This window comes from Pinus tabuliformis, chromosome 5_2, assembly GCF_031772625.1.
Source record: "Pinus tabuliformis cultivar Carrire ecotype Pingquan chromosome 5_2, CPIR1, whole genome shotgun sequence".
Classification (NCBI taxonomy): Eukaryota; Viridiplantae; Streptophyta; class Pinopsida; order Pinales; family Pinaceae; genus Pinus; species Pinus tabuliformis.
Window position 1 is genome coordinate 311,864,099 of NC_142306.1, and position 72,089 is coordinate 311,936,187.

At 38.3% G+C, this 72,089-nt stretch overlaps 1 protein-coding gene and 1 long non-coding RNA gene across 2 annotated transcripts; one reads left to right on the forward strand and one right to left on the reverse strand.

Moving 5' to 3' along the window:
• Positions 1 to 39,129: 39,129 nt before the first annotated feature.
• Positions 39,130 to 42,569, reverse strand: LOC149158772 (uncharacterized). Its single transcript, XM_089434100.1, has 6 exons — positions 42,273 to 42,569; positions 40,497 to 42,116; positions 40,056 to 40,241; positions 39,711 to 39,956; positions 39,331 to 39,539; positions 39,130 to 39,235 (listed from the first exon to the last, which is right to left on the reverse strand). The coding sequence occupies exons 1-6, from the start codon at positions 42,567 to 42,569 to the stop codon at positions 39,130 to 39,132; spliced, it is 2,664 nt and encodes an 887-aa protein (XP_089290226.1).
• A 642-nt stretch (positions 42,570 to 43,211) lies between these two features.
• Positions 43,212 to 43,834, forward strand: LOC149158773 (uncharacterized). The gene is made up of 3 exons (XR_016261089.1): positions 43,212 to 43,261; positions 43,385 to 43,447; positions 43,555 to 43,834. It is a non-coding gene; the product is annotated as an uncharacterized LOC149158773 (long non-coding RNA).
• Positions 43,835 to 72,089: the final 28,255 nt, after the last annotated feature.

Consider the following 72,089-nt stretch of genomic DNA (forward strand, 5'->3'; position numbering starts at 1 on the left):
AAATAATATTAGGCACAAGTATGTAATTATCTCTAAACATTCCTAATGAACATATTAAATTTAAGAATGTCATCTAATGAAAAAAATATAGGTTTAATGCGTTGAAGGATGGTTAGATGGGCCTTAATTTATGTCTAATTTGGAGGCCCATCAAGTGGTCTAGTTCACATGACCCAATGGTTGGTTTAGATGGCCCCATAGTCTACCTCACATGACCCAGTGGTCTAGTTTACATGGCTAGATGGTTGGTTCACATGGCCCGGTGGTTGGCACACATAGCCCATGGTTTGCACAGCCTGATAGTTTGTATGTCCTGCTTTCATGACCCTCTTTGATGGCCCATTGGCATGGCCTACTTGGATGGTCCACTATGGATGGCTATCCCTTGATAGCCTCATGTATTAGATAGCATCTCATGATACTAGTACTTTGTATCTCATCTGAACAATTGATGAATCTCTAATTAAAAAAGAAGAATTCAATTTCAGGTTTTCGCCTAGTCTCTGGCCAAATCTTGGTGTCTCCTTTTGTGAATGTTTTCTTCTATTATTCCTTTATGTTCCTCTCAATCACTGATGTTATTGTTATTTCTGGATAATTGTTGAATATGGTATGATAAAATGGGGTGAATGCATCATATAAATGTGGAAAATTTTGTATGTCATCAACAACAAAGAACAATAAAACCCTTAGAAAAATAACATTTATGACCCTTTGGAAGCTGTTGTAATTCCTGTAAAACTCCTTAGCATGATCATCCAATGTGGGCCACCATAGTCCCATGTATAGAATCTTCCGCGTGGTAGCTCATCCTGCATAATTTCCTCTTGTTACACCCTCATGTGTCTCTATCAATATCACCATATGCTCATGTTGTTAGGTGCACCTTTGCGAAATCTCATTAGTTCCTAACATGTAAAAGAATCCCACAATCAATTGGTAGTCCAAAGGCTTGACAGCTAATTGTGTCATTTGCACAACATTGTAAACAACTGGAGTGAATCCATTACTAAGGAATTGACAATTCTCTACAAAATAGTTATTAACCATTATAACAGTAAATAGTTTGGAATCCAGTAGTATTATAAGTTTTGATCTTCTTCTCCTATAGCAATCCTCAATAAACAGACAAAGCTCGCATTCAATCATACAGATTCGAAAACCACTTCAAAATCATATTGTTGAAACAATAATAACCATATATAGATTTGCATCCCCAACATAGGTTTGTTCTCTAGGTATATTAATGTTAAATGGTTTATAAAGAGCCTACACTAATACAACTTGTAGAGAAATAAACAATGCATCCATGTGCACATGAAATTATTTTCCGTAATCAAGAAAGACAAAAATTGGTGCAATAACCATTTTTTCCTTCAAAGTATCTAGGGCATGTTGGCATTCCTTTGTCTATCTAAAAGGTACCTCTTTCTTCTACAGGCACTCCATAGGTGCAGTTATGTGAGAATATCATGTTATGAACTTACATTCATAATCAATATGACCCAAAATAACATGTAAGTTTCGAATGGAGGTAAGTGGAGGAAGATCCACTATAATCACTATCTCTGCAAGGCTCACCGACAATCCTTGCTTACACAAAATGTTACTTAATAAAATGTAGAACGGGGAAGAAAAACACATTTCTTAAGATTGAATGAAATTTGCAACTACTTTCATCTACCTAGCATCAACTACAATGCCTATATGTTCTTTCTTAATAGGCTAAACACCATATAATCATCCAGATAGACCTCAAAAGGTTATGCATAAATTCCTTAAAAGTTGCAACAACAATTCTAGAAAATATGGCAGGTTTGTTCTTTATTCCAAATGGCATTACAGTATACCAAAAACAACCCCATTATGTTGTAAATGTAGTTTTATGATAGACTTCCTTAGTGATGTTGATATAGTGATACCCGAAGAATCCATTAGTGAAATAATATGCCTCTTGACCACCAACATTGTCAAGAACTTCATTCGTAAAAGTTATAGGGAAAGGATCATGTATGTAGGCATCATTAAGTTTTATGATATCCACACAAATATTGATCTCCCCTATTATCTTATTCTGAATTACCATAGGAGTTACCCATTTTGACTCCCCCACTGGCTTAATGATCCCAACTTCTAACATTCTATCCATTTCTTTCTTTCTTTCTATTTATATATCAAATTGAGCCTTTATTACCTCTATTTAGATTTTTTGGCATACATCTTGAGGGGAATCCACATCTCACCCATCGCAACTAGTATGCTCTTTATTTCAACAAAGGTATTAGGAAACAAGTCTCGATAGTCCCTTAGAAAATCTACTAACTTCTCTACAGTTTCTTCATCCCAGTTGTTCCCAATCAGCACCACCTTTGGATTCTCATCACTCCTAATATTTACATTCTTCATTTTAATTAAGTTTAACTAATCAATCATTCCCAACTCAAGTTCAGATACAATTTTCTTTCCTTCAGTCTCCAATATGTGTAAATCCCTTGGGTCCTAATTTCCATACACACCCTTTGCAACATTGTAACATTCCATAAACTCTCCTACCCACTGTAAGTGTTAATGAGTGGGACACAAAGGCGCCATTCCCTGTTCAGGCCAAATTTCTGATAAAAAAATCTTCTTCTTCAACACCTTAAGTGTGCAATCCAACTCCTCATCTTTTGCTATAAAGTTAAATGTGGCCTTAAACTTTCAAGTGAGCTCTTCCCATTGCACAGATCCTCTACACACTTCCAGTTCCACATACCAGTTTCATGGAATGGTGTCGAGGGTGTGCATGATCCTGCGAATGCACTCCTCCTGTGGTATTTTCCTTCTATTCTATGTTGTGACGAAACCTTTCACATGGGTTGTGGGGGACATACAAGCCTACATACCTAACTCCCTTGACCTCAAAGTTAGACCCAAATCAAATACACAATAGATTCTTACATTTTCATTCAAGTGTATATGTCAGCCTTATGTGTGACCCACAAGCATGTAGGAGTGGGTTTCAAAGAAATATCTAAATCTAGTAATTTCAAGTACTCAAGTGCCTTTTATTCTAATTCATAAAAAAAGATCCAACATCATTTAATCCATGATAAATTAGGGGGTTATGCATTTCTATCTCGATACATATTATCACAGGATTGATATGAACACAACTCATAGTAGAGACTTTGTGTTGTTGGTTCTATCAATTTTCTATCCCCTATTCAAAATCTAAATCACACGAACTCATGTTGCACCCACTCAACACATTATTTGTAGTCAGGTTGACATAGTATTTCATATGCACAATCATCTTGTATATCTCATTGAGTACCTTTTCATCCATCTCTTCCTTGAAAACCTGCATGTATTGGTATTGTTCACTTGGATCCAACAACAAAATCACTTGGACATCCCCAGACTCGAATATCATCTTCTTTTTCTTCAAATTAATTGTCAATTCATTACCAAAGTTCTAATAAATTCCTAACAGAGTTGGATAAGGATAAGTATCATTAACAATTTCAAAACTTCAAAATCATCAATGCTAGTAACCCCTTTAACATCTAACTTCACATTTGATAGTATACTAATAGGGAAAGTTCTATATTGATTGGATAATCATATTTGGATAAGAGACCAAGTAAAATTTGGTTTCCCCATCATCTCCCATGTCTTCTTTGATAGAATATTGAAATCAAAGCCTGAATCAAGAATAATATTATCCATATCAAAAGCCCCTATCTGTGCACCAAACATGAATTCTCTACTAGTTTTCTTCTATTGTATGACCTTATTGAAAATCCATCTAGGTATCTATGATGTTCCCTTCCCTCTATCCTTTTAACACTAGTCGATCAACTTGTGCAACCTCTACAGAACTCCCTCAACCCACACCAACTCTAAGCAACTCTAAAACATAGCTATAATAGATTTGCCTCCTCATTTTGAACCATTTGTAGTGGTCTTATCAAAGATGAAGGGCATATCATATATTGTACCATCTTCTAGGACATCCCATTATTGCATGACCATATATTTGCACACCTCTTTTTTATTTTCCTTCTCCTTCAAAGGACCGAATTTTGGGGGTGGGTCTACAACTTTCATTACCCACTACTAGTTGGTATTAGTCTACTTGGAAGCATATTCTCTAGTATTAATAGCTCCACATGTAACAAATTTTACGTGTGATTGATCATTATGTAGCTTTCCTGTCACCTTCTATAGATTTTTCTCTTTCTTCTTCTAGATTTTCACAAGTAGTTGAGCATAACCCTCCATTGTATGGTCCAACCTACACAATATGTGCATGTTAAACATGGATTAGTAAAGCCCCCAGCAAGATGTCCAATCTAGAGATAGTTGTATAAAACGACTAGTCCCTCCCTCGTCCAAACCATCCTCATCCTCATCCAAGTCCTCGTAACCCTTCAGGTCCTCTTCCCATTAGACGTTCACCTTTGTCTAGATGATTATAGTTTTGTAGCATGCTATCATGACCTTCTTGCAGCTAATAACTGCGCATGGTGCAATTCTTCATCAACTCTAATGATGAATATCATGATCAATAAAGTAGAATAAGTCACAAAACAAAATTCTAGAAGAAGTATCATACTTTTACATCATCAGGAAAGTTTCTGGTGTATGACCCCTTACCCTACAAATTTCACACCACAAACCTCTTCCCTATGCCATCAGATTATCAGAACTAGTAACCATGTACCTTATTAAAATAGAGCATTCATTTCTATGGTGTCATTCCTTGTAGCAGATTGTGCACCAAACCTTTGCATTTCCCCTCCCCTTTTCCAAAAATGTAACTGTATAGTAAGCATGACTGAAACTGAGCTATGCCATAATTGTCTCACATTACTGTGATTGCTGGGGGTGATTTGAATTTGAGTTCTCTCTAAAAATATTTTGTTTGGGTCTAAGCATCCTCTTGAGTTAGTGGCACACGAATATGAGGCAACATTCCTTTAGTAAATGATTCCTTATGTTTCTCATCAGGTATCTCGAATGAAAATTTACCCAACAAGACTTTAAAATGTTGGTTTTAATCCCAAATGGATTCATCCATCATGTCTTGAATCTCCTTCAAGTTGGTTATGCACTAGGATGTTGAATTAGGCTTGCAAAACCCCTTTAACTTTATCAATGTCCTACAATCACCTTGGCTATGCTAGTGGTGAATTTCTCTTTTATGTCATGTACCAAGCTAGATCATGATCTCCAAAGGTAGTTCGCAATTTTTCAATCTTAGCATTTTCATCCTAGATATTATTAGCGTACCAAACCATCTCATAAACAAATAAGTGTTGTTTAGAGTCTTGATTGCCAAAACCATGAAAAACGGACAACTTCAAAATCTCCGCCATTTTCCTCTATCTACCAGCTCTTGACAATAGTCTGCTAGATCCAACTAGTATATATTGTGATGCTCTCCTTCCCAACTAACTATTCTAACTCGATCTACTACGTTTACTCCCTCCACTTCCTTGAAACAATTTAGTATGCAACACACTACTAGGAGAACATACCTCTACGTAAATACGTGCACACGAGGTTACATGTTTGGTACATGGCCTACCATAATAAAGATACCCAGGATGCACATTCTCTATTATCCTCAGCGTATGATGAAGATTCTCACTTTCTTCTCTTTCTATGCACATTATTGTTGTAGGGAAAAGTATCCGATTCGGATGACCCTATCCCACTCTAAGGGTGATAGTACCTCAGCAACAACTGTAAAGAAAACTACTTAAGGTTTACTTCTTTACGAAAGCAAGAGAGAATGAAGAAATGCACTAACCGTTGCCTTGCGCTTAATGTCGAATCCAAACTCTTCTCTTTGCTGCTTGCTCCCAGCTCCTTGCTCTTTTGCTGGCCCAGCTACAATGAGATCCTGCAAAATAACAAAGAAGGAAACTACAAGAAGCATGCAATCATAACTGATTCAAGGATTAGCATAAATCAGATATACAATTATCACAATACATCATTGAAACAAATGCATATAGAAGAACCTCAATAGCTTTTATTAATAGAAGAAGTAAAGTTCTGAGAGAGTTACAACCATTGAAGGCCCCAATCCAGCAACACCTCCCAGTAGAAAGAATTTCTCCTCTTCACCTCCTTCAAGCAATCACCCAATAGTTCTATAGTGAAACCAACAACATATCATTACTTTGCACAAAATTCCAGCCTCCTGAGATCATAGGAGAGAGCTCAATATATAGATGAATTGAGAAAGGATGAGTCAGCTTGCAACTGGTGTGTAGCTGCCTTGTGTCCTCTCTCTCTTCAGTTGATCTTCAGTTCTTGAGTCCACTTGGAGAACCTTGCTTCCACTTGGAGAAACAGAGCCTCTGACTCATCACAAGGCGAAATCCCTGATCCAAGTGTCATTTTTGGAAGATTCCAGAGCAATGACTCAGTGTGCCACTTGTCCCATCTCGCTCAGCGTAGGTGGCCTTTGTTCTACCTGCTTTGCAACGCAGGTACACCATGGAGGAGTTGAGTTTCAGCGCAGAAGCCTAGTGGAGCACCTGCATTGATTTCAGGATTGCTTGTTTTCGAGTGTTTTCAGGTGGAGAACTGATCTGAGAGCTGTTGGTTTGCTGATCTTGTTCCTCTAGCGGTAGGAACATCATGTTTAGGAACTTTGGATCCCTTGGATTATTGACAATTCATGCCTAATGTTGCAAGGCACAAAATTGTCTATAACAGATGCCCCCTAAAGTATGAGGTCGTTTATCGGGTGAAATGCTTTATTAGGAGGATCCGAAGTTCATTCAATCTGCCGAGAAGTGTCCTGTAATAAGATACAATACAATACATTATTTTTCATTCTTTTTCATGATCTAGCTGAGGCGGGCATTCCCATGCTCAGCTTTATAAATTCATTTTGGTACATAGCACAGACGATCGTCTGATGATAGACTGATAATTCTCTGCTGAAATTATCATCCTTTGAGAAGGATGATCATCTGCTGCAATGATGTACATATCAAATGTCTTTATATCCTGAATATATATCGCAGCCCGGATGGATGAAACTAGATCCGGGGTCTTCAATCTCTTCCGATCTTCACTCGATGCACAAGTCGATCCATGTGAGAATTTCTTGAAGTCGAACATGGAAAGACATCGCTTGATTACCGGTCAATGATGTAAACCGTTAACAAGCGCGAGAGGAATCACCGATAAGGATGATGACCCTCAAGGTACGGCAGTACAATTCACATGGTGGGAATAAAGGACTTGGCGTCGACCACCATGCAAAATCTTCTGGTCGAAGGTCATTGATGTATACCTGTCGCCGGAAGTGAGAAACTTGCCATTGAGGCATGCAAGCTTCAAAGTACTGAAGGGGTTGTTCCTAGATCAACTCCTTGGATAATGAGCTGATGTCGACAAGGAGCGATCCGTCAAAGGAGGGCCTTAATGAATCCCACATCAGTGACATGGAACGGAGTTAGTGATTGTGATGAGGTGAAAACAAACTGTGATGTATGATTCAGGGTGGCGGTCATGAAATGGATGAAGGACAATGTATGGCAGTGGATGGGACACGGTTGACTCTTTGTAGAACAACATCTCTTGAACATATAACGACACTGATGTGATGGATTGGTAGCATTACCCCAAATTTGGATGGTGTGGCGAGGACCATGGTGATGAGACCGGTGAATGAAACAACCCAACCCGATGTGATACGGAGGACAAAGTGTCATGTTCAAGAGCGACTTGCTACCATTAAAGCTGTGAGGTTCTCCCAATTTTTCCCCAGTCATTGCTGACCAGTACCTCTTTATTTTTATCAAGCTTGAGGAGGATAACATATGCTTGTTCTATAACCTGCCCTTCGGGCAAGCCCATTGCTATGTTTTAACGAGCCTAGCGATAGGGAAACTCGTTCTCGTCTAAAGACAAGTTTGTCACTATTTAATGAATTTAACGAGTCTAACGACAAGGATAACTCGGTCCTTTTCATTTTTAGAGAGTCTGAAAAGGTACATAAAGTCAACTCCAGAATTCCTTTTTCGTCATCTAATCCCTTAAGTCCGAAAAAGTATAAAACAATACAGAAGGGATGAATTTTCGATTGCTTTAACGAGCCGAACAAAAAAAGCGCTCGATCTTTTTGTGCAATAATCCCTCAGGTCCAAAAAGATTAAAATCTAGAGGAGGGATAGCTCTTCCGGTCGTTTAACGAGCTGGAAGGCCAAAACTCGGCAAACTTTTCATATTTTACGAGTCAGGAGAAAAGAGCTCAAAGAAGACTCGTCTTTTGAGGAACGAGTGATAAACGGGGATAGCAGCAGATTCCAGGTACAGGTTGGAATTTTCCAATCACGGCAGTGTCACAAGGATGGCTAAGTGAAATCACTCTTCGCAGCTGTTCCTCAAAATGGGTAAACAAACATATGGAGATGAACGATTGGCCAAATGAACGGATGGAGGTGAGACTGCAAGAACACGACCAAGGGCTTTAATATGGCTGTCAAAGGTTACATTTACCAAGGTTATTTACCGGTTCATTTTTTCTGGGTGAGCTTGAACTCTAGGGGAAGATTGCTCACAACTTATGTTTATTTTTTAACGAGCATGAACTGTGTGCTAAAACTGCTCGGATCTTGCGTTTATTTTTTAATGAGCATGAACATTGCTAAAACTGCTCGATGATGGATGCCCCAAGAATAATAATGCAGACGGGGCGTATGCCCCCTAAACTTTTAAGGGGACATTTCAATTTTTAATGAGGTTGACATCGTAAAGAACTATCCTCTTGACTCTTTATTTCATTTTTTAACGAGGTTGACATGATATAGGAACTATCCTCGACGCTTTAGATCCATTAAAAATAGAAGGCTTCATATTCCACTGCGCCCATTTCAGCCAGATTACTTGGCGGTGGTGGGGCAACAGTGTCCATTAAATAAGGGCCTTTTAGGAAAATCACTCCGATAATTTGGAGAGGATGATGCCTCCATGGATCGTTTTGGAGCGGAGTCGCCAGTTTGTTGTAGGGAAAAGTATCCGATTCGGATGACCCTATCCCACTCTAAGGGTGATAGTACCTCAGCAACAACTGTAAAGAAAACTACTTAAGGTTTACTTCTTTACGAAAGCAAGAGAGAATGAAGAAATGCACTAACCGTTGCCTTGCGCTTAATGTCGAATCCAAACTCTTCTCTTTGCTGCTTGCTCCCAGCTCCTTGCTCTTTTGCTGGCCCAGCTACAATGAGATCCTGCAAAATAACAAAGAAGGAAGCTACAAGAAGCATGCAATCATAACTGATTCAAGGATTAGCATAAATCAGATATACAATTATCACAATACATCATTGAAACAAATGCATATAGAAGAACCTCAATAGCTTTTATTAATAGAAGAAGTAAAGTTCTGAGAGAGTTACAACCATTGAAGGCCCCAATCCAGCAACACCTCCCAGCAGAAAGAATTTCTCCTCTTCACCTCCTTCAAGCAATCACCCAATAGTTCTATAGTGAAACCAACAACATATCATTACTTTGCACAAAATTCCAGCCTCCTGAGCTCATAGAAGAGAGCTCAATATATAGATGAATTGAGAAAGGATGAGTCAGCTTGCAACTGGTGTGTAGCTGCCTTGTGTCCTCTCTCTCTTCAGTTGATCTTCAGTTCTTGAGTCCACTTGGAGAACCTTGCTTCCACTTGGAGAAACAGAGCCTCTGACTCATCACAAGGCGAAATCCCTGATCCAAGTGTCATTTTTGGAAGATTCTAGAGCAATGACTCAGTGTGCCACTTGTCCCATCTCGCTAAGCGCAGGTGGCCTTTGTTCTACCTGCTTTGCAACGCAGGTACACCATGGAGGAGTTGAGTTTCAGCGCAGAAGCCTAGTGGAGCACCTGCTTTGATTTCAGGATTGCTTGTTTTTTAGTGTTTTCAGGTGGAGAACTGATCTGAGAGCTGTTGGTTTGCTGATCTTGTTCCTCTAGGGGTAGGAACATCATGTTTAGGAACTTTGGATCCCTTGGATTATTGACAATTCATGCCTGATGCTGCAAGGCACAAAATTGTCTATAACAATTATGCCAATTCAAATTTGATCTAAACTCCTCTGATCTCCACTACTCCTCCTTTTCCTATGGCTTCTCACTATCTCCTTTGTTGGACTTTGAATGACTATAGGTATCAATGTAGACCTCTCTCCTCTATCACTTCCATCTAGGAACCTTCTACTAATGTGAAAAGCACCAACCTAAAACTCCATCATACTCATCCTTCCACATACTATTCAACTAACTTCCTTGGCATGTGCTTTCTATAATCTTGATCAGGTATCTTCTACATCTCTTTTGTCCTTTAATTTATATTAATTTTTCATCTTGGTCATATTCCCTCATATTAATCCCCGACCATTCCCCAAATTTCCCTTGGAGCATGTGAGATTTAGTTTCTCATGGTGTCAGATTCCATCTTTAGTACACATTTGTCACACAAAATTATTTTCACAAAAGTTGAGAATGCCCGAATAAATTTTCCTCACAGGCTTCCCAAAAATTTTAATGTGACAGTCATATATGAGATAATAGATTCAATATAAAAATCTATAATTTACCCCATTATAATCATGGTCTTAAATCATAAATCAATAGCCCAAGTAATTTGGTTGTCCATCAACTAGAGTATTCAAACTCACTTAAGACTCCAACTACTTGGTTCATCCAACCTTCAATGTCTACTCTAGTCATTGAGTTTTCAAATCCAATCTACAAGTAAATGAGGAAACTCATAAAGTGTAAAGGTTCTCTCTAAACATCTACCTCTCCAACTATTTATTGATGCTAATCCCACAACCCCCAATTTTTCTAGTAGAAAACACTTCTAGATTTGTTCCAAACATCCTACTAATTTCTTCTTTGGTAGAGTTGCACATCCCCTACAATCATGAATCTCAGACCCGATAATGGAACCAATTGTTGGTGCTATTTTGTTTCCAACGTGGATTATTGCACATGGTGCACTCAATAAAATCTCTGCTAGGTACTAACATAGTGACCAATCAAAGGGGAACTATTACCTCAAAATAGTTACTCTAGCCCAAAAGCCCCAAAAAAACATGAAAAAACAACCTAAAAATGAAAATTGTTTATGCGAGAACGATGTTTTTTTAATGGTAAATTATCAACATTTTTTTTAAATGGAAGTAAAAACCATTTTGTTTTGAAAAATGGATGAAAAGAACACCCTTAAAAAAAAGTGTTTATTATGGAATAACAAAAATAAATCGGGTTGCAATTTTGACATTTTTTAGCAATGGAATTAAAGATAAAGTATCCGGACTTTGAAAAACTGTAAAATTCCAACAATTCTCGGACATGATGTTAAAGATAAAATATCATATCTCAAATCATGATAATTCCAACAATTTCCATCCATGTTGTTAAACATAAAATATCTTGACTCTAGAAAACCTTGAAATTGTAATTGTTTTCAACCATAGTATTAAAGATAAAATATCGTGACTTAGAGAAAAATTAAAATCTTGACAATTTTTCGACCATGCAATTAAAACCAAAGATTATGACTACAAGAAAAATTTCAAGTTTCAAAATATTTCAAGCATGACATTGTGGAAACATTTCATGACAAAAAAATTAAAAAATGAACACCCAAGAGTAATTTATTCTTTAAATGCTAAATATGTAGTGATTTTAAAATCTTAGCCTAAGACAACTCGATACATTGCAACCAAAATTTAAAAATCACCCATCAAATTGACACGGGGTGTAGGTGAACTCGACTTGTTGTAATGAAAACTTAAGACCAACCATAAAATTGATATATTGTGGAGGCAGACTCAATTCATTATAATGAAAATTTTGAAATCAACTATCAAATTGCCCACAATGGGATCGGGTTGTTAGACGAGCATTGACACAGACTCTGTAGAAAAAAATTAAAATAAAAGACAAAATAAAATAAAAAATGTATAAAGAAATAAAAATGAAAAATACAAAAGAAAACAAAAATTCAAATATTGAAAAAAATAAAAACAATAAAAAAACACAGAAAGTAATACAAAAAAATTATATATAGAAAAAAGTACAATAAAGAAATACAAAAAATAATACAAAAGAAAAAAAAATCAAATATTATAAAAAATTAAAAACAGAAAAAATAATACAAAATACACCAAAAATTCAAATATAGAAAAACAAAAATAAATAAAAAGTAAAAAAATATAAATGTCTTTTAAAAATAATGACAACAAATAAAGCATAAAAAAAACTTAAAAACATGACAAAAAAATCAACTATAAAATAAAATGACGAAAAAAAACTATAAAAATGTAAAAAATAAAACAAAGTTAACTTATAAATATAAAAAATTACACAACAAATAAAAATATATATATATATATATATCATAAAATAATTAAAAAAAAAAAACAAAAATAGACATTGATTTAACAAAAAAAAAAAAAAAAAATTGATCTGCTAGGTCATCCATGTCAACATCTAAAGGTTCCTGCTCTTCATTATGCAATGGTGCACCATTTTTGGCTCCTGATATCTCTTGTCTCACAGTGCTAGGTTGAACTCTTTCCTCAATGATAGTCTTCCTAGGCAACATATTAGCTCGAGCCCTAGTTCTAGGTCTAGGTATATCAACGATTTCAGGGGCAAACACCAATATTTTACCTCTGTTATAAGTCATTGTAATCTCTGCCCTAAGTGTCTTTTTCACTAATGGCCTACTTGATGAGCCAACCTCCTGGTGCCTAAATGGTGCTAATGGAATGCTTTGACTATTAGGTTGACTAGTGGTAGGCATAAGAGCAGCTGCTTGCATGAATGTCTCCCATGGTATGTTAATCTATGAAAACTAATAAAGAACTATGATTTTGAGCAAACCATGATGAAATAAACTTGCTTGATGATCTCTCCCTTTGCTTTGCACTTTCTTAGACATCTTGACTAGGCTCCTGAATAAGTAATAGGGTAGGTTTAAGGGTTTTATGGCAGTGAAATGCATCAGCAACCTTATGTGATACTGATACAATGTAGAAAACCTCCCTTCACAAGTAAAATACTTCATAACCACCTTCATCAAAGGATCATATCTATCCAACAATTGCCTGAAAGGAAAGATATGAGTGGGCGCATCTTTGTAGTGTAGTTTGAGGAAGACTTTGTAGTTTTAAATATCCAAATCCATCCCTTTAAACCAAATTTCTCCTTGGTTACAATAACCGTGGTTGAAGCTATGACCTCTGTTGATATTATGAAATACATCCCTACTATGGTGGTCTTATCCCTCTTGAAATTGGTGGAAAAATTACTGGTCAACTTACCATGGTAGCCCACCTCTTGTATTTTCTCACAAAACGTTATGAAAATTACTTCTTCAAATGATCTTTTGATGAATGTTCAAGCATTGATCTCCCGCATAAGAGTTGGCACATATATGGAGACATTCCCTCTTTTGTTATGTTTCTTCTTTTCACTGGGCATGGTGTTGGTTATGCTTGCTAAAACCCTACTTTGATAAGAGGGAAGGGTATGGTAGGATTGGTAAAATAGGGGAAAAAAGGTAGCTAGTTTAGGGAAGGGAATGAAGGGGATGGGTATTAGGGAAAATTATAGGGAAATTGAAGGGGGTATGTGTAGATGTTAGGGAACTTAGGAAGTGGAAGTAGAAGGGAAATGATGGAAATGAAGGAGATGAGTGTGGGAAATTGTTGGTGGAGGTGTATTAAGTGTGTATAAGGGTGTTAGTTCAGGAAAAATAGAGATTTTGTCACTGAAATAAAGCAAACACTAAAGAACCAAAACGGAAACGAAGAACCCAAGGAGAGGGATTTCATCATTTTCTGAAGGAAAATCACTACATGAGGATTGATGAGAGGATATACTTACTTTCTAGAGAGTCTATGGAACCTGTATATTGCTGAATGAACCATGTTGTGGCTTCCTTTAACCTCCAAACCAAAAGTGTAGTGAGTTGTCCAGAAGCAAAGCGTATTGGGGTACAAGCACATCGTGCTTGCTGGAAAGGGCTTGGTGATGGAAAAATCAGAGTTTTGAAGGTTGAGGTGAAACTAAATGGTGGAGGAGAGCTCTAGGAAGATGAAATGAAGTGTTTGAATTCTTATATGGTCTCTTTATAGCTTGAAAGTTGATTTTTTCTTTTGGTGATATTATGACATCAGATGTCCTTTTTGGGAAATGATGTGATACAATGATGTGATGTGGTTGTGTACTCCAACTTTACAACTTTATTTGGAAAGGTTACATCTCCATGAGGGGTACATGTACCTTTTAAATCTTTTTGAACATTTTTTCTGAATTACTAACTTCCATGATGGTGGCTATGGTGATGACATGACTCCCTACATGGCTTATAATGACCTAATCTAATGATGACATCAAATGCATATGTAAAACCATGATTTGGAACTTTGAACATTTACAACATGCATGCTTATGATTTGATGACCAAAACAATGACCAAGACACTCTTTTGATGACCTATCACAAGGAATGATGACATGACCATCATAACATATTATGACCTTGAAAATGGAGGGAGTAGTAATGACACCTAGGACATGACTTAAGACTCATTTGATAATAAAAAGACATGTCAATTTTTATTTGAAAAATAACAATTTGATCCTAAGACTCTATCAATCACATGGAAATAGTACATTTGATCAATGTGACTATTAGACACTAACACTAACATCTCTAAACAACGAGTCAAGAAGGAATTGTTTTACATATGCATAAATGAGAAACAAGTATAGGAAAACAAAGCACCTTGAACTTTTAGAGCTTGACCTTGTAGATGTCTCCCAACTGTCTTGTCCTTCCTTTGTCACAAAGAAATCCCTCAATCACAACTAAAGTGCATGGATGGATAATCATTCCCTAGGCATAAAGAAATAGCATTAGGGCATAACTAAGAGTCTCCAAAAGCCAAATGAGACTCTATGGGAGGCAGTGAATTTATAGGGTAAAAGAGGTGGGTTGGGATTTACCATTCTAGGAATTAGATCCACATTAGAAGGAGATAAGGTCTAGGAGATAAGACATAAGACCTCAAGAGTAGGAGTTCAAGATCTGATCCAATAGTAAATAGTTAAAACCACTCAGGAAGATTCTAGAAAGAGAATATTCAAAGATATTTTTTATTTTTATCAAAATTCAAAAGTCATGCACTTATTGTGAAGCAAACATGTGCTCGTCAGTGTAGATGATATGTGTAAAAGTTGCAATAGTGTATGCTACATAAAGGGAAACTGAGGTGGGGCTAAAAATCAGGTTTTCAAGCTGTTTAACCCAAAATTCTTGGGATTTTTGGATAGAATATGTTCTAGGCTTTGCAGGGGAACAATGAAAAGTGTTAAAGGATGATGATTGATCCAGGTTTTAGGCAATTTAATGGGATGTGACAAAAATAACTATAATAGATTTCCCTCTAAAGTATGAAGTCAAAATCATTAGCTGAGGACTGGAGTGATTTACCATGTGACAAGTCCAAATTAAGAATAGACTAGTTGATATCATCAACTATTTATTACAATACATAATCATCATGACATCACTGCTTAGGTAGGCATGCCCATACTCAAAACATAAGAAATTTTACATGTACATGTACAATAATTAGAATTACATCGATTGATGAAGTATGGTGGGCCTATATTTGGACAACTTTCTGAATGATCATAGCCATCATACTTTGTAATCTTGTATGAATCCTGAAATTTCAGCCTTGATGGACAAAACTAGATTTGCGGTCTTCTACCTTGTCACTTGATAGTACAAGTCTAACCATGTGAACAAATGTGTTGAAGTCAAACATGGTAGAAACCATATGATTATCAACTAATGATGTAATTCATTAGAATATGCGATATGAACAACTGATAATGATAATGGATGTGACGGTACTTCATTACAGCCTATCCAGTGCGAAAAAATGAGTCGAAGTTGAAAAACACATAGAATCTTTCGGTTGAACGACAATGATGAGAATTTGTCACCAAAAGAGAGGAAAATTTCCATTTAGTTATGGAATCTTGAAGGCATTTAAGGGAGTTTATAAGTTAACGTATTGTATAATGTGTTGAGGTCGATAGGAAGTGATATGTCACAGGAGGGCCTTGATGTATCTCCCATCAACGACACGAAACAGGTATCAATATTTGAGATAGAATGTGATGATGTAGAGCTAGTTTAGGAGTGAAAAAAAATAAGCAAGGATTAAGGGCTTTTAGTATATGTCAACTAAGGGTGGACTTGCTCTTAAACATATCGACAACACTTTTATGGAGTTGGTAGCATTGACTTAAAGACCCATGATGAAGGATTTCAGTGAGGTGTCATTAATAGAGAGGCAAGCAGATTCCCCAACCCAAAGTAGTCACAAAGATGAAGTGAGAGTGTCATTTTCAAGGGTGACTCATTGCCATAAATAGGTTTAATGCCATGTTTTACCATTTTCCTAACAATTTCTAGCCAATACCTCTTTATTTTTGACAAGCTTGAGGACGATAACATATGCTTCATATATAAGTTCATCCTTCAAATGAATCCTTCTATGTATCCTTAACAAACCCTAAGATGGATTTGTTCAGTCTCGTCATCCTTGACGAGTCCAATGTTATTTAATACTTTTGCTAGTCTAGCAAAGGCGTATCTTGACCTTTTTTCATGTTTAGAGAGTTTGAAAAAGAGTCGAAAAAAAAGTCCAAGATGTTTCATTTCGTAAATTTGACCCATGGGCCAAAAAATGTGTAAAACAATACCCAGGAGAACGTTTTATCCTTGTTCACCTAAAGTATTCCCTTTTTTAAATAGTCTATCTAGTTTAAAAAAGGGTTAAATTTATACTTGGCATACTTCTTTTCATTTAGTTTAACAAGTTTGAAAAGAAAAATGCTTGATAATATTTTCATGTTTTGGGAGTATAGAAAGAGCTTTAAAGAGAACTCCTCCTAGAGGAATGCATTATATAAATGGTAAAAACTAGTTCCGGTCATGATGGAACTGCTAAAAAAATGTAGGGTCAAGAGGCAGACTAATAAGACCACTTATCACGGTGGTTCCTCGGGAAATGGTAAAACACCAAGTGAAAGCGAATGATCGACCAAGCAGATGGTGGAAATGGAATGAGAAAACCAAGGTTTGTTTTGCATAAACAGGTTGATAAAAAGCAAAAATCAAGAGAGTTTAAGTATGGAATAGGTCTCATTTTTATACAAGCTTGAAACAAAGAAAAATTATGCTTGAGAATACTACAAGATGGTTTCATTTATAGGCAAGCTTGAAACATGTCAAAAATATGCTTGGAATTGGTTACATTTTTACGCAAACTTGAAACAAAGAAAAAAATATGCTTGAGAGTGGTTTCATTTTTACACAAGATTGAAACAGAGAAAATACTATTATTGAAAGTAGTTTGATTTTTACACAAGCTTAAAAAAGAGGAAAAACTATGCTTGAGAGTGGTTTCATTTTTACAAAAGCTTGAAATAGAGGAAAAACTATGCTTGAGAGTGGCTTCATTTTTAGACAAGCTTGAAACATGGAAAATTTGTGCTTGATATAAACACATTTCCCCAATCATAATGGTAGACGCATGCCTCCCAAGCTTCGTTTCATCTGATAACTCTTCTCATGGACCCCAAATAGACCATTGGTTACTAATAAAAATATTTTCACCAGGAAGAAAGGAATATGATCATGTGATAGGATGAAACAAAGATGACACCAAAAAAAAACTATGTTCATAGGGTTGTTTCATGTTTACGACACCTTGAAACATAAAAGAAACTATGCTCGTAGTAACCTATTTCATTTTTTAATGAGCTTGACACATGTTGTTGCTACTACAACACCCTCCAAAATTTTATCCTGCATACAAATTTCAGAGCCTACTTTGAATTTTCATGATGTCATCACAAGTTTAAAGCATCATCACATGTTTTTTCTCTAAGTATTCTTGTCCCATTTAGAAGAAAATGAAAGTGTTATATTTTAGCATTGCAAGAATCTCATATTGCATATATGTACTTTTTTTTGTTTCAAGGGGTAACCTTAGTGTTAGTGAGTCATTCTTACCATGTAGACATGTATCACACTCCAAAGTTTCAAGCACTGTTGTGCAAGTGTCGTAATTATCATCGCAAAGTGTACCTTTAATGTCAAGCTATCACAATGTCATCACATTGAGGGAAGTATGTTGTTCATGTGTTCTAAGTGATCAATGTTGTGCCATCAACTATTATAATTTTGTGATCATGTTTAAGTTTTTTCATTTTTCACTTTGGTCTCAGTGACCCACACTTGGCCAAATCCATAAAATTTCTTGCCCGAGAAACTTGGCCTCACTCAGCCTTCCTGAACTATATGCTGCATAATCTTAATCCTCAAGCTTCGACCATACCTCTTGGCACTATGCAATGTGTAGCATCTACCTTTCAGAACTATGCACTACAAAATATCAGTGCTCAATCTTGACCCTTGAGCTCCAGAACTCCGCAGTCTCTACCTTCAGTCAATATCCCCTATGCACTTTGTAGTCTCAAGTAACAGCCATCAACATTGACTTCTTGAACTACATAATCCCTTTGCTTCTATCCCCCTATAACTGTGTAGTGGGAAACCTCAAGCCAAAATCCTTCAACCTGACCCCTTGAGCCCCTAAACTATGCAAATGTCTAACCTTGGCCTACCTGAACTATGCACTATGTAGTATCATGGTTTACTCCTAGTCCCTAACCTCTTGAGTTGTGCAACTGCACAATCCTTGAGCCTGTCTCCTAGCTTATCACCCAGTTCTAGCTCATTTAGTGGTTATCATGAAGCATGTTAGACTAGGGGTTTTATTAGATTGATGCCATCTTATCATGAATGGAGTTTAGTTGCAGGTATAATATCATTTTATGAAAAGATGATGATGAAGGAGATGAAGAAGGATATCATCATAAAATACACCTTTGATGTTGTTAAAAGAAGTTTATCAATTAAATAAGAGAAATGGACACCACATTGTGACAATAGTTGGAGGTCAAGAAGACTCCCTAAATTCAAGCCTTATGGAGGAGAAATAATAATAGAATGTTCCATAGTTTAAGAAGACATAAAGAAAGAAACAACAAATAATCGCTTGACATTGCCATGTCATCATGCAATCCATGCCATCAGTGTCATTTCATGTCATGTTATGAGACATCATTTTCCACATCATTTGTGCATTATGTAAATTCAATAATGAAGAAATTTAATGTAAAGTGGAAGTACAAGAGTCCTCCATAGAATGTGAAAAGTCATAAGGGAGTTAAAGAGTCATAGAGAAGTGAAACAGTCATGAGGGTAGTCTAAGAGTCATAAGGGAGATGAATGGTCACCCCATTTGCTACATATATACCCTCATAGCCCATGTAAGGGAATTTTCACCTTGCCTCCTCCGATAAAACATTAGATAGGAAGATAGTTCTTTTGAAGGCGTAAGTGGCTGCGATAACACTCCACTATTGGAGCTAGTGATGTTCACTATACTAATTTATGTTTGAACTTTTGCATAATTTTGAAGCTTGTTGAGCTAGCACACTTTCATGTTTATGTCACTAATATTGTAAGATTATTCTTTCAATGTTTTCGATGTATCTTTTTTTTTCATTTGCACTAAGGAAAATGAACTATTTCAGTGGGTTTGATACTTATCTTGTTGAAGGTGTGTTGTATCTATTTTAACAATCATTTCTTCTATGTGAACTATTTTTCTAGTTGACCAATGATTAATTCATATGTATATTCCTGTGTGTGTTTACTAGATTAGTACTATTACTATTCTTTTAAAGGCTCACTTTTCTCTCCCTTTCAGTAGAGGAACCTTGATACAATTTTCAACTCAACATTCCACAAGGAATTCACACTTTTCACTTGAAAGTAAATGTGCATTACACTCTTGTGTTGACCATCATAGCCAACGAAAATATCTGAGAACATATGGAAGCCATGCCTTACTTCCATAAGGGCTCTTGAACTAGATGGTGGGGATTCTGATTGGGAATTTTCATCTAAGAGACCCTCGTGGTTGATGTATTTATAGCACCGTAAAAAAATGGCACTAGAAGGAGGGCTATATTATAAGATGTGCCTAATGATTCTATTTTGTACCTATTATCTTAATGGATCTTCCATGAATCATAATCCCAGAATGTTTCTACAACCTATCCCTTGGTAATATTTTCATCTCTGCAAACAACTTGATGAATTGTCTTAATTTAAGTTTGATAATGAAGGTGATACAACCATTACTGAGCATGCATCTCTTTTTCTTAAGTTCTATGGACATTATGAAATTGATTATGAAGATCTGGCTTGTATTATTTTCTGCTTCACACTTGAAGGTCGAGTTAATCAACGCTGTCATACCCTACCACCCACTTCCATTCATTTTGCGAACATCTCATCAAGAAGATTCATTTAGCATTTGATAAGTATGATTATAGGGTTTTCCTTAAAATAATTAATAAAATAATAATGAAAAATAATGAATCAATTAAGACTTTTTCTAATCAATTCCTTCACATTTGTTATGAATTTCCTGAACAATACATGGATTGGGATTTCTTTAAACAAACTTTTGAGCTTTTGGTTCATATCTCCTTACATGGTGAATATTAACCCCTTTATGTTTCTTCTTCCCCAACTCTTTTTAAGTCTTGATACAACTCTATTATGTGTCCTCCTCCTTTTCCAACACTCATTGGGGTGCGTCTGTGCATTAATGCTGAAGTTGGGAAATACAAAATTCAGATTGCCAATTTGTATCTTCAACCTTCATCCACCTCTAATGATTCAAATCCAATGGAGGAAACCTTGGACTAGTTCATGGAGCCTAAGATGAAGACTAATATTTCCATTCTTAAATATGATACTAGAATTATTAACCTCAATCTTGAATCTGGTTCCAATGAAAGTATTACTTCTGTAAGGAACCTCTGTCACCCTTTATCATCTACATGTCATGGCTCTGTGTACCATGATCCACTTGATTAATCTTTGCTGACTAGTTCTTCACACTCTCTTGATTTTCAAGTTTCCAGTTCAAATTATGATCGAGTACAAGGTGTTCATAGTACACAGGTAAAAGAGAAGAAAAGTGAGGATTCTTTTGATCTTTCTTTTCTTTTTCAAGCTCCCCTATGTCAAGATGGTGCCCTTCCATTATTGGTTGATTCTGAATCTACTAACCTCAGTAGTTAATTGAATGAAGTTAATTTTATTAATCAATTTATATTCTTGGGAATCCATCATTATAATATTCATGACTTCGTTGAAATATGTAATGATGAGTGCCCAAGTGCACCAGTTGATCTTTCAATTTCTCAAGAAGATTTTGATTTGAAAGAATTATATCTAGAATTTGATCCAACCAAAGAATATTTTCTTACCGAAACTTCCTCTTCATCTCACTATCCCTTTTTCTCTATTGTTTTCGATGCATATACTTATGATGAGGATACTCCATGATCTTCAAGTTATTCATCGGATGAGGTAAATTCTCAATTGACACAAGGTAGTGAGGTTAGGCACAATGAAAATTGAAGTGATCAAATCATTGAGTATCCACTCTACTCCTTGTGATTTTCAATTTTGCATGAGGACAACTCTTCAAATCAAAATCCTCATGAAATTTCTCTATTTCATACATCTCTAGATTTTTTATTACAAGAATATTTAGACATAGATAATCTAGTTGTTGAAGTTGTAAAATCTCTCAAATCAATGATAGAGATAGATTCCATCCAGTTTGTTGTGGTCATATTAAAATTATTTCTAGTGGCTATCTGCACACCATGCATGATCTAATTGAATCTTCAAAATGTGATTTTACAATCCTTGAAAGCTCTGGGACTTGTCAGGAAGTTGAGGCACTTCAAATTGCAATGATGGTTATGTCAGGATCTTGCAACTCTGGTAAGATCCAAAAACTAAGTTAGATCTAGTTTTTCTTGTAAAATTGTTTTCTTTGCATGGTATGAATTGATGTAAATTCCTTCTTGAAATATGTTTGGTATTTCAAATACAGTCTTTTAACTTTCAATATTTGATTCCTAATCAAATTCAATATTCTATTTGAGTCGATTCTTCTCCATGAAAGGCTCTTATTCTTAAATCGGGGTTGGAGTGTGTAACTCTCACAGAAGCATGGAACTACAAAGCTGATCACTTCAAAGGCTATATTTGGTTGAAGGAATCACTTATATTAGATGATTGGAATATATAGCCCCTGTTTTTTCTTGTGAATGTGTTGTAGCGGCTATAACCACCCTCCAAAATTTTTCGTTAGCCTCGGTTTTGAGCCTCCCTTCCAACTTTCACAACAACTTGCCTTGCTTCATCAAGTTCACAAGCTTCAATGTCTTTCTTTCACAAGGGCAACCTATTGGTCATAGCTTGATCCATTCCTCTAAAAGGTTGTTCACCCAGACTTGTCCAACTACAAGTTGAGCAGCTTCCCCTTCAAAATTGTGCATTTTTGGAGGGAAAACATCCTTCCCTCCAGAAATTGTGCAATCCTCTTTGGTAGTCTGTTGGGCTCTAGGATTGCACAATCCTGCCTGCCAACACTCCCAATAGGATTTGCACAAATTTCCCCAGCAAGACTGCTCAGCGTAGAGTTTGCACAAATTTGTGCAGCAGTCAGTAGCTCTACCCAGAAATTGCATAAATCTCCTAGGAAACCAGCTTAGCTCCCAACCATAAAAGCACACTTTTTCTCGAGCAGTCGAGCAGTCTCTTATATGTGCAGTTAAGTTGACCGTTTCCCTCTGAAACTGAGAAAAATAGACTTGCATGCATGGATTGCTTCTCCCAAGCTAGCATGAAAAGACATCCCTTGTTTCAAGAATCTATGTTTAGAAATTGGAGGTTACATTAAAGGAGAAATTCTGAAACTTCCCACCAAGTGTCGCTTCCCCTAGATTCATGGCATGCACATCACAACCTCGATGTTATCAAAAGCATCAACTGAACACTGTAGAGCTCATTCCTCACATCAACCTTATAGCTTCGACATCCCACATCACTTCTAGTAGTAGTCGGCACATTCAGCTCAACTGTTTTGGGGTAAGCCCACTTCCCATGCCTTGTGCTACATTTCTGTCGCTTTTTGTGTTTTCTCTTGTTGGAGTACTGTTTGCTTGATTTCTTTGAATTATTTCTGTCATTTACATATATACTAGCTTGTCCTAGCTCTGTTTCAATTTTCATTGCTATCTCCCTACTGTCGCATGGATGAAGTTGTTTTGCACTAACATTCACCCAACTGCAAACTGCCTCACCCACATGCATGTTGATCTATTTCCTAAATATTTAATTCATGTTTTGCATGCATTGTCAATCACTTCTGATATCACTTCATGTCGCCATGCATTTATTGTCTTAGTTTCTTTCGGTTGCCCGTCGGCAATTCGGGCCAACCATGGCCCAAACTCTACCTTCACCAAGGCTGCATTGCACAATCTGGGGAAGGAAGGCTCACCCTCCTCTCCATATTTGCACATCCCTACCCAACACTAGCCTCTAGGACTATTTTTCACATTTCTGGAGGACAATGGCTACTTGGCCCAAGAAATTAAACAAATATATCCCTAGGCCAGCGGTCCTTCCTAGTTGGAATTGTGCATTGCACAATCCCAACATCCAGTAGCTAGAGTAGACTTTTCATTGTACAGTTACACTAGTCATCTAGTCTCCCAACACTCCAGACTATGCCTTGTACAGTCCTGGAAGTCAGTCTCCCAACCTCCCTGCCGAAATTGTACAACCCTCATGATCATGCACTAAGGTATGTTGCAAGTCAGTTCTCATGCTCATTTTGGTTTTTGACTGACAAATTTCCTAACATGAGTGTTTCCATGTCTCCTGGTATCCCAAGTGTTCATCTACCTCTTAATAGTATAGGTACAATGGTTTCTAGGAGAGAAGAGATGAAGACACCGTTCATAGCACACTTGGGGATGTAGTCGATTAAGTGTCCATGGAATTGCCTACCCATGAAGACATCAAGTTTTTCGTAGATAGGTACATCAAGATATGACAGTAGCAACATCATAATGAGAAACATCATGAACAACAGCTGAAGAAAACATACCAAATCCAACGAATGGAAGAGGGGGGTTATTGATAACACAAAGGAGGAACAAGGTTGCAAGATCAAGTAGGTCCATTGATGATGAAATCACTTTGGAGACTCTGAATATGAAGTGATAGCATGACATGAAGATCACACAAAGGTAGAAGATGGAACAAAGAAGGAGTTGCATATGTTGAAGCAACAACTCAGGAAGAACATGAAGCTACACAAACAAATGAATAATTTGAAATAGGAACATGAACATCATTGGGCACAACATGCACTCATGGATGAAACTGCACCCGTAGAAGTTAAGGATCCATCCGAGTAGCTAACACAGAGAAGACATGGTGACCGGTGTTGTTCGTCACATGCAAGGGATTCATCAACACGCATGTCATTGAGCACATGCATGCAATCCAACCCATTCAACACACTCACCAAGGCGAATACAAGAAGAAAGTCCAAATGGGGCTAAACATGTACTTTGGAAATTTAATGCACATGACCACCAGCACACACTTGAAGATCAACATGGACACTATGCATCGGTGTGTTACTGGTTCAACTGTACCCAAGAAGACCATGCACATATTAGTAGATGATTTGGATGAAGGGGTCAAACCAATGCACCAGTTGCAACAGAGGCAAGAGTTTGCTTCAGCACGATGTCACCATGAGGTGCATGCACACCATCACGGACAACCGAGCTTGGAATCAACTCACCACCTTCACCATCACAAGCATGAAAAAGAGTTGTTCTCATCACAGCGAATTGAGTTTCAGTGATGTCTTGCAAGGTTTTCTCAAACCATCTCGTCTCACATGAGTACATGTGCATTGTAATGTTGAGCCATGTCAAGTGGAACTCAAGTGTCAATGGATGGATGTAACAGTGATAGAGTAGGTGAAGAGTCATGAGGGTAATTGAACTATCACAAAGGGGAATGTCAAGGGTCACCCCACCGTTTTCTATAACTAGTCCCTCATAACTCATTGTAGAGGCTTTTGGTCAGCCAAGCTTCTACTAAGACTATCTTGAAGAAGGCTTGGACAGTATTGTAATGGGCCTTGGCTTCTCCATTGCATGGAGCTAGTACATCATTTTGGAGGAGTAGGCAGATGTGGCTATAACGTTTCACTAATGGGGCTAGTAAGTTTACATGGATGTATTATATGATTGGAACTTATACCTTATATAATAAGAGCCAACACATTTTCATGCATATTTTGTTATTGTAGTTGGACTTACTTGGTTTCCTTAATGATATATCTTGTTTAACTTATGTATTTGTGTATGAACTGATTCACATGCAATTATATGAATCTTTTTGCAAATGTGTTGTATATTTTGTTAACGTCGTCACTGTTCGTGTCCACTTCTCTCTTGGACACCAGACATACCTTTCCTATGAACATTTCTGTAACAAATGTTGCACTCGTTCGGACTGATCCGTGAGTGTTGTACGTGTTATCTTACCTTGTATGTTGTGCCTACAGCATCCAAGTGGATTGGTCAACCAGAAGATGTGTATGTCCTTTTGTGTTGTGTGTTCCTAGCCAAGTTGCACCTAATCCCTTTCAACCTAGAACTTACCTTCACCCTTTTCTCCCACTTTTGTGTTAGAACCTCTCATACATCTTCCTTGACTCACTGCAGCAGTCACACCATTGCTACTGACAGATTTATCCTACTTGCCTTTGTGTGACATCGTGGTTAAGGCATTACCTTACGACTCACTGTTGGGACTCCTACACCAAACAGTCTGAGGTCTAATTGGGAATTCTTGCTGGGGAGATCCCCTTAACATATTGGTCGGTCCAAAACCATCAACATTTCTGGTCCTAGAAGGAGGTCTTGATGACAAGCTATGTCCTCTCATTTGGTTTTGAACCTTTGCATATCTTTCATGGAGTCTTGCACTCTTCTTCCCCCGTGGGGTGTTTTCTGAATCGTGAAGATGTCTCCAACTTGCAGAATCTTTTCGATCTCTTTTCCACTCACACGTATGATGGTGTAGGTGAAGTGGCCTGGCCTAAGCACTTACAAAACCTTATTTCCATTATTCATGAGGAAGATGAGTTTTTTGATGAATAGGTTGGTTTGCTGCTTGCATACACACTTTGCGAATCTCCATTTCGTTGGGTGCTCAGCCTACTAACTGACACCTTGCACTCATTTGAGCAGTTTTGTGATCTTATTGAAGATGCATTCTATCATTTTGATCCAAACCATCTTGACTAGACATTTTTACAGCAATGGAGGGCTCCACATGAATCCATTATTGGTTTTTTCAGCACTTCCGTAACTTGCAGTTTCAAGCTCCAAGGAGCCAAACAAAATTTCCTTATATTTGTGACCGGTTCAAGTACTTCCTTAAGAAATCTTCCCATCCCAAGAGAAAGTTTGAGATCAAGCCTCACTCAACATTCTTCATTGATGGAGCTCTGCAATCTCATGTGTAAGTGGGCACTGTCTCAACTAACTATCCGCCTTCCTCTTATTCAACAACTCCACCACTGCCTAGTGATGTTGAGGATCATGCTCACATACCTGTTCATCCTTCACACCCTCTCAACATCACTTCACTCAATTTTCATGTATATTTGGTTGTCATTCTTTTGATTCCTCATATGCATTCTTTTCTATGACCTCTGTCTTTGCACCCGAGTGTTCCTCCAGATGATGTTGTCTTGTGTTCATCCATTCTAAACTCTTCACTTGTTGTGAATGAGGAACAACCCACTAACAGAGTTGGTGTTGCACAACCAACATGCACTGTCATCCATGAAGAGTATGAGTGGGAGCTTGAGCATCAACACTAGATGAAGGATGAATCCCTTCCATATGAGCCCCCTCTGTTATTTCCTAACATCGTGGGTGAACCTACCATCCTTGATTTTGCATGTGTGTCTTCATCCATAGATGCACCCATTGTTGATATTTTGTAGGACACACCGTATGTTATCCCATCATCCAGCAACGAAGAGGACCAATCATTCATTGGAAATCCACTTGATCTTTCATCTTCTTTTTCTAGAAACACATAGGGTGAACATCCTTCCTCCTCATCCACCCATTTGTGTGATTCATCAAACTACGAGGATGCCGACCAAAATCTTGAATTTTCTGATATTGGTTGTCATTATCTCTTCACCTCATCATCCGATCACGATGTTGATTCACTCGTTGTTAATCCCTCTAAGTCACTGGTGTATGAAGATCCATCTGTTAACAAAGTCAAAACCGCACAGACTGTCAAGGCACTTCAGCCCAAGTTGATGGCTATGTCAGGCCATCGCTGTCCTGAGGTTGGTTTCGCTTCCAACCAGGAAATTGTTTAAAAAATCAAGGTTTCTCATCACTCATCTGTACGCACTCAAGATAAATCTAACACTCATATTTTACTTCCTCCACTTGAACTACATGATCCCATTGCTCATGGATTGGAGGGGTCTTACATTGCAAGCATTTGTGCACGATGCAAGTTATCTTTGTCTATTTCATTTGCTTGCATGTCATGGTCAAGAGTGTGCTTATGCTTCAAAGTTGCACGTAGTGTCACACAACACCATGATAAGTCCATAGACTGCCCCTCATGCAAAAGCATGAACTTATGTCTCGTGGGCACTTTGAATCACGAAGTGTGGTTGTCTTCATTTTTATACCTTTCTTGCTTGCGGTTAGCACAACTAGGTTGCTCGCAGAACAAGCCTTCACCAACATGGGTCTACTAGTGTGCTGGTGGCTACTTCAGAAGTATCACTTCATGTGATCAGGTCCATGTACCATCACTGTAGGAGTAGGAGTAGTGTTTACTTTCAGTTGTTTGCTTGCATGCTTGTTTGCTTACGTGTTTTGTTTGCTTTCTTGTTTGTTTAGTTGTTTCACTTTCATTTTTTCTTCTACTCTTGCTTTGCTTTGTTGATTGTTAGTTCATTCACTTGTTTCATTCATAGGTTATCTTGCATGAAACCATGTATGAATCTTGAAGTGAGCTGGTTAAAGTACAAGAGGGCTTGTACAACTATCACTAGTTGGTTATTTGTCATCTTGCCTCTTTATGATGAGCTTGTTACTTTATTCCATGATACATCGAAGGAAAATATGTATTGTTTGAAGTGAACCTTGGTGTAAACACAACGCTTGCGTGCTAACTAGTGTCACCTTCTCTAGTCGATTGTTTTTGGGTTAAACCTTATCAACTCAGTCAGGTAGAGTAAGGTAAGGGGGAAAACCTTAACAGGCATGTCAGAGATACAATAAACTACCTCTATGCTGGAAAAACCTCTTCTGCTCTTAATAAGTTAGGATCCCTCTTCCGCCTTTGAAATGAATAATGGCTATGCACAGTGAAAAATGAAAAAATGAAAAGTCAAAAATTCAAAATGAAATATGAATAAGGAAAAAGAAGAGAAAGGATTCCTGCATAGGGAATTGATGCAAGTAACTTCTCCGGGGTACTGACCAAGCGCATTGGTAGTGGAGTCATGCTTGTGTTCCTATGTGACTCCACCGGGGTACTGTTCGGGCCTTCTTGCAGTGGAGCAACACCAGAGATGAAACTAAGACTCTGAAGACTATAATGCTTGTGCACCTATGTACCCCTCAACCCCAATCGAAACAAATTTGTTTCCTTGGCTTGGATTGTGTGTCAATCAACCAAGGGTTTGGAAGATGCTACATCTTACAATCAAGTTAGTGTGAAACAAAGATGAGCTGAAAACTGAACAATACTTCTAGAGGTGTTATACTTTCTTTTCATGAACAAAGTACATTCAGAGAGTTGGAGTTCTATCAGTGTTTCACCAAGTGTTGTAGTGGCTACAACCACCCTCAAAATTTATTCCTTAAACTCGTTTTGGAGCCTCCCTTCTAACCTTCATAGTAGCTTGCCTTGCTTCATCAAGTTCACAAGCTTCAGTGTCTTTCTTGCATAAAGGCAGCTCGTCAGTCATAGCTTGATCCATTCCCCTCAAAGGTTGTTCACCCAGAATTGATCCACCTATAGGGTGAGCAGCTCCCCCTTGAAAATTGTGCATTTTTGAAGGGCAAAGAGCCTTCTATCAAGAAATTTCTCAATTCTCTCTAGCAACCTACTGGGTTCCAAGATTGCATAATCTTTCTTGCCAACACTCTGTGTAGGATTTGCACAAATATCCCCAGCAAGGCTACTCAGCCCAGAATTTTCACAAATCTGGGCAATAGTCAACTGCTCTACCCAGAAATTGCACAAAACTCATGGGAAGCTAGCCCAGTGCCCAGCCAAAAATGTGCATTTTTCCTATAGCAGTGGAGCAGTCTCTTACATGTGTAGCTGAGCTGATTGGTTCCCTTCAGGATTGAGTAAAATAGACTTGCATGCATGGGTTTCTTCTCCCAAGGTAGCATGAAAATACATCCCTTATTTCAAGGATCTATGTTTAGCAGTTGGAGGTTACATGCAAGGAGTAATTCCAAAACCTCCCACCGAGTGTCACTTCCCCTAGATTCATGGCATGTGCATCACAACCTTGATTTTATCAGACACCATCAACTGGACACTACAGAGCCCATGCCTTACATCAACCTTGTAGCTCTGACATCCCACATCACATCTAGGAGCAGTCGGCACACTCAGCTTAGCTCTTTTGGGGTAAGCCCACTTCCCATGCCTTGTGCTGCATTTCTATCACTTTTTGTGTTTTCACTTGTGGGAGTACTATTTTCTTGATTTCTTTGAATGCTTGTTGTCGTTTACACATACACTAGCTTGTCCTAAATCTTTTTTAGTTTTTGTTGCTATCTCATTGTTGTGGCATGCATGAAACTATTTTGCATGAACATTCGCCAACTACAAACTGCCTTACCCACATGCATGTTGATCTGTTTCTTGAATATTTCATTCATGTTTTGCATGCACTATCAATCACTTCTACTATCACTTAGTGTTTCTGTTATCACTTAAGAAAAATTTCAAATTCTGAGGATCAGTTTTTCTTTTTTTTTTTCAAAAGATTGGTGTTAGTCATGGTCCGATTTTTCCATGTTTTTTTAGAGTCTAAGTTTTTGAATAGAGTCTTGTTGGTATGGTCAAAAGAGGTTAAGTCTCTGTACTTATCTATCATTGGTCTCATATCACACATAAACTCCATACGTCAAAACTTGCTTCAAGATTCTTATGTGCTACGAAACTGTCTAAGAGCTTTTGTAGTGCAAAACCTAGTCTAGGTGTTTTCGTAGCGCAAAACCCATATTTTGCACTCGATGCACTACGAAATCGAGGATTCGTGTAGATCTCTAGCAAATCTCATCCAGCTGTCAAATCTATCAAAATCAGTTATCCTTACATCATCAGTGGTCAGTCCATACACTTTTCCTATCACATTCAACCGATTATCCTCATCATTAGGCTTGTTAATGTCTTGGTACGCTTAGGTTGCAAGTTTCAAAAAGAAGCCAAGTATTCACAGTCATAATTATGTTTGGGTTCATTCATGAGGAGAAAGTTGGCAAGTGTTCAAATTAGAATTCATTGAAGATCAAGCAAGGAAGTTTTCAAGTGAGGTAGTGATCGAGAATGAGACAGTGTGAATTTTTTTCAAATTTTCATTTTGCTGGAGTTTCATGGAGGGGCCTGCAGAAAGAAAAGATCATAGGTCAAGTAAATGTCTGAGGAATGAACCTGAGGGTTTATATATCATCCTAAAGAATAATGAAGTCTAACAAACCTTCAAATAGGTTGGCTGTTGGAGGTTTTGCGAAAAACTTCAAGGAGGCCATATGCAAGTCACCAAGGAATTTGCTTTAAATTTCACAGGGCTGAATTCCAAAGTTGGAGTGCTTGAATTTCCAATCTCTCCAGAGGTTATATCTACAGTCACTGAGATTACAAGGGGACAGGAAATATGGTTTAAAAATTTCAATTTTGACATGGCCCCCTGCAAGGAATTTCTGAAACCGGAGTTCATTGATTCAGACTTAAACAAGTCAGTGCCCAGAAGTTTTGTCAAAGATTCATATGATAATTTATTTACCTGTATACAGAGGTACTTCACCTATGAAGGGAGGTATCATAAGGTGTATTCTTACCACTTCAAGCTTCTACTTCATTTCACTAGAAAGATATCTCTTGATTTTCCCTTCTACTTATTTCGTAGCCTAGGCAAAATGTGTGACAAGGTTCAGTTAAAGAAGGAATCCTGTAAGACCTCGTTGTTTCATCACGGCTTAGTCAAATTGATCATTTTGCATGAGATCCAAAAAATAGATAGGGAATGGTTTGTGTTCATGTTTATGTTTGGCTTCAAGAATGAAACTGGCCTCAGTCCTTAGGCTACGAAGAGGTCTCTACCAGCAGTTAGTTATCGTGCAGAAACAAGATCGAGGAGATTCATGAAATTCAAGGCTAGGAAAAAGGTAAAGGAACCCACAAGACCACTAGTAATCCAAGACACACCCCAACATTCATAGAAAGAGAAAACTCAGATCAAAGAGGGTGTACATGAACAATCTACAGGTGAAGCAGTCTAGAGAAGAGTAACCAGGAGCCAGTTAGCTAAAGAAAAAGGAAAGACAGTGGTTACTGAGGCAAGCCCGGTTTCAAAGGGAAGTCTGAATGATTTACTTCAGGCTATTGACATTGAGGAGTCTCCTCTGGTCTGAGCAGAGTTGATAGAAACAGGTAAAAGTAAAACCAGAAAGGCCAAAACCTCTAAAAAGCTCAAATTTAATGATCAAGTTTCTGAATTTGTTTTTAAGCCAAGAAGACCTGTGACAAGGCATTAAACGGAGATACAAGAGATGCTACCAGAATCCAGTGAAACAGGGGAGGTAAAAAAATCTCATGAAGCACCTGTGACTTCATAAGAAACATCATCACAGCTGTATAAAAACGATAGAGGTAAGGCAGTTATCTCTCAAGAGGAATATAGTGTTGAAGAGTTGAAAAAGAAGTTGAAGTTAGCAAATATTGAAATTACTAGACTGAAGAAAGCCTCAAGAAAACATGCAATCAAGGAAGCTCATTTTAATAAAATGGAGGCTCTGTTGGAAAACAAAACAATTTCAATACCCGAGGTGGTCAACTGTCATGCTCAATACTACACCTGGTCAGTCCCTACAATAAAAGAAGCAAAATACATCATAAAAGTTAATACAAGACTGAGAGCCGGGATCAGAATTATGAAGAGGCAAATCGAGGATTTGAAGATACAACTAAGCCAGCGGGAAGGACTTCCTTAGCTAAGGAAAATCACACAGCAATTAAGGCTAAGTCCTAAATTAAGGCTAAGTTCATGATATTTCAAGCAACATTAAAGAGGTTTTGTCTTCACACATGTTTACGGGGAAGGTATACAGTTCATGAAAAACATGGAAGTCCAATACATTTTTGTGTAATTAAAGAAGAACAACATGGATAATTGATTTCGAAGATCCATGTGGAGACCAAAAGCAGAAAAACAGGGGCAGTTTCCTAGTTTCCAGAAGTAGTAAAGGGATGAGGCATCAAGGTCTAGCAAGGAATTTCAAACCTCCACCAAATCTAAACTGAAGAAGGCCATTTGTTAGGGAATGAGTTTGGATTGTAATAAATGCTATTACCAACATGATGTGGAGTTATACTCCTAATTATTTTAGGTCTTTGAAACTTCAAGTTAGCAGTTAGTAGCATTTAATAGTTAGTTTAAAGCGTCAATAGGTGTTATAATAGGAAGAATTCAAGTTCCCCTCATGCTGGAGGAGGAATACTAGTTATGTAAAGAGCTCTATATATAGCAGAAAAGCTGATGTACAAAGGGTTGGAAAATTTCAGAGAAACTTGGATATTGTGCTATGTGTAAAACTCTATTTTAGTAATACAATATTTGGCTTTGCTTCTCAGGAATTAGAAGGAATTCAATGTTCAGAATGTATTGTATTGCCCTCTTCTTATTATTTGCAGTGGTATGAATGTGTGATTACTTAGAAATCACCGATTGTGCTCTAATTTCCTTCATACATTTATAGGCTGTGTTGTCCTATATGTTTCTGATGTGTTCTAAATGCTTTGAATTCTAGATACCCTGAATTCCATGTAGAGATAACATTATTGTCATACTGATACAATTTTGACTCCATAAGCCCAATGGATAATTTCTAATTGTGTTTGCACCATTTACACTTCTTTCATTTGTTTCATAGAGTTAGCCATCTTATCCATTATTGAAATCTTTAACATTGTGAGAGAGCCCTCTCAGGTTGGGGAGGCTAAGCCTCAGCCAAAAGTAGGTTTGAAACAGTTACTCAAGGTCTACCTAATCAACAACCTATCAGGGGTTGATTTTGTGATAACAGTTTCCATGCATTTACTATCTTAGTTGCTTTCGGTTGCCCATCGATGAGTCAGGCCAACCTTGGCCCAAACTCTGCCTTCACCAAGGCTGCGTTGTGTAATCCAGGGATTGAAGTCTCACCTCCCTCTCCAGATTTGTGCATTCCTACCTAGAATTGGCCTTCAAGATTGTTTTGCACATTTCTGGAGGACAATGGCTACTTGGCCCAAAAAATTGTGCAAATATGTCCCTGGGCCAGTAGTCCTTCCCAACTGGAATTGTGCATTGCATAATCCCAGCAACCAGGAGTAAGATTGGACTGTGCATTATGTAGTTCTAGTAGTCAGCCAATCTCCCAACAGTCGAGACTGTGCCTTGTGCAGTCTTGGCAGTTGGTCTCCTGACCTCCCGGATGAAATTGCACAAGCTTCATGATTATCCACCTAGGTATGTTGCAAGTTAGTTCTCATGTTCATTTTGGTTTTTGACTTACAGTTTTCTTGCTACGAGTATTTCCATGTCTCCATGTATCCCAATTGTTCATCTGCCTCTCAGTAGTATAGGTACAATGGTTTCTAGGAGAGAAGAGATGAAGACACCATTCAGAGCACACTTGGGGATGTAGTCGATCAAGTGTCCATGGACTTGCCTACCCATGAAGATATCAAGTTGTTCATAGATAGGGACATCAAGATATGACAGAAAAAACATCATAGTGAGTAGCATCATGAACAATAGCTAAAGACAACATACCAAATGCAACGAATCCAAGAGGAGGGTTGTTGACAACATGGAGGCAGAAGAAGCTTACAATATCAATCAGGTCCATTGATGATGAAAGCAACTTGGCAAACTCCAGCTATGAAGTGATGACACGACGTGAAGATCACATGATGGTAGAAGATGGAACAAAGAAAGAGTTGCATGTGGTGAAGTAGCAAATCAGGAAGAACATGAAGCTGCATAAAGAGACGAATGAGTTGCAATAGGAACAGGAACAACAGTTGGCGCAACATGCACTCATGGATGAAACTGCACCTGTACAAGTTAAGGATCCATCCCAATAGCTGACACAGAGAAGACATGGTGAGAAGTGTTGTTTATCGCATGCAAGGGATTCAGAAACATGCATGTCATTGAGTGCATGCATGCAATCCAACCCATTCAACACACTCACCAAGGCGAAGATAAGAAGCAAGTTCAACTGAGGTTGAAAATGTACCTCGGCAAGTTGATGCGCATGACCAGCAGCACACACTTGAAGATTAACATAGACACTATGCATCGATGTGTTTCTGGTTCAACTATACCCAAGGCGACCATGTGCATGTTAGTAGATGAGTTGGATGAAGGGGATGAACCAATGCACCAGTTGGAATAGAGGAAAGATTTCACTTCGGCAAGATGTCACCATGAGGTGCATACACACCATCACGGACGACCAAGCTTGGCATCAGCTCACCACCTTAACCATCACAAGCATGTGAAAGTGTTGGTCTCATCAAAGCGGACTGAGTGTCAGTAATGTCTTGCAAGGATTTCTCAAGCCGTGTTGTCTCACATGATTACATGTGCATTGTAATGTTGATTCATGTCAAGTGTAAGTCAAGTGTCAATGGTTGGATGTAACACTCATAGAGTAGGTGAAGAGTCATGAGGGTAGTTGTCACGATCTCAACTCAACTATGCCAACACATAAAAAAAAAATTTACTTGTTATCTAACTCCACCTTGAGTCATCGTTGTATAGGTGATAACCGGTCTATATACATGATTAATCTCTTAACATGATAATATATGTTATGTTTTAAATCCCTTCCATATTGTTATAAAACGTGGGTAACACATCTACCACCGCACTGTTACTTAGCAGTATTAACGTTTGACGGAGTTGCATTAACTGAAGTGCCACATGGTGAACGGAGGTGGTTCCAACTCACTGCTCCGTGGCCAGGTGGCTACGGGCCATGTGAACTTCATGTGATCACGCGTATGGTTTGACCTTCGATATGAGAGCCACACTCCCGCTCAGACGAACGGTGGCGATCTCATCTCCAGATCGAATGGCGTTGATTACTCCTAGGGTTTGGTTGACAATATATGTTTGCCGTGTTCTTCGGTTTGGTTCATTTCACCACTGCTTCAGCCGCTCCTCCGACAGTATCCCTCTCTCTGCAACCCGGCTCCTTGCGCAGGTATGAAACCTTTCAGCTATGGTGAGCCCCCAAGATTACTGTTAGCTGTTTGAGGTTTTGGTTTATTTCTTACTATGCTCATTATTTATTTGCACAGTTGTTGACAATGATAATCTCACACAGGAGGTTTGGTCTCGGCGTCTGCTACCATCCGAAGAAGTTCCAGATCCACCAGCCTTCCTCCAGGTAAGTCTTTGCTGTTGGTTGTATTACCCCTTAGGGTTTACTGTGATGTAAGGTTGGCAGCTCCCTCTGGCCGAGACTAGGCTCATGCTTGTATTATTGTGTCTCAGGTCGGTTAACTTTGCCCGCCTCTAGGTTTGGCTTTACAGGCGGCGTTTCATCCTATTCTGTAAATCCATGGAACCCTGAGGGAACTTACTTTCTGGTTACGCCCTCGGGCCCCAATAAGGGTTTGACTGATGGTCGTTTTAGGTGTTAAGTTCAGTTGTAAAGTATATTATGCGATCCTTCTCCTCGAATTGTATATTGTCTCTGTGTTCGGGTTTTACACAGCCGACCTGCTCTACCCAGGTTTTGACACAGTTATTTATTAATGGACCGGTAGCCCTACCCCACGGCTCATTTCAGTAATGAACATATATGTATATTCTGCTTGTTTATGTCATTCTGGTCATTTCGTATTTATTCTCCGCTCTTGCTTTATGGAATGATAATTTATTGTTTCAATCTCATGGATAATAGACAGAATATGTTTTCCTTTCCTTCTCGGCGGACATCAGGGTTACGGCTTGCTCCTGGAATAGTGGGAGCAAGCACAACCCATCTCGCTCACATGTATATATAAGCATGGCGGTGTAATCTATTGGTTATTAATGTATGTGCTTCCAGTTCTTTTACAGTTCCTTCATTTAATATCATATTTGTTGGCCGCGGTTGGTAATATTGTTTATTTCGCTCGATTCATATGTAAAGTCATTTTACAGTGTATATCAAAGTAGGGTTTACCGGTGGGTAACCCTTTCTGCTTCGCTTATGTTAATGTTTACCCTTTTCAGCTATACGGCTTCGTTGCTCTATTAGCAACCTAGTCCTGAAAGCTAAGTTCTTACAAACTTTCCATTTTAGCGAATAGCTCTCTGTATTAATCGCGTTGCTACAATAATAAGTTGATTTAAGTCATAGCTGTAGGTGCTGGTTCTTTGTTTTCTTGAATGCATTCGTGTCATTATGTGAACACGCCACTGTAATGTTTATTTGGTACTTCATACAGACACGGCTGCTACAGATGTAATCTTGTTCGACTTGTCTCTCATAACAGAATCTGAGTTTAATAGTTTATTCACACAGGAACTGGGTTATGAGGTAACCTTGTTATCGGCTAAGTTTGTTATGCATTTCCATCGTATAGCTACTCACCTACTCACTGTGACTGTTGTTAATTGAAAAGGATTCACTATTTATGTTTATATTACATCAATCATTCTCTCCGTAACGAATAACATACACAGCTACTAAAGGTCTTCTATTTATTAGTAATCAGGGTATCACTGCCACAGAATATACGTAAGCTGTATTTTCTTGACGTTTTGAAGGAAGTTTGACATTTACAATTTGTATATCATTATCTCTTACTTAATACAGCGATTCATACAACTGCATTTACATAGTCATATTTCCTTATTTCATGAATGAAACTCAGACATTTGCATTTGCTAAATATATTTCTTACTTTACTAAGAAAGTTAAACCACTGTATAAGTTTGTTTGTATGCCAGCCTTACCTGTTACTCAACTAAACTGTTAAAGATGCATACCTGGTAATCAGCTACTGTTGCTTGATTTTCAGCTCCCACCTGCCGCAATATAGCTCTTAACCTCCCAACCTTGAGATCCACTACACTGGATTCTCCCCCCGAGCCGTCTTGCAGGCCTGCAGCCTCCACAAGACTAATGTACCGCTGTGCTGGTTATCTGATCACAATCAGACTTAACCCCAATTTTCCACTCTGTCCTCTCTGGAATCTCCCTCTGCCTGTTCCTTCAACAGCCCAGAGGTTTTCCTCCCCAGGACCTTTTCCTTGGGTGAGAGGCAGTTTCTTTTTTCAGTTTCATAACTGATTTTATTTTCTTTTAATAGAAAATCCTCCTTTTGGAGGCTGCCAGCATTTCATCATTTCATCAATACACATGTGCAAAATAATCTCTTATATTTATATTAAAACTAATAATATCTTTAATAAAGCAAATTACCACACATATTGTTTTACCGCAGTAACTATCTGAAATTACAAATTACCGAGTCATTACATCTTCCCCCCCTGGGAGTGGACATCGTCCCGATGTCCATTCTCATTAAATAAATGCGGGTAGGCCTTTTTAAAAGGTTCCTCGTCTTCCCACGTAGCCTCCTCAGGGCCATAGTGCTGCCACAGCACTTTAATTTGGGTAATAACCCGTTTCCGCAGTCGCACTTCTCTCCGGTCGAGAATGCTCTGTGGTTCGACCAGGACCTCGCCTTCCGGTTCGACCTGCAAACAACCAGCACAATGATCAATCTCTCATTGAATAAAGCTGCACAATCAAGACAACCAGATTAATTCTTACCCGCACATCTTGCCATTGAATAACATGTTTTGGGTCATATACATATTTCTTTAGGACAGAAACATGGAACACATTGTGAATCCTAATATGACTGGGTAAAGCAAGTTGATAAGCCATAGGCCCCATTCTAGCTAGAATCTGAAACGGTCCAAAGTATCGAGGAGCCAGTTTGGCGCAACCACTCCAGTGCAGTGTGCTTCTTCGGGTTTGAATCCTTACAAACACATGGTCGCCAACGTTGTACTCTGCAAATCTTCTTTTCCTATCTGCGAAGCTTTTCTGTCTGTCTTGTGCAGCCTTTAGATTTGCTCGCACTCTCTTCACCATTTCTTCCATATCTTTCAACATTTCCGGACCCAAACTTAGCTTATCCTCCAGTCCACTCCAACTTGAGGGTGTGTGGCACTTTCGCCCATATAGGACCTCAAAGGGACTTAGCTGAGTTGAAGTATGATACCCATTATTGTAGGCAAATTCAACCAAATGCAAATACTCTTCCCACTGACCAGGCTTTAGCATTACATTCGCTCGCAACATGTCTTCTAACACCTGATTGACTCGCTCAGTTTGGCCATCGGTCTGTGGATGATATGCCGTGCTAAAATTCAAACGAGTACCTAACTCGGCAAACAATGTCCTCCAAAAGGTGGACGTGAATTTCACATCCCGGTCTGATATAATTACCTTTGGCATTCCATGCAAGCGGAACACATGTTGCATAAAGAGATGCGCAATTTGTACCGCCTTGTAAGTAGACTGCACCGGTATGAAGTGCGCTGCTTTACTCAATTTATCAACCACGACCATAATCGAATCATTGCCCTTCTTCGTTCGTGGTAGCCCGGTTATAAAATCCATAGAAATGGTTTCCCATTTCCATTCCGGAATAGGCAGAGGCTGTAACAGTCCCGCTGGGTGTTGATGTTCAGCTTTAATTTGCTGGCATTCCAGACATTTTGCCAAGTATTCCACTATCTGCTTCTTCATCCCTGGCCAGTAATACTCTTTCTTGAGTGCTGTGACCATCTTTTGGTACCCTGGGTGGCCAGTGTAGTGGCTGATGTGAAACTCGTCTAAAATCATCTTCTTGAGGTCATTTGAATCAGGCACATACATTTTTTTATTAAAATACAACAATCCAGCATTATCCAATGTGTACCCTTGCTGTAACTTGTCATTATTAGATTGCTGAACCTGCTGTTTTAAATGATGATATTCAGAATCGTCATTGGCTGCTGTTCTTATCTGTTCAACCAGCGTACTTCGCCACTTACTGGCTGAAAGTTCACATATGCAGTGGACCTTCCGACTTAAGGCATCTGCCACTCGATTTTCTTTGCCCTTCAAATGCTTTATTTCAAAGTCAAAACCACTTAGAAAATCTGCCCAACGACCTTGCCTTGCATTCAAGGTAGGTTGGCTGAAATAATGCGTCAAACTGTGATGATCTGTTAACAACAGAAACTTCTTTCCAAGAAGATAATGTCGCCACATCTTTAGTGCGTGAATCACAACAGTTAACTCTAAATCATAAGCAGAGTATCTTTGCTCATGCTCTTTGAGTTTCCTTGATTCATATGCTATAACTTTTCCTTCCTGCATTAGTACTCCTCCCACGCCCTCCTTGCTTGCATCGGTGCACACCACGTAGTCCTTACTAGGATCAGCAATCCTCAGAATAGGTGCGGTATTGAGAAGATGCTTTAAACGGTCAAAACTCTGTTGACACTCTGCTGTCCATTTGAATATCTTTCCTTTCTTTTGCAATGAGGTGATAGGATAGGCTATCCTAGAAAAGCCTTCCACAAATCTCCGGTAGTAGCCAGCTAACCCCATAAAAGATCTGATATCAGCAACGTCTTTGGGTATAGGCCACTCCATAATAGACTTTATCTTCTCAGGGTCGACCGCAATTCCCTCTTTTGTAATCACGTGGCCCAAGTACTGAATTTCTTCTTTGAAGAAATCGCATTTGCTAAATTTAGCATATAGCTGATGCTCCCGGAGTGTTTGTAACACCAATCTAAGGTGCTCCTCATGTTCCTGTTGGGAACGAGAATATATCAATATGTCGTCAATGAATATCAGTACAAACTTGTCCAAAAATCTGTGAAACACGCTATTCATCATGCACATAAAAGTAGCAGGTGCATTGGTCAGCCCAAAAGGTAGCACTACAAATTCGTAGTGCCCATAGCGTGTCCGAAAAGCAGTCTTGGCGATGTCCTCATCCTTAATCCTGATCTAATGGTAACCAGATCGCAGGTCAATTTTGGAAAACACTTTTTCCCCTTTCACTTGGTCAAAGAGTTCATCTATTCGGGGTAAAGGGTACTTGTTTTTGACCATAAGCTTATTCAGCTGCCGATAGTCTATGCACATGCGCAGAGTCCCGTCCTTCCTTTTTACGAACAATACTGGTGCTCCCCAGGGTGACACACTAGCTCGTATGTACCTTTTCTCCAACAGCTCCTGGAGCTGCATTTTCAACTCTATTAACTCTGGTATGCTCATCCGGTATGGTGCTCGCGATACTGGTGCCGCCCCCGGTATCAACTCTATGGTGAAGTCTATGTCCCGTCTTGGAGGCAAACCTGGTACCTCTTCAGGAAAGACATCCGTAAATTCCTGTACCACAGGAATGTCATCTATTGCAGACATCTTATTCTTCTGATTTGCATAGCCCACTTGTATGGCATAGACCTGACATTTCTTCCGAATGCATTTAGCTAGCTGAGTTGCAGTGATAGGTCGTATCTGAACAGGATGTTTAATTCCCTGCAATTCCTGCTGCTGTCCCAAGTCATCTTTATAGTATATGGTCTTGGTTTTGCAATTTACCAACGACCAGTGCTTTTCCAACCAATCCATACCAATAAGAATGTCGTAGGAGCCTAACGGAAGTACATTCAAGTCTGCCGTTACAGGCTGTCCAGCTATGCTGAAAGAGCAGTTATTGACTTTAGCTAACACCCGCCTTTTGGCTCCCGTAGCTAACTGGACCAGCCATGGGTTTTTGAAATTTTCTGGTAGTAGCTTACAGTGTTCCACTACTTTTGGACTAACATAACTTAAAGTAGCTCCTGGATCAATAAGTACAGCTACAGAGAGGTTGGAAATCTTACCTTCGAATTCCACCATGGAAGGTTGGTATTCCGCCTGCCGGTCCTCTAATGCTGCGTTGATCCTTGGTACGCTGCGCGCCACATCCCCAACAGTTGAAGCTTCATGAACTTGAGATATTTGCTCAGTTCTTTTATGCTGTGGACAATTTCTAGCATAATGTGGTCCCTCACATACCCAGCACTGAACTGGAGGTCTGGTCCCTTCACCCTCTGATTTAGCAGGGGGTTCACTGATCCTGCTCTCGCTTGGCTTAGGCCGGAAGGTACCCTTGTTTGTGCTTCTGTTAAATTGCCCCTTTCCAGCTCCTTTACCACCATCTCTGCGGCTGCCTTTGTTGTTTCCAGCAATTCTGCTACCTTTTCTTTCATTCCATTTTCTGTTTGACACTTCTCCCTTTAGTTTATTCTGCTGATAGCAAATTCTAGCCTTCCGAATTGCCTCATCCATAGTCCGGGGATTGTCAAATTCAATCCGTTCCCTTATGTAGGCCGGTAGACTACTCACAAACCTCTGCACCTTAGCCTTCTCCTCTTTAATGTAAGGCACATATCGAAGCAGAGAGGTGAAACGATTTATAAATTCGTCCATGGACTGCTGTCCTAGGCGTAAATCATGGAATTCTCGCGCCTTCTCATCGTAAAAGCGCTCAGTTAAATACCTTTCCTTAAAATATTTCTGAAATTTCTCCCAGGTTATGCTGTTCTCACTTACTCCCTTTACGATTTTAATTTCTTCCCACCATAAGGTGGCCTTGCCTTGCAACTGAAAGATAGCCAGCCGCGCCTTCAGATTCTGGTCATATTCGTAAAGTTGGAAATATTTATTAATATTGATCAACCAGGCTTCTGCTGCTTCTTCCTGCTCTCCATCGAAGAGTGGAGGTTTGATTTTTCGGAACTCCCCTTGTAACTCCACTTTCTGTCTCTTGAAAGTTTGTTGTTCTTGTACATTATCGGAATGGTCTTCCTGCTCTTCAGAAAGCCCAGGCGCGTAATCCCGTTCCTCAGTGCCCCTTTGCTGTTCTGCACTAGGGCTGGCCAAGGGTGGGTTTTGTTTATCTGACAAGCTCTTTAGTATCCTTTCCTGTTCCATAGTTAATCGTGCATTATCCTCTCGTAGGCGTGCCATCTCCCCTTTCAGCTCCTGAACAGCTTGCAATATTGCCTGGTTGGTACTGCGTGTCTCAGCACCAAGCTGTACCCACAACCCTGCATTTTCCGGAGGGCTGCCGCCAGCTCCCGGCATTTCTTCCATCTTCTATTAACTGTTAACAGGTAACTGTATTTATTTGGTTCTCCTGGTAGTACACAAGAAAAACAATTAATTACTTATTACTATGTAAACTTTCCCAATAGTTTTTGCTGTTCCAGAGGCCACAGTTTTGAAACCTCTACTCTGATACCACATTGTCACGATCTCAACTCAACTATGCCAACACATAAAAAAAAAATTTACTTGTTATCTAACTCCACCTTGAGTCATCGTTGTATAGGTGATAACCGGTCTATATACATGATTAATCTCTTAACATGATAATATATGTTATGTTTTAAATCCCTTCCATATTGTTATAAAACGTGGGTAACACATCTACCACCGCACTGTTACTTAGCAGTATTAACGTTTGACGAAGTTGCATTAACTAAAGTGCCACATGGTGAACGGAGGTGGTTCCAACTCACTGCTCCGTGGCCAGGTGGCTACGGGCCATGTGAACTTCATGTGATCACGCGTATGGTTTGACCTTCGATATGAGAGCCACACTCCCGCTCAGACGAACGGTGGCGATCTCATCTCCAGATCGAATGGCGCTGATTACTCCTAGGGTTTGGTTGACAATATATGTTTGCCGTGTTCTTCGGTTTGATTCATTTCACCACTGCTTCAGCCGCTCCTCCGACAGTTTCCCTCTCTCTGCAACCCGGCTCCTTGCGCAGGTATGAAACCTTTCAGCTATGGTGAGCCCCCAAGATTACTGTTAGCTGTTTGAGGTTTTGGTTTATTTCTTACTATGCTCATTATTTATTTGCACAGTTGTTGACAATGATAATCTCACACAGGAGGTTTGGTCTCGGCGTCTGCTACCATCCGAAGAAGTTCCAGATCCACCAGCCTTCCTCCAGGTAAGTCTTTGCTGTTGGTTGTATTACCCCTTAGGGTTTACTGTGATGTAAGGTTGGCAGCTCCCTCTGGCCGAGACTAGGCTCATGCCTGTATTATTGTGTCTCAGGTCGGTTAACTTTGCCCGCCTCTGGGTTTGGCTTTACAGGCGGCATTTCATCCTGTTCTGTAAATCCATGGAACCCTGAGGGAACTTACTTTCTGGTTACGCCCTCGGGCCCCAATAAGGGTTTGACTGATGGTCGTTTTAGGTGTTAAGTTCAGTTGTAAAGTATATTATGCAATCCTTCTCCTCGAATTGTATATTGTCTCTGTGTTCGGGTTTTACACAACCGACCTGCTCTACCCAGGTTTTGACACAGTTATTTATTAATGGACCGGTAGCCCTACCCCACGGCTCATTTCAGTAATGAACATATATGTATATTCTGCTTGTTTATGTCATTCTGGTCATTTCGTATTTATTCTCCGCTCTTGTTTTATGGAATGATAATTTATTGTTTCAATCTCATGGATAATAGACAGAATATGTTTTCCTTTCCTTCTCGGCGGACATCAGGGTTACGGCTTGCTCCTGGAATAGTGGGAGCAAGCACAACCCCTCTCGCTCACATGTATATATAAGCATGGCGGTGTAATCTATTGGTTATTAATGTATGTGCTTCCAGTTCTTTTACAGTTCCTTCATTTAATATCATATTTGTTGGCCGCGATTGGTAATATTTTTTATTTCGCTCGATTCATATGTAAAGTCATTTTACAGTGTATATCAAAGTAGGGTTTACCGGTGGGTAACCCTTTCTGCTTCGCTTATGTTAATGTTTACCCTTTTCAGCTATACGGCTTCGTTGCTCTATTAGCAACCTAGTCTTGAAAGCTAAGTTCTTACAAACTTTCCATTTTAGCGAATAGCTCTCTGTATTAAACGCGTTGCTACAATAATAAGTTGATTTAAGTCATAGCTGTAGGTGCTGGTTCTTTGTTTTCTTGAATGCATTCGTGTCTTTATGTGAACACGCCACTGTAATGTTTATTTGGTACTTCATACAGACACGGCCGCTACAGATGTAATCTTGTTCGACTTGTCTCTCATAACAGAATCTGAGTTTAATAGTTTATTCACACAGGAACTGGGTTATGAGGTAACCTTGTTATCGGCTAAGTTTGTTATGCATTTCCGTCATATAGCTACTCACCTACTCACTGTGACTGTTGTTAATTGAAAAGGATTCACTATTTATGTTTATATTACATCAATCATTCTCTCCGTAACGAATAACATACACAGCTACTAAAGGTCTTCTATTTATTAGTAATCAGGGTATCACTGCCACAGAATATACGTAAGCTGTATTTTCTTGACGTTTTGAAGGAAGTTTGACATTTACAATTTGTATATCATTATCTCTTACTTAATACAGCGATTCATACAACTGCATTTACATAGTCATATTTCCTTATTTAATGAATGAAACTCAGACATTTGCATTTGCTAAATATATTTCTTACTTTACTAAGAAAGTTAAACCACTGTATAAGTTTGTTTGTATGCCAGCCTTACCTGTTACTCAACTAAACTGTTAAAGATGCATACCTGGTAATCAGCTACTGTTGCTTGATTTTCAGCTCCCACCTGCCGCAATATAGCTCTTAACCTCCCAACCTTGAGATCCACTACACTGGATTCTCCCCCCGAGCCGTCTTGCAGGCCTGCAGCCTCCACAAGACTAATGTACCGTTGTGCTGGTTATCTGATCACAATCAGACTTAACCCCAATTTTCCACTTTGTCCTCTCTGGAATCTCCCTCTGCCTGTTCCTTCAACAGCCCAGAGGTTTTCCTCCCCAGGACCTTTTCCTTGGGTGAGAGGCAGTTTCTTTTTTCAGTTTCATAACTGATTTTATTTTCTTTTAATAGAAAATCCTCCTTTTGGAGGCTGCCAACATTTCATCATTTCATCAATACACATGTGCAAAATAATCTCTTATATTTATATTAAAACTAATAATGTCTTTAATAAAGCAAATTACCACACATATTGTTTTACCGCAGTAACTATCTGAATTTACAAATTACCGAGTCATTACAGTAGTTGAACTGTTAGAAAGGGGAATGTCAAGGGTCATCCATGCTTTGCTATAAATAGTCCCTCATAACTCATTGTAGAGGCTTTTGGTCAGCCAAGCTTCTACTATGACTATCTTGAAGAAGGCTTGGACAGTATTGTAATGTGCCTTGGATTCTCCACTAAACAGATGATCCAGATTTAAACATAGAAATGCAGTGGAAATAATACTTCATTTCATTAATGTAAAATATTGAAATATGCTTACAAACAACAATGGAAATAAACCAGTTAGGGTGATGATAGCTTATCTCTGAGAAGAGATGTGGCGGCTACATTCCTCCGAACTATGTTACAATGAGGCTCGAAGGCCTATTTATTGTTGAGAAACAATGGAAAACCCTAAACAACCAAAAACCTAACCCTAGAAGATGAAACACCAAACATTGGGCGCCATTTGGGTAGACTGGTACATCAACTTCCCAGGGTTGTAACTTTGGCATATGATCTTCGTTTGACATGCACAACATATCGTTAGAAAGATCTATCTGAGAGATACAACTTTGGGAAGAGAAAGATCGGTACATGGACCCATGTTGCTCCTAGTCTTCCCAAAAAAACATTGTTTAGGGCCTCAAAACGGCTCCGGATGTTCACGACCTGAAAAACTACAAAAAATAGTAAACTATACTACAATTAAGGAAACTAAAGAGCTGAAAGAAATAATGGTCGGGCTCCAGGTGGACTTGGCAGGTGGCCACCAATATTCACCTAGATCATTCCTCCCCCCTTAGGAAGCAATGGTCCCCGTTACGTTGAGTTCCTCCATGAGATGAGGAAACTTTTGTTGAACTTGGTCCCTGGTGAGCCACTTGCCCTGGTGACAGAGATGGTCTACTTTGACAACTCGATACAGTTGGAAATTATGTTGGAAAGTGTGCTTGATCTATGTGTCCATCATCTGATCAGTTGTAGCTTGTTCCATGCAATCTGGATTTAACTCTATGGGTGTGAGCTGTTCTGCAATGTCAGATGTGTCTAGTAAAGGTGGAAGGTATGGCCGAAGGCAGTCCACATTGAACACTGGGTCCAGGCCAAGGAATGGGGGAATTCTGATCTCAAATGCATTGTCTCCCATAGACTCGGTAATGTTGTAAGGACCATATCAAAGTGGTGTGAATTTCCGATAGGCTCTAGTAAGGCATTCCTTTTGCAAATGCAACTAGACTTTGTCGCCCACCTGAAACTTGTGTGGCACCCGATGTTTATCATGTTGCTGCTTGTACTTGGCATTTGATTCTCTAGAATGTCTTAGACTTGCTGGAGAATATGTGGGATGTGATCTATGAAGCTGGTTTCCTTATTTGTTTCAGACTGGATATGAGCTGAATCTACATGAGTAGCTGCAAATGGCATGGCAACATCAGTGGGACATAATGGCTGGAACCCCAAGCCCATCTGAAAAGGTTGGTGGCCAGTCGAGCTGTGAAGAGCCTGGTTATAGCTGTGTGGAACATAGGGGAGGCTCTCGTCCCATGTGCGTGGATGCTTTGATTTTTACATGCGCATAATTTGTACGATCATCCTATTGAAAACCTCTGTCTATCCATTAGTTTGAGGATGGAAGGCTGTGGAATTAGTGAGTTGGGTTTCCAGCATCAACCAGAGACTGGACCAAAATGTACTGAGGAACCTGCTTTCCTGATCTGAGATGTTCAATTGTGGGATCCCAAAGTGTACCTAGACTCGTTCAAAGAAGAGTTTAGCAATGGTTTTTGCTATGATATTCTTCTTGCAAGCCGCCATAATGGCCATCTTCGAGAACCTGTCGACGACCACAAAAACATAGTCATTTCCATGCTTAGTGGAAGGAAGGCCTGACATGTAATCCATGGAGATGGATTCCCAAGGCTGATTAGGGGTAGGCAGTAGGGTATAGAGGCATTGCTTCTTGATGGTTAGTTTGGTAATGGCACAAGCAGTGCATGATCTGATGTACTTCCCGCCATCCTATCGAAGATTCGGCCAATATAAATACTTCTACAGTACTTCCACCATTTTCTCAACCCCGAAATTTTCAGAAGCCCGACTGTTGTGTGCTTCCGAAATCATCTTGGCATGCTCGCTTGAAGGAACACAAAGGTGACCTAGGTTGCATAACAGGGCATCCTGGAGGTGAAAATGTGGAACATGTTGACCCTCCAAGAGTGTCTAATATGTGTGGCATAATTCTGGGTCACTTTTATAGAGAAGTGTCCAATCAGAAGTCTCGTGCCTACAAGAATTGAGCACAATGGTTAGTTCCATGATCGGTGGTCGACTAAGGCAATCCGCAACATTATTGGTGTTGCCCTTCTTATACTTGATATTAAAATGGAATTGTTGCAGGTATGTGGAAAACTTCTAATGGTGATCATTCTGCAATTTCCCTTGGGTCTATATGAATTGCAGGGGTCAGTGGTCTGTGTGGATGACCATTTTCTTCCCCAAAATGTAATGTTTCCATTGTCGGCAGGCCTGCACAATGGAATACATCTCTTTGTCATAAGTGGGATACCTTCGGACTATTTCTGAAAGTGTCTCACTGTGATATGCCACTGGATGCTCGTGTTGAGTAAGGACTACCGCAATAGCATAGTCAGAGGCATCTGTCTCGACCTAAAATTCTTGTTGCAAGTCTAGAAACGCGAGCAATGGTGTTGTGCAGAGGTGATCTTTGAACTCTGTGAATGCCTTCTATTTAGAATCAGACCAAAAGAATTTTTCTTTCACTCCTCCCTTGGTGACTTGACTCAAGGGCCAAGTGATATGAGAAAATCCCAACACAAACCTACGGTAGAAGTTGGCAAGACCTAGAAAGCTACGGAGCTCTGTCAGAGTGGTTGGAGATGGCTAATCCCGAATGACTTGCATCTTGGTTGGATCCACATGCACCCCTCATTCATCAATAATGTATCCCAGATACTGAACCTGGGTCATGCCAAAAGTGCATTTCTCCAAATTGGCACAAAACTTGTGTTGCCGCAGTGTTTGGAGAACCTATCGGATGTGGTGGAGCTGCTCTTCCCAACTCTTGCTGAAGATCAGGATGTCATCAAAGTATACCACTACAAATGAGTTGGTGAATGGCACAAGATGTCATCCATTAGCCTCATGAAGGTTTCAGGAGCATTCGTCAATCCAAAAGGCATAACCAACCATTCGAAAAGGCCCTCCTTGGCTTTGAAGGCAGTCTTCCACACATCCGAGGATTCGCTTGGTACTTGGTGATATCCTAACTTCAAATCGATCTTGTTGAAATAGTTTTCCCCCTTTAGTTGGTCCAAGAGGTCATCAATCCTTGGGATCGGGTACCTATGAAAGACAATGATATTATTCAACTCCCGATAGTCAATACAGAGTCTCCAAGTCCCATCCTTCTTCTGTACCAACACAAACGGGCTCCCACAGGGTGATGAACTCAGAAGGATGTGACCTTTCTGCAACAGCTCTTGAATCTGCCTCTTGATTTCATTGTTCTCTAGAACAAAGCACCGATAGATTGGTCCATTGGGTAGCGGCACACTTGGGGTTAGATCGATGGAGTGCTTGAACTGATAGTGCAGAGGAACCCCTGCAGGGGAGGTGAAGATGTCGTCGTACTCCTCCATGAACTTGTCCATCTGTAGTTGTCGTGTGGAGGGCCCCTGTCTGGAGGTCGTGGCCACCATATTCTTCTTTCCTTGAGGGCGTATCATCAGGAAAACAAATTTCCCGATTTTGGAAATGAGCTTAATATATTGTTTTGCAGTAACCAAAGAGATGGCGGTAGGTAGTGCTACCTCCTGTACAACTTATTTACCAAAGTAACAATAACAGCACGAGGCCTTGATTCATACACAACATGTTGCTTCCACATGTATGGTTTTCCTAATAATACATCACAAAACTCAACAGGGGCAATGTCACACAATACTTCATCTGTGAAGGGCTTGATTTTGTATGGAAGGTGACACTGTTCGCTCACGCAAAGATCTCATATTTGGTGAAGCCACTTGATGGTGTACGGTTGTGGATGTGCTATGCTTGGTAAGCCCAGCCATTTCACAACCTCTTCTGAAATGAGGTTCTTTTGGCTCCCACTGTCAACAATGGACAGTAGCAGGGAGCCCTTTACCCACATCTGGGAGTGGAAGAGACACTCCTCCTCCTCTGGATCTTTAGGTTCCTCCTTCTATACCTTTTTGGTGGCAACGGTGGCGTTGGGCTCCACATCGATAATCTACTTACCTTTTTCATTCCCCTTGTCAGGTTCTGACTCAGAGTCAGAACATGCATTTGATTTTGAAACCTTTAGCTCGGCCACTAGTGACTGCTTGGCCTGACACTCACTTGTGTTGTGAGTGGAGCTCTTATGGAAATCACACCACTTTCCTGTGTCGTTTTTCGGCTTCAAAACGCTTCTCTTTACTTGCAACTTTGGCAGGTTGTCTTAGGCTGCACTGCCTTGGCTTTGTCCTTTATTCTACGGTTATGGGGCACCTTTCCCTTGCTTCGGATTCGTAGATCCATGGTCTCGCTTCTTTTGTTTAAATTTTCTTGACCTTGATGGCATATCAGTATGCCATGCCGAGCGAGGGGATTTTCAGGAATTCTATTTCTTCTTGGATGTACTTGTGCAGGTAGCTGCGGTATTTGAGTACCAAATGCTACTCTAAACCCTTGATACCCAACTTTGTGTGAAGGGTATGGAAAATATTGGTAAACTTCGACACGTCTTAGTCCCTTCATTGCCGCAACATGGTCCACTTTATGTATTGATCCTCATAGCTTCTAATAGGGTAGTACTACTCCTTGATGGCATCCTGAAATGAATCCCAAGTGGGTGCAGCTGAAAATAGTGAGCCTGTACTTTCATCCTTCTACTCACGATAGGATTCCCACCAGTCCTTGACGTGGGCAGATACTTTGAGAAGAGAGAAAATAATCTTTTCCTCACTGGACAAATCATGAACAGAAAAATAACCCTCTAGCAGATTTAACCATTTATCGATAGCATCTGCATCTATCTGACCCTCGAATATGGGGATTTCAAAATTAACTTGTACCTTAAACAGTGTGGCATTTCCAGAGTAGCTGTTGGAAGCTGATGTGTCGTCCCTGGGTAGCCGCTGAAGGATCTAGGCAAATTTGTCCATCATTGCATTCCTTTGTCACTCGAGGGCTTCTTCGAGAAATATTTTGATAGGATCTCCTGCCCCCTCATCTTTCTTTTCATCTCCCATGGGAGGCCATTGGGATTTTCGAGGCTGGTCTTGTAAAGTTTCGACTAGTTCAATCCCTAACTCTTTATATCTCAACCTCGTTGGGGACATGCAAAGAAAAACAAAGAAAAAGAAAACTCCTCTGATACCACTGATCTAGATTTAAACAACAACGCAAAACATTTCATAGATAACCATAAACACAGAGATGCAACGGAAATAATATTTCATTTCATTAATGTAAAATACTGAAATATGCTTACAAACAACAATGGAAATAAACCAGCTAGGGTGATGGTAGCTTATCTTTGAGAAGAGATGTGGTGGCTACATGCCTCTGAACTGTATTACAATGAGGCTCGAAGGCCTATTTATTTTTGAGAAAGAAAGGAAAACCATAAACATCCAAAATCCTAACCATAGAAGATGAAATGCCAAACTGTGGGCCTTATTTCGGTAAATTGGTACATCAACTTCCCAGGGTCATAACTTTGGCATATGATCTATGTTTGGCATGCAAAATATCTTGTTAGAAAAATATATCCAAGAACTACAACTTTTGAAAGAGCAAAATTGGTACATGGACCCATGTTTCTCCCAGTTTTCCCAAAAATTGTCGTTTAGGGCCTCAAAATGGCTCTGGAAGTTCAGGACCCGAAAAACTGCTAAAAATAGTAAACTATGCTACAATTAAGGAAACTGAAAAGCTAAAAGAAACAATGGTGGGGATCCAAGTAGGCTTGGCAGGTGGCCACCAACATCCACCTAGATCAACGGAGCTAGTACATCTCTTTGGATGAGCAGGTAGATGTGGTTGTAACGTTTCATTGATGGGGCTAGCAGGTTTACATGGATGTATTGTATGATTGGAACTTACACTTTATGTAATAAGAGGCAACACATTTTCTTGCATATTTTTTTATTGTAGTTGGACTGCTCTGGTTTCCTTAATGATATATGTTGTTTAACATACGTATTTGTGTATGAACTAATTCACATGAAATTATATGAATCTTGTTTGCAAATGTGTTGTATATGCTATTAATGTTGTCACCGTTCATGTCGACTGCTCTGCCGAACACCAGACAAACCTTTCACATGAACCTTGTTGTAACAACTATTGCACTCATTCAAATTGATTTGTGAGTGTTGTACGTGTTATCTTACCTTTTATGTTGTGACTACCACATCTGAGTGCACTGCTTCACCCGAAGCTGTGTATGTCCTTTAGTGTTTTGTGTTACTAGCTGAGTTGGGACTAATCCTTTTCAACCCGGAACTCAACTTCACCCATTTCTCTCTCTTTTTTGTTAGAACCTCTCATACATCTTCCTTGACTCACTACAATAGTCACACCCTTGCTACTGACGAAGTTATCCGACTTGCCTCTATATGACATTGTGGTCAAGGCATTGCCTTACGACCCACTATTGGGACTCCTACACCAAATGATCTGAGCTCTAATTGGTACTTCTTATCGGGAATATCCCCTTGACATGTTTGAGGGTCCGCCTCCATCATTAGAATGTTATACTACTAATATTATTCTTCATCACACTGAAATCGTCTTGAGTGCTAGTGAATGGATGAGTTATTTTGCGAATCAAATTCTTTTTCATGCACTGTATCCTAAATGATTTCATGTGTTTGCTATGTTGGCATTCCTTTTCACTTTGTTCGATGGTTACGATGCTAGTGCAGTGTCTAACTAGTTACAAGAAAATGGTTTGTTACATTCGTCACATGAGGAATATGATTATATTATTCACAGAATTTGCGAAACAGTTTAGACTGACCTATCCCTATTATCTTATTATCGAGAATCTTATGCTTTGATCAGTCCTTCTGATCATAATTTGATCCTAATGAGTTTCAATCAACTTATAATTTTCTTACCAGTCTATTTGATAACAATTTTCCTATATCCTTTAATCTCTATGGTTTATCACCTTTCTATTTGGATACTTGTTAAGCAGTTAAGGCACTTCAACTACTCTTGATGATTATGTTAGGTTCTCAATGTCTTGGAAATCCCTTTGAACATGATCAAATTGATTTTCCTTACAAGAATCTCATTCTGATATCATACCCTTAATGGAAAATTCATCTTTTCAAGGAGATTATGGTTTTCAAGAGGATTGTCTCAAATTTCGCAATGCAATTTCTGAATGGTTGGAGCAATCCTACCTGGAAACCTCTGTTGCAAATAACCAGTTTTGATCCTTTCTCATGCTTGCTAAGGTGGGAAGTACAAATGAAGATACATTCACAAGAAGCTTCCAAGGTTTGTTTAGTTATGGTTTTCATTGAAATGGTAAGAATGCGAATTGGTTAAAAATAGTGGCTATGACATATCTTTCTGCTGACACAAGAGACCTTCAATTGTTTGTGCAAGTCATTCAAGTGCTTATCTTTTCTATATCAAATTACCTTTATCTATTTTAATCACTTGTATCATTGTGTATGAAGTTTAAGAGCCATTACGATCACTACATTGGAAGTTTCATTGAACTTGACCATGGCCTTCTAGCTAGTTAGATTAGGAGTATGTTTGGATGCATAATAGTCTCCGCTTACATGCTCATCCTGCACTTTCTCTCTGTAGATTTTTCTTGTGCTTGCTTACATTTATCTTACATATTGTTTTTGGTTTACCATAAAATCTCTTTATCTATTAGATTTTGTTTCCTTGTTGTGTCTTATATTCGTTTCATGTTTTTTTTAATAAAAAATTGTATCAAGGATGTCCTCTTCAGCTCGAAAGGCAACGTGGCAAAGTAGAAAAAGCACATGTAATCTGCAACATTTGGCTAGCATTTATTCATTCTTCTTTGTCTTGGTTCATACATTTTAGTGGATGATGTTTTGATGGAAAATATGATCCTTGCATAAGGAGAAATTTGTTTGAAACCATGACACTTGTATGTTTTCTTGGGGCCTTGTTTCTTTGGTCATTTATTTATGTTTCAATGTTTTCACACTGATCAAATCAAGTTGAGAAGGACAAGAGGAAAATATCAACAAGAAAACTCATATAAGAGGTTTTATATATGCTTCTTTGAAGGGACAACCTATTCTACTCTCAATAAGTTGGGATCCCTCTTCCACCCCATGAAATAACTAAGTGCCAAAGCATTTTCCAATAAAATAAAATAAATAAAGGGTGAAAGAAGAGAAAGCCTTCCTACGAATGGAGGTGAAGCAAGTAACTCCATTGGGGTACTGTATATGCTCGCTGACAGGGGATAAATGTTTGTGTTACTGAATTGACTCTGTCGAGGTACTGTCTAGGCCTATTGTTAGCAAAGAAACACTCGAGATGAAAAACTATACTTTGGAAATATAAAGCTCATGAACAACATTACCCATCTCCTTATTCAAAACATTGTGATATGTCTAGATTTATGATTGTGTTCAATTGATAAAGGATGAATGGGTCTATGTTTATACAAGGGGTAAGTGGGGAAACCAGAATAATTTGAACGATGAATCAATACTCCTTGAGGAACTAGGCCCTGCACAAAAAATTTGACCAAGGCATAGAAATTGGAATTCGAGTAGTGTGTCAAAAAGTGTTGTCATTGCTACAACACCCTCTAAATTTTTTTCCTGCATCTGAATTTCAGAGCCTACTTTGACTTTTCATGTTGGCATCACAAGTATAAAGAGTCATCATATGTTTTTTCTCTAAGCATTCTTGTCTCGTTTAGAATAAAATAAAAGTGTCATGCTTTACCATGGAAATCACTGCACATCGCATATATGTAGTTTTGGTTTATTTCAAGGGGTAACCTTGGTGTGAATGAGCCATTCCTACAATATAGACAAGTATTACATGCATAAAAAAGTTTCAAACATTTTTTCACAAGTGTCATCATCGTCCTTGCAAAGTGTACCTTTAATGTTGCACTTGGGGAAAGTTACAACAATGTCATTACATTGAGGGAAGTATGGTTTTCATGTGTTGTAATTGATTAATGTTGTGTTTTCAAAAATTATAAGTGTGTGATCATGTTTAATTTTTTCATTGTTCACTTTAGCCTCAATAATCCCACACTTATCAGAATGCACAAAAGTCCTTTCCTGAGAAACATGGCCTCACTCAGCCTTCTTGAACTCAACATTATGCAGTCCTAGTCCCCAATCTTCAACCTTGCCTCTTGGAACTACAAAATGTGTAGTCTCTTCCTTCAAGAACTATGCACTGCATAGTCTAAATTCCCAATCCCAAAGCTTGAGCTCTAGAACTACACAGTCTCTGATTTTAATCAGTCTCCTCTATGCACTACGTAGTCTCAAGAAACAAGCCTCAACATTAACCTATTCAACTATGCAACTGCATAATCCCTTGGCCTTTATCCCTCTATAACTGTGTAGTAGGCAACCTTAAGCCTTCAACTTGACCCCTTGAGCCCCTCAACTACTCAAATGTCTAGCCCCGTCCTACCTGAATTTGGCACTACATATTATCAAGGCTTGATTGTCACTCCTCAAGTCCTGATCTACTCAACCTTGCAATTCTTGAGCCCGTCTCCCAGCCTGTCACCTTGCTCCAACTTAGTTAATTGTTATCACGAATCATGTTAGACTAGGTGTTTTATCAGACTGATGTTCTATTTTCATGAGTGGATTTCAGTTAAAGGTGTTATATCATGTTATGACAATATGTTGATGGATGAGATGAAGAAGGAGATCCTGATAGAAGACACCTTTGGAGCTGTGACCATAATTTGATCAATCAAGGAAGACAAATGGATGCCATATTGCAACAACAACTAGAAATCAAGAAGAATCCCTACCTTCAAACCTTATGGAGGAGTAAGAAGGGCATTTTCCATATTTCATGAAGACATAAAGAAAGAAGCATCAAATAATGGCTTAACATTGCCATGCCATCAATGTCATGTTATGTCATGTCACGAGTCATCATTTACCACATCATTTGTGGATTATGTAAATTCAATATTGGAGAAATGTAATGTAAAGTGGAAGTCCAAGGGTTATCCATAGAATGTGAAAATCCATGAAGGAGTCAAAGAGTCATAGAGAAGTCAAACAATCATGAGGGTAGTCTAAGAGTCACAAGGGAGATGAATGGTCACCCCATTTGTTATATATGCACCCTCATAGATCATGTAAGGGAATTTTAACCTAGACTCCTCCTACTAGGCATTAGAGAGGAAGATAGGTTTTTTGGAGCAAGGGGTTTCTCTAACACTCCACTATTAGAGCTAGTGTTTTTCATTATATTGATGTACCTTGGAACTTTTGCTTAATTTCAAAGATCGTTGAGCCAACACACTTATATGCGTATGTCATAAATATTATAAGGATATTATTGGAATGTTTTCAATGTATGTTGTTTTAATTTTACTAAGGAAAATAAACTATTTTAGTGGATTTGGTAATTATCTTGTTGAAGGTGTGTTGTATGTGTTTTAAGAATTGTTTCTTATGTCTTAACTATTGTAACAACCTCTCACATATCTATCCACTCTCACCCACCTGCTAGGGTAAACATGAGATGAGGGATACTATGACATGGATCAACCTCCTAAGTACAATTAAGAAAATGTAATCAATAATTTTAAACATTGTTGACTTCCCTCAGGTGGTACAGGACCCCTAGGAGCTACACAACAACTCCAAGTGCCAAAATCCTGAGTTAACTTTCATTTTTAGTGATCTGGAGTCCCATTTACTTTGATGACAAGGAAATCCAATGAATATTACCTTCCAATCACTTTGATGACCCTGCCTCCCAGTGACAACAATCTAGATTATCAAGTTCTGAGCCAGCAACCCTAAAACCTGAGCCACATTTTCAACACATGACTCTCAACCACGGCCTAGAACTTAATGATAATTTCAAAAGCGATAAATGATACTAAGACAAATCCATTGACAAAATAATTAGACAAGCACTTGACCTAACCAAGCCTAACCATGAAATTCATTTCATCTAACCCATTTTGAACATGTAATCTACTAGTTATAAATGCATATTTGAGCATAGGGGTGTAATAATTATTTGATAATCATCAATAAGGTATAATTCCCTCTCATAATAGCTTCCATAACATATATTAGGTCATGCATTCAATAACCATTCGTTTACCAATCAAAACATAATTAGACACATAATTAGAATCATTCATAAACCATGCTTATAAGAATCATATAACTAGAATAATAACAATGATAGAATAACCATCAAATCCACATCATAATAAGCACATTTACTCATCAAATATATGAGGAAAATATCTCTTGCTAACATTTGCAAAATACAACCAAGTCAAGGACTTCCACGTACCACTCAACCATATATTGGGCTAAAACAAATCTTTCTTTTAGCCAATCAAAACCATGCCATATTCAAGCATGAATGTGGTAGTCATGAAGAAAAACTTGGGCTCCCTCAATCTTTACAACAATCCCACAAAAACAGGTCAAGGGACTCATAGGCCCGAAACTCTCACCTATGCAACTAGGCTTTACTGCAATCCTACCATTATCAGTCAAGTGATTCCTAGGTCCAAACAAAGAAACATACACTACTAAGAATACTGAAATCCTGCAAAAACGGATCAAGGGATCACTAGGCCCTAAAGAAGCTAGGATGCCTCTAGATTTCTTGACCAATACCTTGAGGAAATTTCCCATCTCCACCCTTAAGATTTACTGCAATCCCTCCATTACCATTTAAGGGAATCCTTATCCCTTCGGAATTTTTTTGAGACCACGTTACCCTATTCCAAAACCATTTGAGAATCCAAATCTCAACAAAATAAAAGAACCCAATCATGCCATGGCTAGCCTGAAATGGAAAGGTAAAGCTAAAACCACTCTCACACCTAGAAAAATCCATGCCAATGACAACAAGAGAACCAAATACACACATTCATGTACAATGCATTCAAAAACTAGCAAGGAAATCATCCATGCAGCTCGATACCTACAAAGTAATCCCTTTGTAGCCGCTTGATCTAACTATTCCTTACTTGATCCTTTTTTCTTTCTTTCTTTTCTTTCTTTTCCTTCCATTTCTCCAATGCTATAATGATCCAAGAATTCTCTAAGTGTGCAATAGTATGAGAGAAAGAAAATAGAGAGAGAGCTCCAAGATAAAGTTCACAAAAGGTTGTGAACTAATTATCATAATACTTTTCATCATTGAGGCATCTATTTTCTTACATTTCCATTATTTTCCTTCAATTTCCTCCTCACATGCAACTTGTGACCTTTCACCTTATTTTTCTCCTATTTTTCGTTATTTTCGTAAATAAATTCCAGTTAATGCTAGTTTTCCTTTTCAAATCCTTTTCCAAATTCCTTTAGCCATAATAAACCAAAGTGAGAAACCATTATTACATGAAATTTTAACATGGGGCTATTACAGACCCCTTTCCCTTAGGGGAACAACATCCTTGGTATTATATGGTACCTATAACCAGAAAGACCACTAAAAAGAAAAACATACTTCCCATGGAGCTTTATAACTTAGCTTAATGCAACATTTACAATGAACAACATGCTAAAATAAAAAGCAACACGACAACAATATTGGTTATTGGAGGTTTATAACTCAACTCGTTGCAGTATTTACAAAAACAACCATACATAAATATTTACATATACCAAAACTCATTTTCATTCACCGAAAAATAATGAAGGATACATAGCCTGCATTTGATCAACCATTTCCCAAGTAGCTTCATCGGGCCCAAAGTGATTCAGCTGCACTTTAACTTGCTCGATTATTCGGTTCTAGAGCATGAGTTGTTTCCATTACAAATTTCACTGTGGTTCTAGATGGAATTGTCCTTATTTCTCCACCTACAATATAGACTAATAAATGAAATGATCAACATATTTCACATATATTTTAAGCAATGAAACATGGAAAACATCATGGACTTTATCTGTTGGAGGCAATCTAAGTATGAAGACCACTGGTTCAATCCTCTCAAGGATCTCGAAAGGCCCACAATATTGAGGTGCCATCTTCACACATGACCCAATCCTCAAGGATATCTTCATGGGCTTGATGCGCAAGTACACATTTTCCCCAACTTTAAACACAATTTCCTTATGATGATCTACATAACTCTTCAATCTATCCTTTGTTTCCTTCAGATTCTTCTTGATAACTTGCATTTCATATTCCATCTCTCCCAACATATTTCGTCTGATTAATACTCTATTCACTAGATCACTCCTACTAATCAAAGTTTTACAAATCTTCCCATAAAGTTCCTCAAATGGACTCATCCTCACTGAATTATGATATCCATTATTGTAAGTGAACTCAATAAGTGGGAGATACTCCACCCACCTCTTCTACTAGTGTATAACGTACATTCTCAACATGTACTCTAGAATCATTTTAAACCTCTCTGTGTATCCATATTTCTATGGAAGGCCACTTGTACTGAAGGCGAACTCTTTACCCAAACCTTCTAATAACTCCCAAAAATTGTAAGTGAACTTGGCATCTTTGTCTAACAAACTATTCTTTGGAACACCATGCAACCTCATTATTTCCTTGATGAAGACTTGTTCTACTCACTATATGAATAATTAGGCTTAACTACTATGAAGAGAACTACCTTCATCAAATTTTCAACCACAACCACGATGGAATCATGTTATCTAGATGTCCTCGGCAAAACTGTAATGAAGTGCATGGAAATGACCTCCGATTTTCACTTTGGATTTAGAATTAGTTGTTGTAAACCACCTGCATTCTTAAACTATTCCTTTACCTCTTAACAATACAAGCACATAGTGGTGAACTCAAATACGTCTTTCTTTAGATTCCACTAGCAGTAGAACTTATTCACAACTATTAGAGTCTTATGATATCTTGGATGACCTAAATATGGCTTAACATAAAATCCCCTCAAGATAAGCTTCTTGAGTTCAATGATGTCTGACACATAGGTCTTGTCCCTAAATCTTTCCAGACTATCTATCATGACAGGATAGTCCACATCTCATTCAAATGTAGCCTATTATTGTAACTTGTGTCTAATATCCCTATACCTTTCATCCTATTATCCTTCTTGTAAGATATGATCCTCTAAATCTATCTCATATGAGCTCATAGTCACTATATGATTACCTATACTATTTTGCTAAGAGCATTTTCAACCTTGTTCTCCATACCCTTGATGTACCCAATATTGAAGTCAAACTAATTGAGCATGGTCAACCATATAGCTTTCCTGGAATTTAGATTAGGTTGGTCAAATAAGTATCTCAATCGACTATGATCAATCATCACTACAAGCCTCCTTCTAAGAAGATAAGGCCTCCACGTCTCCAATGCATGAATGATCACTACCAAATCAAGATCATGTGTCACATAGTTCTGCTCATGCTCATTCAGTTTCCTTGATTCGTAGCATACCACATGTCTATCTTGCAGCAATATTCTATAAAGTCCTCCCTTGAAAGCATCTGTACACACCACAAACTTTTTTTCTGGATCTACAATCTTTAGAACTAGAGCATTTGTAAGAAACTACTTCAGCTACTCAAAACTCGCTACACATTCCTCTGTCCATTAAAATTTATTTCCTTTCCTTTACAATGATGTAATAGGATAGGTAATCCGTGAGAAGTTCTTGATTAGCCTCCTATAATAATATAGTAATCGCGTGAATGATCTGACCTCATACACATTCCTAGGAGTTTCCCATTCCACGATAGCTCTGATATTGTTCGAGTCCACTATTATGCCTTGCCTGGAAACAAGATGTCACAAGTAATGTACCTTTGGAATAAACTACATTTACCAATCTTGGCATAAAACTGATGCTCTCTTAGCAATGTCAATATTGTTTCCAAGTGTTTGACATGATCTTTCTCATTCTTAGAATATATCAATATATCATCAATGAATACAATCACAAAGTTGTCCAGATAAGGACACAACACACTATTCATCAAATATATGAAAGTATCTGGAGCATTAGTCAAACCAAAAGGAACCAGAACAAACTCATAATTCCCATACCTGGTCCAAAAAGCAGTCTTGTAGATGTCCTCTTCTTTGATGTGTACCTGATGATAACTTGATTTGAAATCAATCTTCAAGAATATAATTTCTCCCTTCAACTGATCAAATGAGCCATCGATCCTAAAAATGAATACTTGTTCTTGATCATTATATTGTTCAACTAGATGTAATCAATACACAACTTGAGAGAACCATATTTATTCTTCACAAACAACACTGGTGCACCCCAAGGCAACACTTGTCTTGATGTATCCCTTGTCAAGAATTTCCTTCAACTATAAATTCAATTCCACCAACTCTGGTGTGCCCATTATTTCTGTTTCCTTTGATGTTGGTGTTTCCCTTGGTACCAGCTCAATAGAAAATTCTACTTCCTTGTGAGGCGAAACTCTAAAAGCTTTCCTTGGAACACATCCTAAAACTGTTGTAAAAAACGATACCTCTTGAAGACTTATGCATCATAAACATCCTTCCCTTTGTCACTAGAAATATGAACTACAAATAATACACACCATTTCCTAGAACTACACTTTGCCTTCATAGTTGTAACCATTCTAACTAATGTTCCCTTCTTCTTAACCTGTAAAATTCTCTATTCTCCACTGTCATCCAATCACTCAATAAAATTTTCATAACGATCCACCTTAATTCTGTGAAGATACGACTAATCCACACCTAGAGGCATACTATATGATCCCAACGGAAGTACATTTATATGCGCTGATGTAGGCATACCATTCAACTCAAATGCATAAGATCTTACCTAGTGATGAACTCTTTTATTAGTACCTATAGCCAACAGTACTAACCAGGACTCTTCATGCACTTATTTTTTCAAACCACACTTATCCACCGGGTCAGGGATAACGTAACTACAATTATATCTAGGGTTAATCAAAATAAAAACAACTTGATCAAAAATCTTACCTTCCATCTTGATAATAGATGCTTGGTGATCTATCTACATGTTATCCAGTGCTACATAGATCCAAGGCATGCTCATCTCAACATCCCCAACTATCCACGCCTCCTGAGGATTGTAGATATGACACCTACCACCCTAATATGATGAATAATCATTCTTGATGTGACCCTTTCCACATATACAACATTGCAATTGTCTCCTACCATCGCCTCTAACTTGTTGCTCTCCAAGATGAGACCCATGTCCCTTATCAATTGTATTAAACTTCTTGTAAGGACTAACATTCTCTTTCTCATCTGCATCTTCAGGGCTTGTTCACTTTGGTGGCCATTTACCTTTAGTATTTCATTCCCTTTCTGTCCTTTTTAGATTTCTTATTACACTTTGATTTCTCATAAAAATTCTTCAACTTCCCAGTGACTTCTTCTAGTGACCTAAGCTCATAATACACAATCTAGTCCTTAGATGCTAATGGTAATCAATTGAAAAATCTCTGAACTTTAGCTTTCTCATCCTTAAGATATGGTACATACATCAACAACTCCAACAACTTAGTTGTGTATTCCTCATCTTTCATCAATCCAATCTTTAGCTCATAAAACTCCTTGGATTTTCCATCATACTATCTCTCTCACAAGTACTTCTTCCTAAAAAGTCTCTTGAGTGCATGCCAACTCAAATCCTTTGCCTTGATGTCTATGATACACTTCACATCTAACCACGAGATGTATGATTTCCCTTTAAGACTGAATATAGTTATTCTGGCCTTCATTTTCTTTGTGTAATCATGCAACTCAAAGAATTTAATCCTAAGAAACCATGCCTCTTTATCTTTTGGTTTCTTCAACTCTCTCTCAAATGTAGGTGGCGTGTATTTCTTGAAATCATATGACAAATATCCCTAGTAATTCTCCTGTAAGAATGATGGCAATGATGACCATAATACCTAATGATGAGCCCTCATATTGCACCAAGAATATTGCAACTCCTAAGGGCTTGTCAACTCAAATTATGAACCTGGGTTTCGTACAAACGTAGAGGTCAAAATGCTATATTATGCACAATAGGTTAGGTTCTACTCATGTCAGCCTCAGTCATGAGACCAGACCAAGGTGTTAAGATACCAGTCCTCCAACTAATTAGAGTGAAAATTTCTTATGAAAGAATAATTAAACATGATTCTAACTACAAAAGTAAAAATTCCATTCATTCAAATGTAAATTTTTTTATTTGTCATTGCATGAAAGGAAAATACTAGTCTATTTGCATAAGTAAATCATGCTACTCTACTTGAACATTTAATTAATTCAATAACCTATTTGTATGCATCATTGATCTACTCACAATTTCTTTAAAAAAAGGAATCAACTTTTAACATGCCTATGTATAAAAATACTAATTCTAACTATGTTTCTCTATCTAATGGTTGTAGTGAGGAAAGGAGGAAGTTGGAGTGGTATTAAAGTATCCCTTAATCATAAAATCATAATTTTGGGGCCATTATTCAGCTTAATTATGCTAGGATCAAAGTGGGGAGAAAAATTGGTTGAAGAAAACATTTCCACAAAGCTACTACAGGGGTGCTACATGAGGGCCTATATTGCTACAGGAGGCCATGTTTTGCTACAAGATGTTTTCCGAGAGCCTTTTAAGGATGTAAGTGGTTTCTTAGAGGTGGAGAAAGGTGTACTAAGGTAGAAGGTGATGAATGAAGGGTGTGAGAGTCCCTTGGCCAAGCCTAGTACCCCTCAGAAGTCTATCTTGCACCAAAGTTGATGCATATAGTGCCCTTCATTTTCCTTAGCAGAGTGAATTTGGAGGCAGAGGTTGGAAGAAGCATGAGGTGACTAGGAGGAGGATGGAATATTCCAGGTGAGTATGGAAAGGTATGCCAGCCTTTCATATCAACAAAATCCTTGCATCTAGCCAAATACATGCATCAAATGACCAATAATGTAGTGAGACAAATTAACATGGAAAATATGAGTTGAATTGGATTAATATATATTATATCCCACAACATTACTCTAATCACAAATATAATGACACTAACTCCTAAGTTGTATTAACCATGAAAACTGATCACAAACTAACATCTATCCATTTCGAAGAAATCATATACACATATTTTTGGATTGTGATTATAGATCTTTCCAATCACTCTTCCCACAAGAGAGGTGAAATGCAAGCTCACAATTACAAGTTTTTATGATAAAACATATATTGAACCAAGATGCAAATTGTAATTCGTTGGAATAAGAACAAGAAATAAATACAAGAGAGGGACTAAGGTCTCTAGGTTAGGCCCAAACCCAAGGGTTTAAACACTCCAAAACTAGCTCAGATTTGGATGAATGATAAAATTCTCATTAACAAAAAATAATAGTCTCATACATCATATGAAAGTTAAGAATAAAAATCACAAGAACTAGGCTCTCAGTAGCTAATATTAGCTGCAAAATAATTTTGAAACCTAATATGCCTTTCAGTTGGTTTATTTATAGAAAAGGTAGTTGATGGCATCTCCCTTGAAAGTAGGAGTGATTCCCTCCAAGATCTCAAGAATTGTGGCTCTGGTCGTCCTTGATCTTGACATGTACATTGAGTCCCTCAGTTGTTAGTGAATTCGAGCTATGAGTGAGGATTCTGTGATCTCAAGTCGATTTAGAGAGGTAAGGAGGTGGAAAAGCCTCCTATATTCTCTCTTGGTTGTCTCCATCAAGCCCCTGCATAATAAATGCCTAAAAAATGTTTTCCTTCAAATGAATCACATTAGGCCATACAATATGAAAAACACCTTTTTGTATTATTACTAAGCATATTATGGATACAAATTTGAATTAATGTTAGAGAAATATAGTTTTAAGGGTAAAAGGATAACATAATGAACTTCAAAATATAACTATTGATGGGACCCATCATCACCCCCTGTTGAAGGTGTTTCACATCCTTTGAACAAATTAGCCATCAATATGAAGCTCATTCATGGCCCTGGTGGCCTCTCTAACATCCCAATGCACCTCAGATGGTGTACCTTCCTCTGGATAAAAACCTACATTTTCCTCTATCTCTGTCTAAGACTTTTGTTCCTTTACTTGTTTTCTTCCTTCTTGTGAGCCCAACAGTAAGGGAATACTGATTTTGAGCCTTATCCATTTTAAATTCAGCATTTTCATCATCCTTTTGTACAATGAGGTTCTTTCCAAGGAATTCCTTAGTCTTTTCGGAGAGTGATACACTTTGATATGTAAACTATGAGGTAAGGCATGCACATTATTTGAAAATCTTGTAGACTCTCTATTCCAAAAATCCTAAAAGTCTCCTCAAAATGTAGGATGTATTTCTCTTGGGTTGCCATGTACATAGGTCCTAAATCAGAATCATACAAGATCAGATTGTGGTTGTCGATGATAGCGTTGGGGCTTACTAATTCTGCTATGATGTATAAGGGCTACATTTCTTCATTTTCTGTCAAATTTTTTACTTATTCATATCTTGTCTCATATTGTGTCAACCAATATTCTAATTCCATGAGTTTCATGTCTCCCAATATTGAATTGCAATCCCACAAACTTAGATCTGTTAGGATCAGATTGTGCATATAAAACTCAAGTAGTTTTGTCCTATCGTCAATACTTACCTTTTTTCAAAGCTCAATAAATTTCCTATAATCTTGGAAAGCTAAAGACTCATACAATGCTAGTGGGTTTATATGGAATTATAACCACTTCTCCTAAGGACAATGGCATAGGCTTTGGATGTTTTCCTACATTGTATGGCTTCAATAGTTAAACTTTCCATAGTAGAAAGTTGTGTTTCCTTTTCTTTCAGCTGATATGTTAACCTAGTGTTCTATACCTGTAGCTTCTCTCTCATGGTTGACTCCCTCAATTTCAAGTCACCTAATTCCTTTCTCATTTCATTGACTTTTGCCTCCATGAGGCGCACATATTCTACATTTTTGGATTTGGAAATTTTCATCCATTTATGTGTTCTTCTTCTTTATTTTTCTAACTCAAATAAGATTGGGACAACAAACTTCTCAAGTATAATCCTACTTCCCTCAACAAATTTATAGTAGGATTCCAGATCAGGCTATAGATCAAGCTTCTAGAGCTCTTGGAGGCCTTTCTCATTGTTTCATAAGGAGGCCACCCCTTCCTCTATCTTCTCCTCATGATCCTGTAACATCCCTTATTTCTCCTATAGCAACCCCTATTTCTCCTGTAGTAGCTTTATCGCCTCCTGTCACTCTTATTTATCTTCCTGTAAGATATCAATTTTTGTATTGGGTCTCTTAAATGTGACATCCCTAGTGGTGGGACTTCCTATAGGTTTCATGGGCTACTTGGTTTTGGCCGTAAGAGAGGTAAAATCCTCAATTTTTCCCTCACTAGGTCCCACTTTTTCATTGTTTCTTTCTGATTCATCAATAGTGGGGATTTTTGAAGGAGGTTGTGGTTTTCCTCTGGTTATCCTAGTTCTCTATCTATTTTTGAAGTATAGATACCCTTTCTTCGATGCCTTCAATTGGGCTTAACATGTGTTCCCAATGTGGCCAATCTGGCAGCCACTTCTTTCTTTGTGCTCCCTAGAGAGAGACTTTTTCTTTGTCCTTGCATTTTAGTCTCTTGGGGATTAGAGGTCTCCGTAAGGTTATCTCTTTCAGCTACTTTCTTCTCTCCTTCTTATTCCTTGATTTCTGCTTCTTCTTCTTCATTTTTTGCTACCTCTTCTTCATTTGTCTTTCCTCTCGTATCTCCAATACTAGAGGTTAGTGTCTCTCCATGTCTGATTTCTTGGGTTTCAATGAATATTTCCTTGCCCATGTCTACAAAATCAGTCCATAGCGCATGGTTCCTTAAGTGGCTTAAAGTGTCCATCACAATTAACTTAATGAGGCCATGGTGGGCAATGTGTTGATGCTTCCTATTGGGTGCTATAAGGTGTCTTTAAAAAGTCCTAATTGCGTCACATTAATCATCAAACTGGGTATGTCTTTCTATTCCAAGAGTGTACACAATATGTGCAAATTCTATATCTATGGGGAGTAATGATCTGAGATCATTTATTAAATTCAATTCAAGAGTAAACTGATTCAATCATAAATCTCAAGCTTGTAACTTCAGGAAAAATAATCTATCTAAGCATCAAGACACAACCTTAATCAGAAACAAGACTCAATATTAATCAAGAGATTCTAATTGAAATCACATCAACTGAGTGCATGTAACAATAATAGAGCTCTTCTAGCTGATTCTAAAGTACTACAGAGAAATAAAGCATTCAATTCAATCAATAACACTTCTATCTTTTAATGAATCGGAAATAACTCTCTCCTAATGATTAATTCAATGCACAACATAAGTAAATGAAATCAATTGGCAGAACTAAGAAGCAATGAAACACATACATGAATTTCACACCAATGAAAGTAAATCATATGTAAAACTATAAAGCAGAGTAATTAAACTTTTGGTAAAGGAAAAGTAAAAACACAAGGAACAATAGTGGAATCCACTAGTGACTAGGCCCAAGTCGCTAGCGAATACTGCCTAACTACTCTAGAATATCATGAGGTAACAACAACTCAATTCATGTGTTAATCATCAAATTCAAATTTCATTACAATGCATTGTCTTCTTCAAAATTATACTTCGTATATATCAAATTACTTTTTTTTCAAAAGGGTGAGAAGTTCCCTTTTATAATCAAGAAGCAAAAGAGATAAACGTCTAAATTCTGTTATCATACAACATTTCAACTTGCGTTGATCCTATTGATCTATTCCTTGATTCGTCCACATAAGACAAACTATTTTTCCTCTGTTTAGCATTTGCTATTCAATCTTCTGAATAACAGTTGTTCCCTTTGCCAATTTATGCATAAAAATAATGAAAGTTAGCTTTGCTTAGTCAAACCATTTCAAAAGAAATTTTATTCATTTCTCATCGAATTTTTATCAACATCTTACTATATCAGGGCAAAAATGCATAAAGAAAGAAGGAAAAAGATAGTGTAATCAAGAGTAAACTTATACCCATTGTACGGCCCAACATACTCCCCTGCTTACCTTGTTTCATGTCCTCATGAAAACCAAGTATTTCCTATGTAGTGCAGTTAGAGAGTAAGATGGAAAACATGTTTCTTTATCAGACATAAAACCGTGTTGTTGTATCAAACTAGCAAAGGTTGTTTCTTCCTGTCCTTCAGCAAACTCATAGTCAGAACGATATCATTCAAGAGGGTACCAAATAATAAGGCTCCTGTATTGACATGCCAACCAATATGGTCCTTCTCTTAGGATAATATTGTTGTATGTGACCAAACGGCCTGCAACAACTTTGAAGTTCCTGTAGTTAAATGGTTCTCTTTTCTTGACACTATTAGTTGAGATTGTCCATCTCATCTTGGATGTAATCAAAGATCTTTCCTAAATGGAGATGAAATATTCCCTTCCTATTTGCACGATTTCCTTATGTATAGGTCCCAAAATCTTAATTACGTCCTCCTGTGTCATAAGCCTTTTGTGCTTAATAAGAAGTTGAAAAGGGTGAGCAGGCTTGCTTCTTACCCATAAATCCATTTCATGTTATTTTCTCTGGAAAGACTTATAGGCCTTAAACCACTTAAGCTGATTAATTGTGAAGGAAATAAAAGCTTGAAACTGAACGTCCCCAACAAAAGGGCTAGGATTCTTATCTACCTCTTCTTATAATACAAAATTATGTAAATAAAATTCACAAAGAAGTCGCTGAACTTTTACCCCATGTTCTTTACAACAACTTATAAATTCTTCAATTTTTTTTAATTATATTGGTTTTTTGGCCTTTACGGCTTTAATCTTCAATAATAAGTATCTTTCCAATAGTAACAGGGCATAGTTTGTAGCAGGAGACCTGTAATATAAGACATCTGAATATAGCGAGCAAATGGTGTCAATCTGATCCATGACCTTGTCCAGCTTAATCTTTACCTTCTTTAGCCTTTCTTCCACCTATCTAAACCTAGCAAAAGTTTCATCCTCTGTGATAGTAAACTATCTGAATTTCTTTTGCAACTCTTGATAATTTTGTAGAGGAACTGTCTCATTCCTATATTTCTTTAAAGCAAGCTGGTCTTGTGCCAGTTCCTCCTATAACTTCCAAAAAGTGAGATCACTGCTTGAAGGGGTGTCAGTAAATTTTTCTTCAGTTTGGGTGCTTGTGCTGTGAGAGGGTATTCTCTCAGCCTGAATTCTCTTATTATGGGAGGACCAACCCTCCATTTGACTTATTTTATTGTGGGAGGACCAATCCTCCATATGAATATAGCTATATCCATTAAGTCTACATGAAAATTTGTTTGAGTGGCTACTGTTTGAGTAAAAATAGGCTTGGTCTGGGTTTCAGTTGCCCTTCCCTCACATATTTATGTTTGTGTGGCCACCATGACTACCTCAAGAGTAGTGCTCTGGGCTTCTCCTTTTTGCAATTTTGTTCATTTTTTACGTAGCCTTCTAAATGTCTTCTGGAGCTTTTGGTATTTCTTCCTTAGTTTCTTTAGTTTTGTTTCAGCTACCTACTTTTTCTGAGGTGCCTTCTTTGTAAGAATGGGTTTGTCAATACCCACTATATCTAAGGATTCTTGGTGATTGTCATGGGTGCGCTCCAATATAATTCTGTTGCTAGATTGGTTATCGGATTCGAGAATAATTTCTGTGCTCACTTCCTCTTCCTAGTCTACAGCTTCTGGAGAAGGCAGAATTTTTGTATGACCAAAATCTCCTGAGGATTTTTCTTCCATAAGGTTAGGATCAAGTGATCCTCCAGGTTTCATGGATGCATTCAAATTTTCTAGGACCTATGCCATCCCTTCCTCAAAATCCTCCAAAATATCATCTTGGGGGTTCATAGGTGGTGTCTGAGGAGGTCGTGCTTCCTTGCCTAGTTCATCATCAAAATGTTGTGCTCCCTCTTTTTTCTGAGTTCGACTTATGTTCTTCCTTGGGTTCTTGTTCTGAATTGGCTTCTTCTTCAGTTTATGATTTGAAATGACATTCTATCCCCTGTTCAGGTTTAGAATTGTTCTCTTCCTCAGGCTCGGGCTCTGAGTTATCCTTTTCTTTTGGTTCTACCTCAGAATTGCATTATTCCTCTGGTTCTGACTCAGATTCCTATACACTAACTGGTCTGGATGGATCTGTAGGTTCTTTGACGCTACCCTAAGGATTCACAGACATCCTCTCGGCTAGTTTTAACCTTGCAGACTGCCTACGCTTATGGGGTTAAAATTTTGAGTGAGAATTCCTTTTCCTTTTCAGAACAAGGCTCTGCTGGCTCATCTCCAAGATTGCAGAATTTTGTATTACAGGGTCTTGACTAATCTATAGGGGCGCTATGAGACCATCCCATGTTAAGTTTGTTGAACAAGATTATGGCTAACAATTAGTCTAATCAAACCATGGTGGCTAACTATAGTTTTAGGGTGCCTAGCCCATCTTATTCTATCAACGATATCATGCAACAATGAATTCAAGAAAGATGGGAGATTAATAGCGATATTTTGTTTTAAAACAACTAAGAGTTTGAGTTGTCGTGGTCTTACCATATCTCAACGTCCATCACAAGTAATGTACCTCTGGACAACACCTGCCAACTCACGTTGTTGTTCTCCCAGAGAAGACGGTTGGAAGCCCTTGCCTTTTCTTGTTAATTCCTCGCCTGCATCTCTGAAATCTCCACTGCATCTTGAAACATTACTTTTTTTTAGGTCATATAGTTCCTTCTCTCGGTAGCCCAAATACTTCAGCTATCACAGCTTCTGATATTATGATTCTTCTTCCTTTCACCATGGACTACCCATTCCGTAAATGCTGTAAGAATTCCATAGCAACTTCACTATTAGGGGCTTGAAGCCTGGTGAAGTATGAAATCCATCCTGTGCGTACCAGAATCTCCCTAGCTCTATTCAAAATTTCCAATACTAAAGGTTCTCGACGCACTAATTTTCCACCCATAATGCTTGAATTCTTCCTACAATTTCAAAAATATTAACAGGAAAGAAAAACGCAACAGAGAAAAAAAATAGCAGGAAACATACAACAAAGAACAATAATGGTGAGATAGAAAAACAAGAAGATGTAATGGCTAAGTTTCATTAAGTGACATTTCCATGATAATTAATATTATTAATTCGAGGACTATCATATTGCCACATACTGTTTAATCATGGGATATCGTAGCAACATATGAAATCCAATAAAATAAATATAATTCATGCAAGGGTGTAATGGGAGTCCTCCCCCTACTTCAAATGAGAGGTCGCCTACGACCAAATAGACAAGGATGTTATGTTCTAATGACAAGGCAAGAGGGTGAAGGGTACGAAAGTAAATGAGACAGAGTATGCATATCAGTGATGGGATGACAAGAGGTATAGTTATAATGAGAGTGGAGTGTAAAAAGGTAGTTATGAAATAAAAGATAGGATGCTTTGGGTTTATGATAGGCTATGTGAAAAATGATAGCAATATGGAAAAAAGATGCTCTGCAGACAGTATCTTAGCTGGGAATGATATGATTGATCAAAAAACATTATCTCATGCATAAAGGTTCTAAAAAAAATTAAGGAAATAATTTCTTTGAAAAAGAAAGAATAAGAAGAGGGTATTATAATGATTATTGACGTTAAAATATGACTTCAATACCATAAGCAGAACCTCTGCTACCAGTAGGCATCTGTAGCCTCGGTAGGGTTTCTTTTTAACCCTTATGAGCAAGGATCCTCAATTTATAAGTGGAAAGTTCCATTGTTGTTCTACATAATAGATCAGTGTCCTGGCACTAGATGACCACACTACCATTCACTGGGATGTAGCAAAGTGATCAGGTCAGCTCATGATGAGACCTCCTATTCCAAGGATATTCTAGCTGTCCAATCGATCATAACCTAGTGTGGTGGCCATAGTGGGAATTCCACTTTGTTACAGCCTTATGAACATGGTAGGCTGGCTCTTAATGAGACCCCCTATCCTCTATATGCAAACAAAATTTTTCTATTGTTACATATTTTTATGATAAATAGAGGGAGGGTCAATACTCCTTAAGAGCAGGGATGGTGGAAAACTCTGAGTATTTCAATAGAAAAAAATATACCCATAGTCTTATTTATTCTAGACAGAGAAATTTATAGCCAGGAGAAGTAGAACTAGCATGTTATTCAAGATGATCTATCAATATCAGGTATAGTATAAGACAATGCATTAGAGTAGTATATAAATAACTGTGTACCTTTTCTTAAAAAGAATCTATCATCAAGAGGTTGTCCTGTTAAAGATCATAATGTTAATAGTATTAAATCCCTTCAATAAGATCCATACTTCTTGCCCTCATGAAAGTAGTGT

Coding starts and splice junctions, on each gene's coding strand:
- LOC149158772 (XM_089434100.1), bottom strand. CDS start 42,569: ATGCCGGGAGCTGGCGGCAGCCCTCCGGAAAATGCAGGGTTGTGGGTA. Junction 40,242..40,496: donor TAGATGAACTCTTTGACCAA/GTGAAAGGGGAA, acceptor CGTTCCCAACAG/GAACATGAGGAGCACCTTAG. Junction 39,236..39,330: donor TTGGATAATGCTGGATTGTT/GTATTTTAATAA, acceptor CTGGCCACCCAG/GGTACCAAAAGATGGTCACA.